Source organism: Colossoma macropomum, unplaced genomic scaffold, assembly GCF_904425465.1.
Source record: "Colossoma macropomum unplaced genomic scaffold, Colossoma_macropomum, whole genome shotgun sequence".
NCBI lineage: Eukaryota > Metazoa > Chordata > Actinopteri > Characiformes > Serrasalmidae > Colossoma > Colossoma macropomum.
Window position 1 is genome coordinate 24,318,627 of NW_023494793.1, and position 72,089 is coordinate 24,390,715.

General features: G+C 37.9%; 1 long non-coding RNA gene across 1 annotated transcript; it reads left to right on the top strand.

Moving 5' to 3' along the window:
* Window positions 1-9,259: 9,259 nt before the first annotated feature.
* LOC118812976 lies at window positions 9,260-11,185 on the top strand. The gene is made up of 3 exons (XR_005007598.1): window positions 9,260-9,333; window positions 10,641-10,794; window positions 11,079-11,185. It is a non-coding gene; the product is annotated as an uncharacterized LOC118812976 (long non-coding RNA).
* Window positions 11,186-72,089: the final 60,904 nt, after the last annotated feature.

Sequence of the window (72,089 nt, forward strand, 5' to 3'; positions counted from 1 at the left end):
ATTTAACCTTTATTCAACCAGGAAAATTATCACTGAGATTAAAAATCTATTTTACAAGAGCATTGTGGCCAAGAAAAGTAGCATGTTAAACACAATGTTCATCTTTTGAACACAGTCGTTCAAAAGATGCTCATCTGCTACTTTAGAACATTAATGCTGGGTTCTGATAAATACTTACAATTCTTGTACAATTCACTCTGTCTGGACTGCTTGCTGTGTTGAGACCCGTTGCTGTCACTAGACAGTTTGCTGTGTCTATGCTGGTTGATGTGCCTAGACCCATCGCTGTGCTTGGACTATCTGCTATGATCGGACCTGTTGCTCAGCCTGGACCCTTTGCTGTGCCTGGACCGGTAGCTGTGATGGGATCTGTCGCTGTGCCTGGACTGGCTGCTGTGATGGGACCTGTCGCTGTGCCTGGACTGGCTGCTGTGATGGGACCTGTCGCTGTGCCTGGACTGGCTGCTGTGGTGGGACCTGTCGCTGTGCCTGGAACGGCTTCTGTGATGTGACCTGTCACTGTGCCTGGACCCATTAATGTGACTGGACTGGTCGCTGTTCTGGGAACCGTTACTGGGGTTAGACTGAGGACCAGATTCTGAACCCCCCAGCTGGCTGGTGTTACTTTTGGATGTCCAGAGTCTGAAAACGAACATATTTAATGATTATCACGTTGTAACCAACTTCATGTTATGATTATGCATGAACAAATTATGTACATAAATTATGAGATTTAAGTGATGGATACTTACTAGCAGTAAACTTTTTGTTACATCCAGCAGACCCCATCTGAATGGAATGTCAAGAGCTTGGGAAATGGTTACCTGTCATGGTCTCCTCTTCCTCGTCTGGATAGTCAGATTCTGTAGTTGTACAAATTAACATCTTTTATAACATGCGTTAATGACCCTTTTACCCTTTTAAAAAGCAACCTAAATCATTAAATAGACTTTGATATTCAGGACAGATTCAACAATTCTAGATACATACCATGAATATAGTCATCAAACTTGCATTTGGCCTTTTTCCTCTTTACTACTAGCTCATTTTCTTCTTCTTCTTCCTCAACATGTCTCGTCATGTCATATTCATTGCATTCATCAATGTTAACTGTAAGATTAAAGTCACAGAAAATAACACTACCATTTGCTTTATTTTTCTTTGCCTTACAAATGTTATTTTTTACAACGAGGAATGAACCTTATTAGACCATTGATAAAAAAAAGTTACCGGAGGTCATTTTACGTTTCACCAAAGCGAATGTCATCCAGTCATCCTGAGGGGGGTGTTAATTGTAGAAAGCTGCCTTTTCTCTCGTTTTTGGCCATCTAATAGTTCTGCTGTCGACATCAATCCAGTTGTCTGGGGCAGTCCCCTCCACCTCCTTTCCATGCTCCAACCACACAGCCTGGGCATACATGATCTGCAAAGCAAAAGCACATTCATAAAGAGTTAGCTTGTTTCCACACCAATTCTGTATGAAACTGCTACAAAGAGAAACAACATACCACCGGAAATGAACTGTTTATAATTTATCTGCCATCAAGTCATGGAAGTGGAGTTCATGATTTCAGAAAATCAATAAAAGGACACAATTAAAATACTACTATTACTTTATTATACACTAATCCTCATAATTAATCATGAATAACTTTTTTTGTTATAAATGACTAAGCTTACCGATCTACTTAAGTACTCATTAGTTATGAAGTATTCATATCAGTGGCACTTCTACATGGAAATTAAGATAATAATAGCCAACCTTTAAATCTTGTGTTCTATACCATGGAGAAGCGGTATGAGGACAGATCCACTATTTTCATGAGGAAGGCAGGCCACCTTACGGAACAGATCTGTTTCACGCAGTTGTCGTCTTCTCATCCTACCCTGCCTGTTACTTGTATACACTATATTCAGAAGTTTGGAGCTGCATGGCTTTTCAAACAACGGTGAGGTGTACTGCTGGTGCAGGACATCACATACCACAGTGCCATCTCCTGTTCTTTCCCTGATGAAAGCATATCTTTCATCTCGCAAGAGAAAACAACTGTCTTTTCTTTTGTAGAAACAAACATGTGAGGCCATGTTTCAGGCTGTGTTTTCCTCTTTTTGGCATTTGCATATTCAATCTCTGATAATCGCCTGGTCACCTGTGCTAGTGGATTTTTCCCACTCCGTACATGTTTTTTGATTTGTTGGAGATGGTTTTCAAAAAGAAAACCAGATATATCATTCAATGAGCAATTGAAGTGGCGAACATCCTCATGAAGGTGAATCAGCCCATGAACATTGTACACAGAAAAATACTTTCCATACAGGGCAGGACAGCGCATGACAAAATGTGACATGAGTTTATGGGCATATTGAAGGTATGCATTGCGAGTGCTCTCATCTGACTCCAACATTAATGACATAGCTACCGTCAAGGATAGAAAATGGTAGTATCTTTGGGGAGATAACACATTCTTTAGTACAACTGGTCCTGTATACAACAAAAACTCACGAAACTCTGTGGACCTCCACCTGTCCAGCTCTTCTAGACTCCGTGGCTGCCGAGCAAATTCACTAGGCATCTTTCCTCTCAGGCGGTTCAGCTTTTGTGATATTTTTTCCTTTTGCCTTACAGATAAGCGGCAAAGTTTTGGGCCCCGAGTCAAGAACATTAACATCCGTCAAATTACTCCCAAGTTAACCATATGCATATAGTCTGCAGCAATGAAAGGACTGACACCAGTTTGATGGTTCTTGTATTCTACTGCACTGAAAGCTCTGTTTGCAAGGAACATTCCAGTTCATTTAACACCATTCTTTTTATAATGTAAACACCTTTGCTGATGTACCTCTCGCAACTGTGATAGGCATTATGATTTTTAATGCGCTTAAGATAAGCCCTTGCTGGTGCATCACAGATCACTGCTTCAATATGGACACTGTAGGACTTCTCTTCAAAAATTATCCCATTTTCTGTGAGATGTTTATACTCAGTCAAAAAGTCATCAAAAATATTACTCAAGAGGATATGGTTTCTTGTCCCCACAAAAGAGAGCTACCGCAAATGGCTCAAAATTGTGAAACCTGGCCAGAATTGGCCTTTGTTGCTTTTGAAGAGTGGGACACCATCAATGTTGATGCTGAGGTTTATGGTATCATGATCATTTCTTAAAGCCATTGTCTGACTTAGTGAACAGCAAATCCCCTTCTCTAATCCATAATAAATGTATTGCCCACCGCATTTCTGCTCAGATCCTAGGGCTCGTGGTGTAGCAAGGAGTGTCCTTGTATCTTTTGGTAGAATGTCTCCCTCCTTTCTTAATATTGCCAACAATTCATTTAAGGATATTTGTGTGGTTTTGTTCTTTGTAGCCCATTGTCTTAAGTTTTCTTCTAAACTGGGCAAATCCAATTCAGTTTCATCATTTAGGACTTCTTTTTCTGAATCAGAAGACACGTACTCCACGTCTGTGTCAAAGGCTGATTCGTCTGTTGTCAAACTGTCAGTTGCCGAATTATTTCTTTCAACGCTGATTGCACTGTCAGTCTGGTTGTCATCACTGTTTGATCTATCTGTCACTGATGTCTGACTTTCATGGTCACCCTCAGCACTGTCAGAATGCAGTAGCTGATCCATTTCTGCTTTCCGTTTGCGCCATGCTTTTAAATAAGCCATCTGCAAATCAATGTATTTTGTTAGACCCCGAGTTTGATTCTGAACGGTTTCCTTCAAATAAAATATTTCGGTGTGGTAAAAGCTCTGACTCCATGTATGAAAAGGATGTCATTAAAAGAGTAATGACCTAGTCAAGGATTATGTGATATGTGATATTATGTGTGATATTATGTGTCTAGTTAAGTGATTTACTTTATTGATTTACTCCAACTTGAAACAGAAAAACTATGCTAAAAATGGATTAGTAAGAGGGACCTTCAAAGTAGTTTAGTTTATTTACACAATGCACACAATAATTCTGATGCTTTTTAAAACTTATTAAAGTGAGCAATAGAACTGTAGTTTCAGAACTGCAACATGTAACTACAGGCATTAAAGCAAAGAAAGAAAAAAAAAGAATATATATATATATATATATATATATATATATTAATATATAAATATATATATATATATATATATATATATATATGTATACACACACACACACACACACACACAGCAGATTCTCAAGGACACAACAGTCAACAGTATGAAACAACTAGCCGGTAATAGCTGGCTGTAAATTATGTACAAGATGGTGCCCCCACACTATAGGCTATATATAATTACTGGTATCCAAGTAGATTGTATGCCTATACAAATCAGCTTCCCATCACCTGGTAGTGCGGGTCATAAATCCCACAGACACACCTCCCCCTACCAACTTTTTTTCCTTCGGATCTACACTAATCTCATACAACGTTGATTTTTGTATGCAGCACAGTGGCCTAGGCTTGCTTTTCTGGCGACAGCCCATTTATCTGCTCTTTAGTTTTTGTGTTTAAATAAACTCTTTTGGTTACTTGGATTATCCGCCTCCTGCAGTGGTGAAACCATTAGTTAACATTCCCACCACAAGCCAAAGTTTTATTTTATGCTCCTAATGAGCAACTCACCATGTTGGAGTCTGTCTTTTACCAGCTATATCTGTAGAAAAAAAGAGAAACATTTGGAGATGTCGGAAGGGAGTATATGTAAACACTACCAAGATAAATGTTGCTGCTTAGGGAATAGGGTTGTTGATATGGTACAGGGTGTTCAACTATAGTGGATAGAGCAGCCAACTGGATGAAAATTGTAGCCAACTGATAAGATCAGATACTATTCCATATTAATGATCTACTTTCTAATGATATACATGATGGACAAAAGAAGTTTTATTTCCAGGGGTGGAAAATTACTGTATTCAAGTCCCTAAGGCAGCTTCCTACACTTAAATTGAGGATATTTCAGGAGCACTGGTGCCCCTATGTGATAAATAAGGACACGTTAGATTTATGGCACAATTGTATATAGAAAAAACATTAAAACAACTTTTTTTCCTTTTCTTGCAAAGTTATACTGTGCATACAGAATAAGTAAAGTTGCTGTTAACTTGAGTAATATTACACGATATATTACCCGATGTCGTCTTCTCTGTCTGTGTAGACATGCTGAGCACTGCCCTCAAACACCACAGAGAGCAGAGGAGAGACAGAGACAGACGCTGCTCGCACAATAAACACAAGTATCGATCACATGTTCCTGGTTCTCCCACCACTGACATTCCCAGTCAGTGAAATGGAAAAAAAACAGTTAAAATTAACCAAGGTTAGCTTGATGCTCGCTTAACAGGCCTTCCATTTCAGCAGAAACTAACTTAGTGAAGGAAACATCCAAAAGCGAATTACAGGATTTCTGTATTAAACGCTGCTATCACACTGGGCGGGCACATGGTCATTTTGAGACTCTGTGGTCTTTCAGGGAAAAAATATTAAGACGTCTAACACGATGAGACTTTAGTCGACGTCTTTGCCAGCTTCTTGTTCGAATTTTCCCGCTCCACCTTAAATGGTGCAGTAGTTACTTTCTGCAGCATTTCTCAATCCTGGTACTGGAGGGCACGGTATGGGAGGCAAATCCAGCCAAAAAAGAAATTAAAATTAAAACCATAAAATGAAAATGCTAACCTCTTTTTGCCATTTCTTTTTCCAAACGTCTGCGCAAATATCCTGCCAAAATTGAAAATGAAATGAAATGCCTACATTTGCAATTTCATTTTTCACATGAGCACGAGCCATTTGTGACAAAAATAAAAATAAATGTAAAACACCTATATTTTATTTCATTTTAGTCGTTATTCTGTTTTTTCATGGCCAAATCTAACATGAAAAAGCTAATAGAGAAAAGAAAATCCAAGCTTCACTTTGGCTTTGGCTTTTCTCCATGAAGTGCAGAATACGTGTCAAAACTAAAACCAAAATGCAATGTTTACATTGTTATTTCTTTTTCATAGCAATCGGCTGCATATCTGACAAAATGAAAATGAAAATGCAAAACTGATAAATCAACAGCAAAGTGACGGTTTGTGATTCAGTTTTCGGCGTCGACGCGCTTTAAGTGTCAGAATGAAAAGGCAAATGCAAACGAACATCAGCGCCACCTGCTGGACTTTTACTTTTCATTTTCGACTTTTCGATTTCGATTTAAAACTGACCAACATGCAAATATATGTTAATTAGCACTGGGCGGGGCTACGGGGTACATTTTGGGACATCCTCAGACCTCCGAGTCAGAGCGGCATCATTGCTCAAGCTAAACGACTTCGAGTCTCGAGAAAATCCATCGTGATGACTCAGATCTGGTGAAACTGAACGTCCTGTATAAATAAAAGTCTCTGACATCGATTTGCTGATTTTGTGACCACTCCAGCAAAATTCCTTCAAGGAAAGTTTTGTGTTTTTGCATATATTGCCTGTTTCAAATCCCCAAAAACATTTCAGTGGGATTTAAATCTTGGCTTTTTACTTTGCTAGGCAATTCCCTAATCCTCCATTTCTTCTTTCTGAGCCATTCCTTAGTGGAATTTGTTCCTTTGTTTGTTTGCTGAGGATCATTCATTATCCTGCTGAAAGGTCCACTTCCAATTCAACTTTCAGACAGATGGTCTTCCAAGCACTCCTTGATGCAATGCAGAATTCATAGTTGAATCAGTGACTGCAAGGTGCCTAAGGCAGCAAAGCAACTCCACACCATAACACATCCACCACCATGCTTTACAGTGGGTATGGCCCTGAAAATCTGTCTTTGGTCTGCACTAAACCATATGTTTACTCTCTTTGATTCAACTGTGCACATTAGCATAGAGCACATTATTCTAAAAGGCCTGGTCTTTGCCTGCATGTTCATTGGTAGTTTTGCTCTTTTGTTTTTTGGACAGCAAAGGCTTTTTCCTGACAAGCCTCCAATGCATCTCAAATTTGTGCAGTCCCATTTGTACACATGCACCTTCACACCAAGAGTTGCTGATCCTGTGATGAAGTTTTGGGGTTCCTAGAAACTAGTTTTTGCAACAAATTGGGAGTCATTTGAAATCTATACTACCTGTGGATGACTTTTCCTTACAGTGGGATGATTTCTGATAATTTTGAGATGTTTTTAAATCCCTTGCCAGACTCATAGACATACACAACCTTTGTTCTAAAGGCCTTAGAGCTCTTTGAGCATTTAGATTTTGGTATGACACAACACAATATGGAATAATAATTTTATAGATTTTTTAATTGATTTCTAATTATTTTAACTATGAAAATAGCCACAAAATGTCAACTTTGTCATTGTTTGCAACTGCAAACCGTTGCAACAGAAATAATAACAATAATAAAAAAAAATCTATGATCTGAAGTTTGTAGGGACACTGAAAAATAATGCTGATTTATTTAGCACATAATCTCACACTTGTAATCATTCTACCCACAGTTCTGACAGTTTTTAGAGTTAATTATAAAAATGTCCTCTGGTGATGTCCTCAAGGGGCATCTAAATCCTTGTTTTGACAAGCGGAGTTATGGACATTAAAAAATAACAATAACCCTATGCAATCCCTTTTGCTGCTTTTTCATAGTCATATAATTGAATTGTATTTAACAAAAGGATTCAGTGTAGTATGGATTTTTATTTTAATTGAGTTCTAATTATTTAAACTATGTAAATAGTTACAAAATGTCAACTTTGTCATTGTTTGAGTCACCTTCATTCATTAATTAATCTTCATTAATAGGAACAGTTTCAAACAGTAATGTTTACTTGTCCAAATATGTCAAAATTGTTTACAGTTCCTATGGTATTGTTCACACCACTGCATTTAATTACTAATTTTTTCATAATGTAATTATTTATTTTTTTTTAATGGGTGTTTCCCATGACTATTTGTAAAAAAAAAAGTTGAATTTCACAATTGCAAATGACCCAGATTGGTTCAGTTATCGAAACTGTCTTGCACGTCTGTAGACCTCCAAAAGGGGTCCTGGATGAACATCCAGAAATATGAAACCAGTCTTGCACTTCCACTGACGTCCAAAAGGTCTCCAAGTCAAATGTCCATATATAACCCATTTTGAACATCTACATCCCTGGTCCCTGGTCAGAATGTTAAAATATGAGACCTATTTTGTATGTCCACTGACGTCCAGTAGAGCTCCCAATCAGACAGTCAGATAGTGCACCCGTCCTGCACGTCCTCTGACGTCCAATAGAGGTCCTAGTCAGACGTTCAGATAGTGCACCCGTCTTGCACGTCCACTGACGTCCAGTTGAGGTCCTAGTCAGACGTTCAGATATTGAACCTATTTTGTACGTCCACCAGACGTGCAAAAGTGGGTCTGGACTGACCGACGTGATACAGACAAGATTTGAACGTCTTTCTGACGTCGCATGTTTGCTGGGTAGTGTTCTTCTAATCATGTGGCGGCAACGCTGCCTCCGGTTTTGGGGGGAAAGGAGCTTTAGAGGCGCGTTAGTGCTGCGCTGTGGGTCTCTGTGCTCAGGACTCTGTGTTAAGTTCGCTTCTGTGAGCGTTTTTTCACGATGGTCTGAATCAAACGAGGGAATTCAACATTCTTCTGGGGAGATAACGTGGGCGCTGAACGATTTTCAGGGGGCCTTCAGCACCCTCCAGCACCCCTTGACGCCACGCCTGGTTGTGTTTAGTTAGTTGGGTTAAGTGTCTACCATGAAGCGGAGGGAGCGGAGATGACCTTCATTTCTAAGGGGCTGCCCTGTATGTGCCTTTTCTGCTGGTGTCAATAAAGAGCATTAGCAGAATGACAGTGTCTCCTATGTCTCCTTCACCAAGAGGCTACAATACTGGTCATTATGACTGAAAGACAGAATGTAATCTAGTGTTCATACGCCGTTATGATGCGCGCGCACGCATAGGGGAGTTCGGCAGAATACCGACAGAAAACTTATTGAACTTGAGCGCATCTGCAGCTGATGTGCACTGAAAAAACGAACTTTTTGGTGTTGTAAAATATATTAAATGAACTCTCATAAAGTCTACACTGTAATATTAAAATTAAGTGAGAACAAATTATTTTAAGTAAAAATACACCATTTATTCTTTTAATATATGAACTGTGTTGGTTGAATAAATGTTATTTTAAATATCCTAGTTGTATTTAAATATTTTTTTTTGTCACTGTACATAAACCTAGAAATACTAAGTAAATTTTAACCAAAAGTACATCGCTTTTAAATCCGCGCATGCGCGTTGAAGGCGACATGATAAGCGCCATTTTTGAGCAGAGCTGTTTGGAGGCGCCGCGGAGGTGTAAGCTGCATGACTGGATTCTCACGGGTGTAAGGTAAGCTCACAGTTTGCTCTTTTAGAGATAATAAATGAGTTTGTGTTCATTTCGGTAGTTTGAGTTTTGCTTGTTTGATACAATATATTAGTGATGGCAAACCGAAGCTTTCTGAAGCTGTCCTCCTTACTGTGTCGAAAAATGGTTCATTACTCGAAGCTTCATGACACAGTGCACATTAGTGCCATCTGGTGGCCAAAACCTCAAAGTGCTTCGTGTATCTGGTGAACATTCGTTTTACAGCTTTTAAAACTGTGTTCGAGTGCATTACAACCATAGTATTTGTTGGTTAAATAAAATAAACCAATAAAACTAAATTGTGCGCATCTTCAATATCTCATTGCTGATTTGGGTACACACATTCAGGGTTTGGCAGAAAACTTTGATGGATGAATAAAGTAAATAAATGTATTCCTCTCTCTCCCTCCCTCCCTCCCTCTCTCCCTCCCTCCCCTACTTTACTAGAGTATTTTTATTTTGGGGGACTTTTTACTTTAACTTCACTATATTTCAAAAGCAAATATTACTTTTTCCTCCACTACATTATGTAAAATCTGTCATTACTTTTGTCTTATGCGTAAAAAAAAAAAAAATTACATTTCAAAAGGAAAGGAGCACGTAATCCCACCAATCAGGTTACAGCGCGCACTTTGTTAAAAGTGGGTTGGCCTAGACAGAGCTATCCAGTTCAACGCCAGTGCAGCAGCATCAAGTGCCAGCAGGAGCGCATATGCCAAGACGTCATTTCACAGCAATTCCTTTTCTAGCTAATGGACAAAGTGTGCCTTCAGTGTTTTATGCTTTATGATACTTTTGATAGATATCAGTGTGAGACTAATTAATGACATTGTATTGAAATATTGTTGTACCAAGAATGACTTTGAAGTATTTTTACCTAAAATGAGTCGATTAATCAAGAGTCTTGTTACAAAATTGATAATAGGACATTAGAGCCATAATAAATCGTGATACTTTTACTTTTGACACTTAAGTACATTTGAAAGCAAATACTTTTGTGCTTTTACTCAAGTGAAATTCTAAACGGAGGACTTTTACTGGAGTAATATTTTACCTTGGGTATCTGTACTTTAACTCAACTGCGTGATTTGTGTACTTCGTCTACCACTGGTTTTAGAAAACTGAAGGCATACAAGTGGAAATTAAGCGAAGAGTAGTCAAAACTACTAAAAACTACAAAACAACTAAATTAAGAATGCCCTATATTGAATTTACATTCCTTTCATTTTGCATAACACCATATGGTCCAGTTCGTGATGTACTCTTCAGTCTCTGTCTTGTCATTTCAGATCAAAGAGGAATTCCAGAGAATAACTACGGTTTCGCAAGAGCAGAGCTTCATGTACAAACTTGACCACTACACTCCAAAACTTGTTGCCCTCATGAAGGCCAAGGGAGGTGTTGTAGAGACCAAGCTGAGGCCACACTTAGACAAACTGTCAGGTTTGTTTTTTATTATTTGTGCTTTTTCACTTTTCACAGGGAGACAGACCTGTTGTCTCTCTAATACTTATACACATACATACATACTGCCCCGTGTGTACACATAAAGCACAAATCCTCACACTGTAGCTTCTGTGTCCTTGCATACTCTTTGTGTTGCCCAAATCACTACTCCTTGCAAATGCTCTTGGGTGCTGACTTGACAGTTCATTGTGAATAATATATGGTACGGTGTGAACCATGAATAATGATTCATAATTGACACAGTGTTCATCTGTTTGCAGAAACAAAGCATTGAAATGAGACAAGATGCTGTTATCCGCAGCCTCATACTGTACCTTGGCGAGAAAGAAGAACTACTTTTTGAAGATTGCCTGGTGAATTGTTCCTTTTTTCTTTTCAACAGTACAGGTAAAAATACTTTAATGTGTCTTAATTTAAACTGCAAGTTAACCATAAAATAAGAGAGGAAGACTTTAAGGGATGGGAAGCTTCCACTCTGATAGCCCACTCTGTGATAGACCACACTGAGGGAGAAAAAAACTTATATGATCTGGAAGAACAAATACAATGGATTAAAATAAGTACATTCACAAGAATTAACAGTGTTACCTGGCTCTGTAAGAATGCAGAGACAGAATATGTGGCTGAGATTCATTATTAAAGCAACATTCATTTAGGGCCTTACAATCTGTAGAGTGTAGCCATCCTTTGTCATGTTCCTATAAATGTCACTGTAAAATAGATTTCATACTTTTTTATTTTTAATATAATTTTAACAAGTTGTAATAGTGCTGTGAAAGTTATTTCAAATGATTCAAGCAGTTCTGCTTGTTTCTCAATACATTGTTTCTGTTTTCTTGTAAACTGTGTGCAGGTGGACAACCGCAGTGATGTCACTGAACACATCCTCAAGATCTTGGTCATCCTGATGGAGAGGATCCAGTGGATGTATCCATCCTTCTTGACGGTGCAGAGGTCTTGCCGGGATGCTGCAACACTGCTAAAGCTTGCACGCTGCTCATGGGGCTAATTTATGCTCTCAATCTGGCATACCCTCCAACACTGCGATTACACTTTTGAGGTTCCAGAAGCTTTTCCTGGAATTGGATGTGATTAAACTGTCCCCAAAGGTACAAGCTTTAAAGTTGAAGTTACTATCTTAAATATTTTTGCAGTGCAAGTACTTTACATCTCAGCTGCTGGTACACTCCAGTTCACTTTTCCATCTGCAAATGACTGTTACAATAACTTGTGAAGACTGACAGCTCCACTGGTCCCTCCCCTCAAATACAGCAGTTTGTCTTTACATGGAACTTCCACTGTCCAGACACACACTTGATTATTTATTTTTTTTCCCCCATTTGAAATTTGTGCTTGGCACCAGTGGCATGCACTTGACAGATATTTTTAGGGGTATAAAGATTTCCTGTTTTCACACTTAAGGATAATTACCATGCTTTTGAGTTAAACTTCACCTGACTACTTTGTGAAGCATTACTCGTTTTTTCCCCCTTTTTCACTTTTGCTCAGCAAGTCATGCCTCTCAGCTCTTTCCTATTGGTAAGCCCTCACTCTTGTGTAGTACCCCCTGTATTTCTTTTATTGATATTTATTACTGTTAAAACGGTAAAGTAACCTTTTATTTATCTAGAACTGTTAAAGGGGAATTCCATCGAGGCAATGAAAGTCAGAAATGTTTACAGTGGTGGTGATGGGAACAAGACATCCAGGTCTAAAAGCTCCCTAACAAACTTGGATGTAAGGGTTGTGAAATGCTGCTTGATGTAGGAGGCACTGCTATTATGGTAGGTGTACACGAGTTTCATTCTAAAACGTGATCAATGTTTTTATTCTAGGTGGTGGCATTATATCTAGGGTGTTGACAAAATTATTTTAGATTTTCCACAGTTTTACCATCACTTTACTGAGGCCCATGTAGAGTCACTGGTAGTTTTGGATAGTAAATAAATGGCTGTAGGTATGTGCATGGCAACCCACTTGTAATGAAATATTTAAGTTTCTCTGCTATGAGCCATTGCACATCGAACCACTCACAGACAATTTGATAAATCCGTGAAATTCCTTTTTAAAACCTCTAGATGTTCATAAATGATTTAATTTAGTTTAATCTAGTTCAGAGTGCGAGTTTGTATGTTGCAATTGCAGTGTTTCAGAGGGTTCAGAGTACTGTTTTAATTTAATATTTTAAAAGCACCAAAGCTGTTGAATGTAGTAGATTTAGGCAAGACCAAGATAATATTGACCCAAACACTTTTTTGCAATATTTACTGACAAGGGCATGACTGTTTTAACACAGTCTAAGTTAAATAGTCTACAGTATAATATACTGTATAATCCTTGTATGCAAGAACATTGGGTAGTGTTGGGTGGTGCTGATACAGATTTAAATCATCAGTTAAGTTAATTGTTAATGTTGATGATTCTAAAAGGGCTGCTAGAATTCTCGTCATGTCAATTCTTCCAAGTTCTGTTAGGTTAAAACCTCATCTTCTGTTGGTATAACTTTTAACTTTAACATAAAAGTAACATCCTAATACCTTCCTATACATTCCATAATACATTCTTATTACCTAATATCTTTAGAGATATTAGTTTAGTGGTAGGTACATTTTACTTGATTTTGGCAAGTAAGTTGTACTTGATATTACAGGAGTAAAATTTACTTTAAAAATGCTAGTGCAAATTGTTATGAGGATTTTATCAAGTAAATCTTACAAGTTTGTTTTTTCAGTGTGGGGAGCACGAAGCCCCCGTCAAATGGTGGGAGTTCAGTTTATTCCCTATATCATTTATTTCCCATATAATTTGTGCACGTCAAATATACAAATGCTTATACAAAAAGTAATAAAGCCAGATCCACAGGCCTGATTTCTGAGATTTCTGAGCTTCCATACCTGCGCTTTGCACCTTTATTTCTGCTTATGATGACAAATTCTAAATGTGGATCACTAGAAAACGACCCTTTATTCCGTAGTTGTTTGTTTTTTGATTTTATGATTAGTTTGTGAAACTGTAAAACGAAGCTATTTCTTGATTTTTCCACTGACAATAATAGAACCAGAAATCGACCCATTTTTCGTTCGGTTTTTAAAATGAAAATCAAATGAACAGAAGGTACATGGTCCTACCAATAAGAAAGGTGAGTTTTAAAAATGAAAAACAACGGTCATTGGTTTCAATTCAAATTATAGTTGCATGAAAAATTGAGCGCTGTGATTGACTATCCACATTTGAAGGTAATTAGACATGACTGCGAACATCATACATGTGTTAAACACAGTTCGTGTGTTTGGAATAACACTTACTGTGACAACAGTAACGAGCTGGGACAATACAAAGGAAGTCCCACTTGAGCTTCACCTTAGAGTTACCGCGCACAGATCGCTGAGGTTCGCTGAAGCACTTGGAGGCTTGCAACATGAATCAGGCACCAAATAACATTACAAAAAGTCTGTGAACAAAGCTTAAAACACCAGTATGTTTGTACACTGATAAAAAGACATATCTATAATTAGCCTATTTTTGTGTCTGAACCCATCCACACCCACTTACGCAGAGGAAGTTCAATGTAAACAATTGCTGTAATTTCTACAGCAATTATTTACAATAACATCCTGTATTCTGAAATTACTGCATATTACTGTATTTTGCTGTGATTCATGGGAGCTTCTGTCCAGTCTTAACAGTTTATTGTAGAATTTACAGCAAGTTCATGAACGCGAAAGGACCTCTGGGATGGCTAACGGAGGACTTCTGAAAGTGGAGTTTTGAACTAGGATTGTGGCACCTCACTGGACCTGGTGTTCACTAAAACAAATAAGTATTATTCTTAACGCTACCTATTCTTTATTCTTGTCAAACAAATGAGCTTATATTTCTAAAGTTTGCTTTATCTTGGACCACTGTAGCTAAGAGCTTTTGCTTTCTGTGACTAATACTAATCGTGTCTGGTCCGCAGCACTTAGTGTTAGCTAAGTTCTCTGAACTTGCTAAGCCAGCACAGCAACTTTAATGCCATAGCTAGCTAGCTATCTAAGTTACAACAAGATGTGTGATTAAAGGTGGCTTTGTAAGTTAGATTCCTCAACGCGTTTGTTAGATGTATGATGTGTTCCGTCGCTGAGAGTTAAACTGAAGTTAACGGACGACTTCTGGAAGTGGAGGTTTGAAAAAGGATTGTGGCGCCTCATTGGACCTGGTGTTCACTAAAACGAAGTCTTTAGCTATGTATCGTATATTCTGGTTTTGCTTCACCTCAGACATCACACGCTTTCGGGAACTTGTTCTTTCCATGACCATTTGAATCGCTTTGGTTCTTCTGCGGATTCTCAGATTCTCTGAGCTAGTTAAGTAGCTAAGTAAGCAAGCTAACCTAGCTAGCTTCGGCCGCACCGTGTGAATAGCGCCGTTTTTTGAGTGCCTTTATGTCTTATCGATTCACCCGTTAACGTTGTCACTTTGCATTACAAATGCAATTTAGCGTTTAAATGCGCAAAGGCATGTGTAGCTAGAAAATAAACTATGATAGTCACGCATGCTTGTGTTAATGTGGCTTGCTTTCCTAAGCTACCTTTTGTGGAGGGGCGTTGTGATTCTTTTTTAGGTTTAATGTGGCCAACGTGCATGCACCTTTGCTGTAGTTAGTTGTCCCTTTGTTAGTTCCATTTTTCTTTCCTCTCTCTACAAAATGTTTATTTGCCAGCTCTGTTATCATGAAAGCAGTACAGTCTTACTTTTTGCTCAGCATATGAAATTGCACAGAAATGTTCCTAATCCTGAATTTAGATGTGGCGTGCCTGATTGCCCACGTGTTTTCAAGAAGTTTACTGCATTAAAATCTCACATATACAGAGATTACAGGGTTCATCACAAGTATGCTAGGGATGCCCAAAGTCAGGTTCAGGATACAACATTGAAATGTCAAGTAGACTTCTGTCAATTCAGATGGGGTAATTTAACACAATTTTTGTCCCATTTGAAGAATCATACCCAATCAGGTTTGGAAATCACGTGTCCATTTTTGGCGCATGGTCAGAAATTTAGGGTGAAATCAACATTTGCATCACATGTCTCAAAATCACAAAAACTGTTCTGTCAGCAGTATTACCGATTCTGTTTTGGACAGTGAAGTTTCAGGTTCTGGCCAGCAGGTTTATGTATTGATATCTGAAAATGAAAGATCAGAGGATTTAGGGGAAGCTATTCTTGGTGATGTAGATGAATCTCTGTTTTTGAGGAATTTAACTCTTTTCTGTTTGAAATTACAAGCTAAATTGTTGCTTCCAGAGTCTACTATTCAAAGTATTGTTGAGGAACTCTGTTTGAATATAAGTCAGTGAGGGAACAGTATGAACAAGTGCATTTTCAAACAACAAAACCTGGCCTGTTCCAGGATGTAAAGGATGGCAAGAACTTTTCTGAAAATGTTTTATTTCAGACTGACCCATCAGCTCTGGGCTTAATTATTTATCAGGATTCCTTTGAAGTGGTCAATCCATTGGGTTCAGCAAAGAAAAAACACAAATTGCTCGCAGTGTATCTTAGTTTAGCTGATATTTTGCCTCATAACAGGTCAAATATAGACCACATGCAACTTATTCTTCTGTGTAATGAGCAACATAAGTACTTTGGGCAAGACTGAGTTTTCAGATCACTGATTGAAGACCTCAGAGATCTTGAAGACGATGGCATTGTTCTAAACAATGGCAAAATACCTGCCTTGCTTGCGATTATAGGTGATAACCTGGGATCCCACACTATTGGAGGTTTTGTGGACAGCTTCAGCCGGAGCCTACATTTTTGCAGGTACTGTGATATAGATAGGGGCACATTCCAGTCCACACCTCTAGAGACAGGCATTAAAAGAACTAGAGCATGAACAGTGTTCAGGAACTCACAGATAGTGGCAGTGATGTGTGTGAGATCAAATTTGACTCCCCTATTAATAAGTTGATATACTTCCGTGTACGCCAACCTGGCTTACCTCCCTGCCTTGGCCATGACTTGTTTGAAGGCATTGTAGGATTTGATCTTCAGTTGTACGTTAATTATTTTGTAAAACAAGAGAAATGCTTTACTTTTGTAGAGCTAAACCGCTGTGTCAAACAATTTGCTTACTCGGGAACTGATGCTGCCAATAAACCAGCTGAAATTTACTCTGGGAGTGAGAAACTTAGTGGTCAGGCCATTCAGAACTGGTGTCTCTTAAGACTGCTGCCTGTTATTGTAAGTGACAGGATTAAGAACCCAACAGGAGAAGTATGGCAACTTGTTTTGCTACTCAGACAAGTTCCATTCAAAGGAAAGAAGAAGCTGTTTAAATGGTTTTTGGTGCAGCATCGTGGAAAGGCTTCACCATAACCTGGGAGGAGGAAGCAGATGTGACCACACTAGACACAAAGTCAAGGCTGAAGACTCTTGGGCAGTTTTACTGAACTTAAACGTTCAAAATTTGAAAACAAAATGGCGTAAGGGATCGGTCAAACACGCTCACATGTCCTCTCGTCTTGAGTCTCACACTGAGCCTCTAGGGCTGTGTTCTGAAGCTAAAATTCACAAGTTGAATGGGAACAATTTTTTTTTTTCCTAATGTGACACAGATCTGATTTTTTTCAAATCAGATTGGAGCCACTTTTTTTTCCTCCTTTCACTTTGCATGCACATATTAGTTATAATTCAGGATAACCTGCAGTTTCTGCCAGTAAACGCTACAAAAGCATCTGATCTTTATTCATCATTTCCCCTTAATCACAAACAGCTTAGAGCTATTTAGAGCAATGGATCTTTGCGATTGTTGTTCATGACATTGTTGATTATGGTTTGCATACATGGGTCGTTTCAGGGTTCAGGTTTGTTCACACTAGAGACAGATATGATTCACTTACACAAATGTGAAACATCAAAACAGACAGATCAGGTCAGAGCAAAAAATCAGACTTGAGTAACAAAGCATGTGAACATGGCCTTATACCTAAGCTGAAGAGCTCCCCAGTTAATCAGTCAACATTAGATGGAGCTCATCATCCCTAAACAAAAGACTCTAAAACTAAATTGCATGACTAAATATAGAATGAGAAAAAATACTAAACTGCCACTTTTTCTTTGAACAAACCCACTGTTTTATATTGTATTGTCTGAGATACTGTCAATTGCTTTATTTTACAGAGGAATCGTGGGTATTAACCCAGGAACAGGATCAAATGTTGGTGCTGGAAAGCGGGAAAAGAAACGATCTGGAATGAATCCACATGTCTGCACTCTGCTCAGGAAACTGATGGACTTTGAGTGGCTTTCTCTTTAGGAAAACCTTGTGCTATTTGCCAACAGATCTGGTCAGTACATTTTTTTTTTTGTTGTTTTTTTTTTTTTCATAGAAGTTTAAAGTTCAGACATGTAGCTTAGTGTTGTCTTTGTGTTTTAAACAGTTGCTTCTGTCTGTACTCTGCTCAGGAAAGTGTTTTAAACAGTTGCTTCTGTCTGTACTCTGCTCAGGAAAGTTTTGCTGTTTTTTCAGAATATATAGCAACAAAGTACAGCATTTTTTTCAGCCATTAAATTTAAATATTGTCACTCTAAGGCTTTTCTTTAAAGTTTTCTTGATACTTCAAGACACTGAACAGTTTCAGCACTAGATTTGCAAGTGTTAGAAGTACTTGCTGTTAAACAAGCTGAAAAAAGGCATTATGCTTTTCTTTTAGAAAATTGAATATTTTTGTTTTGCAGTGGGTATCTCTGCCACGCAAATTAATTTTTTTGTACTTGTAAATTTGGCTATGTGTTGTTGTTGTAAAATAAGTAAAATCAAAATTTTGTGTGAAGTAATTGTCATTTATGGGTTAGTAGTAATGTATGACAAGGACATGTATGTCACTGTTAGTGGGATAATAAAGATTAAAAAAAATTATTTAATATTAAGCGGTGTGATTTCATGTGAAGTATGTAGTTAATTCACTTAATAAGTGATGCAGTTTCACACCATCTGCAAGTCACTTGTAACCATTTACTTTAAAAACTGAGCTGACTTTTACAAGAGGTAATCTTGGCTATAGTTTTTCAGACAATACATTTACAATAGTTTTACTGTAGACAGAAAACTATTTTTACTGTCATTTAGCATTAGGAAGATATTGAAGTTATTACTGTAATTTAATATTTACTTTATTCTTTAGCTTTAAAAACATGGTTAATTTTATTGTAGATATACTGGATTATACTTTCTTCTTTGCAGTTGTTACTGGGATTTTGTGATTCTGTAAAATTACAGCAAAATAATTTACAGTACCATGCTGTAAATTTACAATACCTTACTGGCAATTTTAGTTGCCAGTAACTTATTGTAATTTTAGAATGAAATAGTTTTTAGTGCACCGCATATATACAGGATCATACTGTATTTTTTACTTTTATTACAGGGATTTTTAGTTTGGTAAAATTACAGTAAAATAATTTACAGTCCCATACTGTAAATTTACAATACATTACTGGCAACTAAAATTGCCAGTAATTTCCTGTATATTTTACAGTACATTTTTTACAGTGTGTGTGTAAAAAAAACAAAAAAAACAAACAAACTCAAGGGTAAAAGACTGACTCATTTAGCCAGCCAAAATAAAGTGAGATGTATGATATGTGACCAAACACTATCATACTCAAATAACACCTCTTCAGTGCTTCTTGACATCATTATAATTATTTCCATTACCACAAATATTACAATGTGACTCTTCATTACTTGGGACGTTTATAACGTATGCATGATAAGACACCTACGGGCAAATAAAAGTTATTTTTAAGATGACTTTGTTTGTCCATAGTTAATATAAGATGGAACAACCTATGTCAGTGGTATATTTATTTAGTGTTCAAATGATCAAATTAACACATTTGTGTTGTAGTAGGGGTTTATTGGTACAAATAAGCTTAAATAGAGGTATACGACAATCAATAGGAAACAGGCGTTGTAGGAAATTGAACTGGACAGTAGATGGCAGCATGAAGCCAGGTGTCAAATCCTTCAAAACACTGAACCATTTCCGATACAATTGGCTCAACTGTGTTGATGCTTCGAAAAGCTTCGTAACAGCCATCACTAGTCCTAACAAACGAAAAGGTATAAGGGCTAACCCCTTTGCTTACGCAGAATAGAATTTAGCAATGATAAACTAAAGCTAGATCTACAGCAGACCCTGCTGCTCACGTCCATCGGCTCTGAGTTCATACCACAATAAGATTAGGTGGAAAAAAAAAAAAACCCTTACTGGGGGGAAACTCAGCCCCTTTTAAACTCACAGTTTCACACCAAATGTAAATGGAATAAACCATTACAATGTAGCAGTATTGTCCCCACAGCATACACTCTTTACACAATCAGTTACATGCTCTACACTCAAATGCTTTCAACTACATTAAATTTGCCGATACGGCGTCTTAAAAACTTATTTTCTTTCTCTTTCACTATTTTTACAGGTGGTCCCAGAGTGGATGGAAGAACGCCCTCTCCCCTCTGTGTAATACGAGTGGTTTCTTCCTCATTCTCATATAAGGGAGCTCCAGTCATGCTTGGGATTTCTCCCCGCACTGCCGACAGATAAGCACACTTCCTTCTTTTCCCCTCTTTTTTTTTGATGAGTTTTAGACTATCGAAATGTTCTACCTAGAGGTTTTTATTTACGAGCATACCTATAAAAATGTGATACGGTAGAACATTTCGATAAGGTTTGTCAATGACTACTGTATAAAGAAAACTTAATGAACAGAAATACAGAGGCCACACTGCAAGATGCAAATTCTTTTGCTGTGAGCTGTAGAGGCCTTCATGGTTACAAAGCTCTCCAGTTCATTCTTCCTTCTTAATAATGTTCCCAACAGTTGATTTTGGTAAACCTAAAGATTGGATGAAGTCTCTCATTGTTTTATTCAGCCTTATAATGGTTTCCTTGACTTCTTTGGCAAATGATGGCACTATGGTCCTCATTGATAAACAGCAAAAGCAAATTTCACAGGTGACCAAAAGCACCGAATCAAGACTTGATGCTGAGAGCTGTCTTGTACCTGCACTAATGAAGCAATTAAACACAGCTGTGTATTTACAAACACATGTGAAGCCCTATGAAGCCAAAAGGGAGGGATTTCACAGACTTACCATGGGCTAGGAGATTGTAAGATTATGGTATACGCTCCAATTAAAGCCACAAGTCAGTCTGACTTTCTTTTAGAAAAATATTCCCTCATTCCCCATAATGAAATACATTACTCATACGTCCTAAAGCGTGTTCCACCAATCAGAGACATCACTGTTACCATGGATATTTAAGCATTGCTGTTTGGCTTTAGAAAAGCACAAAGCAAAGCGGTGTCTGTCAGCAAGCGGCAGCAGCAGTGCTGTTCCACTGTCAGACATAATGTTTTTACTTAGGGATATAGAGGAGAAGAGAGTTCAAAGGGCCGAAAATCAGAATCCAGCCATGTAGCTGAGCGGAGTTGGTGTGTGTGAGGGGGAGCAGCCGGTTGGTTCTGTCAGAGTTAGTATGAAAGACGATGCGTACAAGGCTGTAAAGGGTTTTACAGACAATATCATTAACATGAACTCCACACAGATCATGTCATAATGTCACGCTGCAAAATATATAAAAAACATGTAGAGACAATAATGCCCTGAGTTGTGTAATATTAAAATTACCAGCTAATGTGAAAGGTATGTTTACTTTCCCAGATTTGTCTATGCTTTGTTTTAAGAATGACAGGAAAACTTTCACAAAGAGGGAAATATTTTGCATCACAATCTAAAAAAGAGAAGTTGGAAAATAAATAGAAAACTTAGAAATAAAATGATAATAAAAAAGAAACTTCGCCCTATCCAATAGTAGTCTCCCATGTTAAAAATAAAAAGAGCTTGAAGTTACATGATAAAAAATCCCTTTTACTTCACATGTTAATGCCGCATCAAACACTCTAGCCTTCGGGTTCCCTTTCAGTAATTATAAAATAAACAAATAAAACTAAAACATATAGAGAAAATACACAGTGGCAAAAGTTGACAGAAAAAGGATAGGAAGTGATTGGTTGACACAGTGTGTAGTTCAGTTCATTGACATCATGCATTAAGTCTTAGTCTTTTTTTTTGTTTTGTTTTTCAAAACTTTTTTGCTCCGATTATCTTTTGTGACGTTACGATTGATCTGGTCGCTGGTTGGTTCAATTGAGTGCTAAGAAGTCTTTATATTGGGTCTTTTTCGAAATGTCTATGAAGAAAGTGAATGGAATTTTTACTTCTGGAACCAGAGCTGCTGAAAAAGTAGGTGGTCAGGGTTCAGCTCTTGGCTTAGTTTCCACATGGTTCATGAAATTACCTTCCGTAATTAGTGATAATTATCATTTTTGTCATTGGGCTTGAGTTAAATTTAAACATGGACCTATTATGCTCATTTTCAATAGTGATAGTTTTATTTTTGGTGTCTGCTAGAAAAGATTTACATGTTTCAGTGTATCAAAAATGCATTTTCCTCATACTGTACCTCTCTATTCACCTTACTTCTGAAATGCTCTGTTACAGCTCCTGTGTCTGTAAGCCCTGCTGTTCTGACTGGTCAACCGCCTGAGTGGTTCGGCCCCAATACAGCCTCCAGTAGTTGCTGTGTGTTGTGTGAGGGTATGCCAAGCTTGCTGGTAGGCGGGCAGAAGGATTGTGTTTTGATGCTCTGTGCCTCACAGAAACGTGGATTAGGCCCGATGAATACTTTAGTCTAAATGAAGCCACCCCCACAGGCTACAGTTATGCGCATAGCCCTCGTTTAAGCGGCCGGGGTGGAGGTATTGCAACCATCCATACTAAAGCTTTAGACGTGAGCCAGAAAGTAGGCTACAAATTATAGCCTTAATATACATGATCAAGGAACAAATAAAAATTCTTTTTCACTAATTACAATTTACAGTTTTTTTACAATATTCTCAGTTTTTACAGGAATTCTCTGAGTTTTTGCTATCAAGTTTAATTATGTTTTCAAATAAAATAATAATTGTTGGAGATTTTAATATGCACCTGGACAATCCTCAGGATGCACTAAGTAAGGCATTTATATCTATCATAGACTCTGTAGGTTTCACCCAAAATATAAAGGGGCCCACACACTACCACAACCACACTTTAGACTTAATACTGACCTTTGGTGTAAACATAGATAGCTTAGCCAGAGCACAGCAGTCTCAGATCATTACTTAATCTCATACGGAATTCACTTTATTGGTAATGTGCGTTCATCACCATGTTATCGTGTTAACCAGACTATAACTTCCTCCACAGCTGGTAGCTTTATCAGATACCTTCCTCAATTATCAGCTTCTGTCAGCTGTCCATCTAACCCTACCGAGTTAGATATTATGACCAAGTTCTTAGAGGATACTTTTCGATCTACTCTAGATAGTGTGGCTCCATTAAAAAGTAAAATAGTAAGGCAGAAAAAACTCGCCCCTTGGTATAATGATCATACTCGAGCTTTAAAACCAGACAACCAGAGCGAAAATGGCGCCTGACTAAACTAGAAGTATTCCAGTCCGCCTGGAAGGAAAGCCTTATAGACTATAGACGAGCACTTGCTACAGCACGCTCAACCTATCTCTCCTCTCTCATAGAAAGCAATAAGAATAATCCTAGATTATTATTTAATACAATTTCTAAAATAACGAAGAACAAAACAGTTACTGAACCCCAGATGCCATTAGCCTATAGCAGCAATGATTTTATGAATTTCTTTAGTGATAAAATTGAAAAAATTAGACAGAAAATTCAGAATACACAATTAAACCTGCTGCCTTATAATGCCAGTCTAAATCTTGAGAATATTATAATTACTGCAGAGAGGCTGGAATCATTTACTTTACTTCAAGAAAATGAACTAGTTAAAATTGTTTCTTCCGCAAAATCTTCTACTTGTATGTTAGATCCGATTCGTACAGGTTTACTCAAGGAAATTTTGCCAGAAATAACCAAGCCTATTCTGTCAATAATAACTCCTCTCTTAGCTTTGGATACATCCCAAAACCTCTTAAACTAGCAGTAATTAGACCGCTGATTAAGAAAGCTAACCTTGATCCCTGTGAACTATCAAATTATAGACCCATCTCGAATCTCCCCTTTATATCTAAGATCTTGGAAAATGTTGTAGCAAAACAATTAAGTTCCTATTTGTATAGGAATCATATATATATATGAAAAATTCCAGTCTGGTTTTAGGCCAGATTATAGTACAGAGACAGCACTAGTAAAAATTGTAAACAATCTTTTATTATTCTCTGACCAAGGAAATGTGTCTTTGCTAGTCCTCCTCGATCTTAGTGTGGCATTTGACACAATAGACCACTCTATCTTACTAGATAGACTAGAAAACCTTGTAGGGGTAACAGGAACAGCTCTTTCCTGGTTCAGGTCCTACAACACTGATCGCTATCAGTTTGTTAATGTAAACAGTGAATCATCTGTCCTCACAAAAGTAAAGTATGGTGTTCCACAAGGCTCTGTTGTAGGACCTATATTTTTCACAATATATATGCTACCACTGGTAAACACAAGTAAACACGGCATAAATGTCCACTGTTATGCTGATGACACTCAGTTATATATATCAAGCGAACCGAATGATAAAATTAAACTTAGCAAGATCGAGGACTGTATAATAGACATAAAAGACTGGATGTTGAGTAACTTTCTTCTACTTAACTCAGATAAAACAGAGGTTCTGCTTCTTGGTCCAAAAGCAGCAAGAAACAAACTGTCTAATCTTACACTTAACCTTAACAATTTCTCAGTTGCATCAAGCTCATCTGTAAAAAAAATCTTGGTGTCATGATAGACCCTGATCTATTCTTCACACATATAACTAATATTACTAGAATGGCCTTCCAGCATCTCCGCAGTATTGCTAACTTAAGAAATGCATTATCTCTACAGGATGCAGAAAAGTTAGTTCATGCATTTATTACTTCAAGGCCAGATTACTGTAATGCCCTGCTGTCTGGATGTCCCAGCAAAAGCCTTAACAAGCTTCAGCTAGTCCAGAACGCTGCAGCCAGAGTCCTTACTAGAACCAGAAAATTTGACCATATCAGCCTAGTTTTATCAACCCTACACTGGTTGCCAGTTAAATTTCGCATTGATGATAAAATTCTCTTACTGACCTATATAGCTCTAAACAGACTCGCCCCTCAGTACCTGAGTGAACTTCTCTCCTTCTGTGAACCATCGCACCTACTTAGATCACAAGGTGCTGGCTTACTACGAGTACCTAGAATTAATAAAGTTACATCGGGGGGAGAGCTTTCTCATTTTTTTTCTTTTTCTTTCAGATTTTTCTTTTTCTGTAATGTTGATTTTTCTGTAAAGCTGCTTTGTGACAACGCCTGTTGTAAAAAGCGCTATATAAATAAACTTTGCTTGCCTCCTTGCTTGCTTGCTTGTTATGAGATTGCGTCACGCTGTATCTGAGAAAAGTGCTGGAATTCCAATGAGGCATTACAGGCAGGTAAGAAAAGTAGTTTCTGTGGGAGAGAGTTTCTCCCTCTGGTGTGCATTTTGGGCTGTGTGGCTTTGCAAATCATTTATGTGCAAAAAAAAGCTACAACACACTAAAGGAAAGTGAGAAAATGGAAGAGCATAATAGGTCACCTTCAAAGTTCTGTACTTTTTTAGAATGACTTGGAATTCAACAACATTGTTACCAATACATTTTGATCTGGTTTAACCCTCCTGATTAAGTATGGGCTTTTTCTTTTCTTACAGTGAAAACACCAGATGATTCCATCCATCGATATAACAGGGTACTGGAGAAAGTACAGCTTGAGCATATCAGCAAAGGTGATGCGTATGCAAAACTTGAAATAGACAGAAACACCATTGTATTTCGAGCCCCAATTGCTAAACTTGCAGTTACAAATCCTGATGTTTTCAAATCCCTGAAGGCAAGTTTTAAAAGAAAGGATAGCCTTAAAAGAAACATGCAGGAGTTTCTGTGAGCAGGAGCCCACTGCTACTGCAGTTCTCAAAAGACAGGTCCTTGCTGAACATTTATAGGACTTTACCTCATTTAGTTGGGTTCATTTTATGTGACCAGTACAGGTAATGTAACTGTTAGATATTAGATATTATAGTTAAATGTATTATAATTAGCCATTTGTTATCAGCCATCAGCAGGCTGTCTCCTGTGAACACATAGAGAAAGTTTAGTTTTAAGAGGTCACTTCCCAATTGTAGGATAAGATAATCCTAGACAAAGGCTTGTGAATAGACAAATACTGAACTTCGACAAAGAAGATTCTGACAAACCCAAACCTTTTTATTTGTACAGTCAGACACACTCACTTTCCATACTCCATAATGCATATGAGCTGGGGGTAGAACCTCTTGTCTTACTTTAGATGACACACAGTTGTCTTCAACTTGGATATACATATTGCTTGCATCTTCCTTAAAGTGGAGTAACACCACGAGCACAGCGCCAAATAAATCTTCACTCGTATTTGCAGAACGGATAAATTCACAAAGTAGCTTTGTTGCACGACCTCCTTTCTGGTTGAAGTACTGCAGAACACATCTGAATTTACTGGTCATGGTTTCTTTAAATTCTCAATCTATTTGGACACCAGTTAGTTGCTTGAAATGGGTTTTCAATCCAGTGGTGCCAAAGAGATAGGACCAGTCTTGTTTCAAGTGTGTCTTTTTCATCAAGAACATGTCTCCTTTGGGAAGCGTGTCCATCAACATCTGTATTTTATTCTTGTTCTTGTTATTTTTCTTAACATTCTCTGTAGTTCTTGTTTCTTCTTTTGTTGTACTTTGAGGTTTATAAGAAGCGTATCAGGTTGGACACATCCATATACAGTCTTGCACTGTCTGGGTTTCTCACCAGAGCTGGTTTGAATCATCATCATTGGCTATGTTCTTCTGTAGTTGTCCACTCTGCACTGCACTTGTTTTGCAAGAACAGCACTTCCTACTACTTGACTTTCAATTACATCATTGAATGATTTAGGGTTAGCCAACACCATATTGCAGGCAATTTCACTCAGTTGTTTCTTCATTGGACTTCTGCACACCACCAAGATTTCTGCAGCCACCAGCCTAATAAACTCTCTTCCATCCCCAGCAGATTAGTGTTCTTGCTTCTTGAGAGTGTCTTTTATGTGTGATTGCATGATATTCCAAGGTTTGCTGAAGTTGAACTGCAAATAATTGTCCAGTACTGATAGTGCCATATCACTTTTACTATTGAAGTAGTCGAGTTATCAACATACAAGTCTGTAATGGACAATATTGTAATCAACATTTGCCTTTTAATTATTGGTCAATCTGCAAATTGACTTTCAGCTGTAAAAGCAGTCCACTGACTAGAGTGGGAGGTAACTCCACTGCTGTGGACACTGTGCAATTACAAATGTAGGTTTTGTAATATTTTCTGCAACTTCAAAGTGCAACATCTGTTTTGGAGGAATCATCTTTGAAGAGAGGATTCTGCCTCCTTAAAGGGGAAAAATGTTGATCTCCTGTAGTTACATTAATCCCAGTAGTAGTGTATTTCGTGTCTGTTGGCTGTGAGGTGCAAATGTATTATGTTTAGACCTCCTCCAAAGATGATGGGAGTTAGGTGCTCGTGATGGTTGTGTACTGTGGGGAGCAAGAGTAGTGATATCACAGCAAGGGAGAGAAATGATGTTAAAATCTCTTCATCAGACACATTCAGGCATGTCTCGCATGAAAGCGTTGGCTAGGTCGTACATGTGGTGGCCTGGAATGGACAAAGACGTAGAAAAGACAGTCCAGTCATGTGACCAGTGCCAGTGTCACCAGGAAGCACCACCAACCGCACCATTGCACCCATGGGAGTGGCCTGAAGCTCCATGATCCATGTAGATTATGCTGGGCCATTCATGGGAAGAATGTTTCTAGTCATCATGGATACTCATTCAAAATGGTTAGACACCTACCCACTGAAATTGTCAACTTCTCAGATTACCATTGAAAAGTTACGCCAGAGTTTTAGTGTGTTTGGTCCACCACAAGTGCTAGTCTCAGACAATGGGACTTGTTTCACAAGTACTGAGTTTGAGAAGTTCATGAAGTAGAATGGTATCAGACATTTGAAGACTGCCCCTTTGCACCCTTCAACTAATGGGTTGGCTGAGAGAGCCGTGCAGACCTTGAAGGAGGGTCTAAAGAAAGCAAAGGGGGGCACCATTGAGGCCAAATTGTTTAGATTTTTTTTCAGCTACCAGCTAACTCCACATGCAACGACAGGGGTGTCACCAGCAGAATTGATGATTTCCCGAAAGTTGAGGTCCACCTTTGATTTGCTTATACCGGACATCCAGGCCAAGGTGAGAGGCAAACAACTGAAACAGAAAGAAGACCAAGATGGACAAAACAAACTGAGACGTTTCACAAGAGGAGAGGAAGTTCTAGCTCGGAATTATGGATATGGTCCAAAGTGGATTCCAGCTGTTGTGGAGGATTGTACAGGTCCGTTGTCTTATTCAGTGGTCCTGGGAAATGGGCATGCCTGGAAAAGACATATTGATCAGCTGAGAGGTCGCAGTTCTGGTGGAGTACGAGAGCTGATGGAAAGTCCTGTGAGGGTACCTGCAGCAGTACAGGAGACTGTGGAATTATCTATGCCAAACTCAACTGAGAACTGTGAGAATTGTACCGAACAACAGGTTGAACCAGAGATTGTTCTTGCAAAGCCCGATCCTCCAAGCACACCTACTGTGAGTATGCGTCGTTCAGAGAGAGAACGGCGTCCCAATAGTCTTAGTTGTGTGGGGTTGTTCTAGTTAGAGTGGAGAGTGAGAGTCAGTACTGCCATGTTGAGCTGCAAGCATCTGTAAGAGAACAGAGAAAGAATTAAAAGGAAATAAACTGGAATCTGGGCTCAAGAGTTTCTGTGTGTCACGATATCACACAAAAAGTGCAACAATTCAAGAACAATGTTTCTCAACACAAAATAGCAAAGAATTTGGGGATTTCATCATCTTTGATATCATTAAAAGAGAATCCAGAGAAATCTCTGTATGCAAGGGACAAGGCAAAAAACCAATATTGACTGGCCCTGACCTTCGGCTCTTTAGGCAGCACTGAATTAAAAACAGACATGATTCTACAGAAAAGAAATCACTACATGAGCTCATAAACACTTAAAAAAAAAACACTGTCTGTGAACATATTTCATCGCTGCATCCTCTAATGCAAATTAAAACTTCTTTGGGTTAAAGACCATCCGACTTGTTATCAGCACACAGTTCAAAAGCCAGCATTCGTGATGGTATGGGTATGCATTAGTGCACATGGCATGGGTGGCTTGCACATCTGTTCTGCTTCTATGATATATACAGGTTTAGGCAACATATGCTGCCATCCAGACGATGTCTTTTTCAGCAAGACAGTGCCAAACCACATACTGGCTCCATGGTAAAAGAGCCCGGGTGCTAAACTGGCTTGCCTGCAGTCCACATCTGTCACCTGTTAATTGCCACTTTACGAAACAAATAATAGGACAAAGGAGACCCTGAACTGTTGAGCAGCAGACATCCTATTTTAAGCAAGAATGGGAAGCCATTTAACTTTCAAAACTACAGTAATTGGTCTCCTCAGTTCCCAAACACTTTTTTTTAAGTGTTGTTAAAAGAAGAGATGATGCAACACAGCGGTAAACGTGCCCCATCCTATCTTTTTGGAACATGTTGCTGGCATAGTACTGCGTCATTCTGTAGTCTTCGTATGCCCGTATTAGGAACTCTGGGTCTAAGCTCCATTTCTCTATGGCCAGAATGAATAGGGTTTTCGAAAAATCATCTCTATCGTACCCTGTGTTAAATAAAAATGTTCAGAACCTGATACGTTTTGTCCTGTGTACATTTTCTCCCGAATACCACTGGATCCTCCGAATTAGGAGGTTGTTATAAGAGCTATAATACTAATTTTGCTATATGCGAGCTAAAGCTATTGCGCATCAAAGCTACATGAAACTAAGGTGGGCTGTGCCAGTGTTGTGCCGAATTTGGCACCCCTACTCAGGAGCGTGCACGCTATGTCATTTGATTTGCACGCGGAGATATTCCGCTGCCTTTGGTTATTTTGAGCAAAAGAACTTGAATATGATGCATTTCAGTCAACAATAAAGGAAGTTCCCTTTTTTTGGATTTCATATGACTGTCTGTGTGTTATTTAAACAATATTGGGTTGTAAATAATTAACTTCATTTTCACCTAGACCAAGAAAATGCTCACACGAACCTTTAATTGTCCTCACCAATATGTAAAGTGCTTTAGACTATGCCATACAGATGAGAAATGTTCAGACTGCGCAGTGAGACAATTCTGTGAAGTAAGATATCCATTTCAAAGGTATGTGATTTGCAGAATTTTGATTTGTTAACATTTTCTGTCTAGAATTTTGAAATTGTTTGTTGATTACTCAGTCAGCAAAAATATGTCAATAAAGTATACAATTTTTATCTCATTTTAAGAAGTAGTCCCAAGTGTACACTGTAAAACAAAGGAAAATAAGTAACATTATGATGCAATGTATGACAGTTGACAACAAATGGAACATGACCTGTTTGGAATCTGTAACACTATGAAAATTAAATAGCTTAAAATATATAAAACAAATATAAAGAATCTATAATTGAAGATGTGTTGAAATGTGTTATGCATACTTTCACCATTGCTTCAGCCTAGAAACAAACAAAAGTCAAAAAGGTTTCATAACTTCATTGTAGAAGTGAGAAGCTGAACAGCTTAAACAAATAAAGACAGTTGAATAGTTTGATGTTATAAATGGAAAAGTGGAAGACGTAATAAATCACTGGATGTGGATGTCTGAAGAGAATGAGGTATGAAAAGAAGAGCCCTCAGGTCATAGAGCAAAAGATGATGTGTATTTACCAAGATAAATGAATATTTTAAATTACAGATATAAGAGGCTATGACAGCCTAAATGAGTAGAAACATGCAATTTTGCATTTGAAAGTGTTACCAAATCCAGTGTTTGTTCGTTCATTTGTTTATTTATTTATTTATGCATTCACTCATTTAAGACGCCTGACATTTTATGCCTGCTTACACATTTTATCCACTAGGGATGCAGTTTCTCACTGGCTATCATGTGTCATAATCTAAAACAATATCCCTTTAAGGACCTAGAGCATCATCGTGTAGTAGGCTACGGTTTTTCTCAAAACTATCTACGACACAACACCATCGTCATCCTCTTGCATGCACAGTATACAGCTCCTTAATTTCAGCGAAGGAAAAGAAAAAGTTTTGTTTTGTGCTTTTAATAAAAACTGGCTACATCTTTGGTAATTGCACGTTGTTTTTTGAGGAGAGGGAGGGCCTTAGGTTGTTTTCGCTAGAGACTTGTTGTGGAACGATCTAATGTTCTTACCATCTTCACATGGATCCTGACCTGTACCAGACTATTGTCAACTATAAAACAAAGGGGGAATATCCTTCTGGTGTGTCAAAATCAGAAAAATGTGAAATTCGCCATAAAGCCTTCAAGTATATTGTAGAAGGTGAGTAAATCGCCCATAGTTGAACTAGTGTTACACAACTCGGAGATTGACATCTCCTCCATGCGCATGTTTACGATGGCCCATCATCCTTAAAATACCTTTTAATTGCATGCAAATGAATACTGATGTAACACCTCCATATAATGATGTGGGTCCTACACAGATGCTCTAATACTCTTTGTTCATAAACTTACCTATATCAGCCTAGGCCTAAGAGAAATGCTAATTTGTGTAGCATGATAGATGAGCACACATAATGATCGAGCTAGGCCTATCCTGGACGGTACCATTAGTATGTAGACAGCTTGTAGACAGTTTGTTTTCAGCATTTAAAAAGCAAACTGTCTACAAACTGATTATCAGTAATATGAAATATATATCTCTATATTCCCTTTTTTTGATATCTCACAGTAACCAGTGAATGCATTAAAGTTTTGTAACGTCTATTTTCATATACCTACTAGCTCAGTCACCTGTGAGCTGTTTTTAAATCTAACTTATTTGATCATTTGTTCCAGGAGGAGTTCTGTATTTTATGAAGGGACCATCCAGGTCTATTAAAGTAAACGTTTTATGTGGTTCTGAGGAGGCCAGTGCAGTGTTTGTTGATTTCCATGAAAGCCAAATTGGAGCTCACACTGGCCAGAAAAAAACAAGGGATGCAATCTCGAAAAGGTTTTTCTGGCCTGGAATGTCAGCAGACATCAACAAATGGGTGAGTAAACCTCACAAGAGTCTGTCTCAACCCAGTGTTATTGTTGGGTGGTTCTGCAGATCAGAGACATTTGTTTTTTGATTAATCAGCTTTCATCACGCTTCACTTAAAGTTGTCCAGAAATATAAGTGTATGGATTCTACAACCCCTGTTTCCAAAAAGTTAAGATGCTGTGCAAAATGTAAATAAACTTTTAATGCAATGATGTGCAAATCATTTAAACCCCATATTTAATTGAAAATAGTAAAAAGACAACATATCCTACAGAGCCCCGGAGGGGACGGAGGTAAAAAAAAAATGTATTCGAGTGAACGTTTTGCAATTCGTATGCACGTTTTCTCTTATTCGTGGTCACGATTTCTTAAATCGTTCCCTCGTTTTCTTTTAATCGTGCGCACACTTTCCTTAATTCGTGGGTACATTTTCTTTTATTTGTGGCCACATTTTCTTAATTCGTGCTCTCATTTTCTTTTGTGCAGAAATAAAATTAATGTGGTAGAGACAGGCTGTTTTATTTGTCCTGCGCACAAGTAGGCCAACAGTTACCTGAAACTGCCTGACAGGTTTTGATACGCTGAGATTTATACTATAATGAACAGAGTTACACTTATTAGGTTTTATTTTGATTTGGGTATGTCTTATGAGGACATTGTAGCATCCCTTGCACAGCGCGGCATTACAATCAGTAAACGGCAGCTGAAGAGGATTCTTAGGGTCAATAATCTCTATCGACGACGATATGCTAACATCGAAGAAGTGATTGACTTTATTATTGAACAGTTGCAAGGTCCTGGAAGACTTCATGGCTACCGGTGGATGTACACTAAATGTATGGAAAGAGGCATGCGGGTCAGGAAAGATGATGTGCGGATTATTCTTGCTCTTCTTGACCCCACAAACTCTCAAGATCGCCAAAGACGTCGTCTCAGTCGAAGACTGTATTTCTCAGAGGGCCCTAACTTTATATGGCATGTATGACAAACGTCATACGTATGACATTCGTATGACAAACTCAAACCATATGGTATATGCATTAATGGATGTATTGATGGATTCTCCCACAGGATTATTTGGTTAAAGGCATCCTATACTAACAACGACCCCAAGGTTATTGGAGGCTTTTTTGTGGTGGCAATAGAGCGTGTTGGCGGTTGTCCGCGCCTCGTACGTACTGATATGGGCACAGAGAACGTGACAATAAGGGACATCCAGACGTTTCTGCGGCGAAACGACGACGATAGTAGAGCTGGCGAGGCAAGCTACATCACAGGAACAAGCACAGCAAATCAACGACTTGAGAGCTGGTGGGGGCAGATGCAAAAAGCGGGCATGGAGCACTGGATCCAGCTATTTGGAGAACTTAAAGGCGAAGGACTGTTCAGAGGCGACTTCTTGGACAAAGCTCTAGTGCAGTTTTGCTTTATGGCAATCATTCAGGTAAGATGTTTTATGAACCACTTTCCTTGTAAAGTTTATTTAAGATTAGTATAATTTGCTGTGATATAAATGGGATTATGATTACCTCTATTCTGCGCTGTAGACAGAAGTAAATTGCACCTATTACTCAGCTCTTCCAGCTTGTTGTTTTTGAAACCTCCGCAGAAAATACTCAAAATTCTTATTTTGACTAACTGACTATATGGAACTCCTATTGTAAAAGGTTTCTCAAGAAAATAGTTTATAACAGATTATTGCTTGTTATTAGACAGGTAGGCAATAAACCTGGACCAAGCTATTAAGTTCAATTCAGTTTGTAACAAAGGCAGAGGTTTAACGTGTAAAACTCTTCACCACCATCTCCACTTTCTGCACTGTCTTTGCAGGAAGAGCTCAATGAGATTTGTGATGTTTGGAATGCCCACCACATCCGGCCTTCGACAAACACAAACATACCAAGTGGAATACCTAACATCATGTACCTTGCACCACATCTGTGGGATGCTGAAGATATTCTTATTCCAGTCTGTGAAGATGAACTTGTCACCTGCAAAGAGTGCTGTGAGTTTTTGACCTCAGTTCCGTGCGATGAAGATGTATTTGACCCGTGTTCCATATTTTTGGAAGAATCAAGCTTAGCATTCCCAGCCACTGAATCACAGGCACTTGAACTGTACTTTTCTTTGCTGCAGGATTGGGTCCGTGCCCAATTACAGGATCACTAAACTTTTGATGAAGGTACAATAATATTCCTAGTGTAATGGGAGTTTAAAATCAGAGAGCAGTAATCTGAGCACTAACCAGGCAGATTGACTGATACACTTTCATTTGCCAACAGTTTCTTTGATCTTTGTCATGCTCTTACAGTTAAAAGCAAAATAACAAATTGCCCAATGAGTAAGAAATTACTAAGAAACCAAAAAAGGACAATTAAATGTCAAAAGTTTTTTTTTTTTTTATTAACACCTTTTGTAACACTTCTTACTTGTGAAAAATGTCCTGTGACTGTTAAGAATGAAAAATACAGATGGATGCAATGAACCATGATATATTTGTAACTTTTCACTGAACACATGGGTATTACAATATTAAACTTGGATGAAAAACAAATGCAGTGGGCATCTTTTCATAGACAAAAAAACATGTCTAAATACACTGTATTCCATAAAAGCATTATTCTCAGATTTTATTACTGCATCACATTTTCTCATATGTAATTTTCAATATTAAATGTTATGAACTTCTATTAGAAAACTTTCATATTAAAGACTGAAATTGGTCAAACAGGATAAAGTGAAACAACAGGAACCTCAAAATAACAGGAATACACCTTAGCAATAAAAAAAAAGCTACAGAAAATACATATTTTAAACAGTATTAAAATAAAGATACAAGACATACCACACCTGAGACTAGCCTGGTGTGGTTATACAACACATCCAGGCTTTGCATGAATCTGGACTCAATAGGCACACCAAGGTTACCAACACCCTATATCTTATGAAATTACAATTACAGATTTTGAAACCTGAACATCAAGATGTGAAGTAATGGTGAGGAGACGTGAAAAGCAGGCAATTTCTTGACATGAGACATTCTACAAACTATTTCATTAGAAATACCTACCCTGTACCTATTCTCACTAGCCACTTTATGGTCCACCTACCTTATAGATGTATTTTATAGGTGTACAATTATGTGTAGTATGTGTACAGACCCACCCCCATCCTGTTTATCAATGGACAGATTTTAATCACAGTTCCACTGCTTACTAGACATTATTTTGTTGGTAGAACATGTTCAAACACACTGATATGAATGTAACAGGTACAGATGTGTTGCTGGGATTTTTAGAAACATCAGTGTCACTGGTTCCCAACACATGTTATCCAGCTAATCAGCTCATTATCAAACCCTTCCTGACTTAAAGTGGGTGTGTTATAGCAGGGAAATCACAAAATGTCCAGGCCAGGGAGCACTGCAAGACCAGGGTTGGGAACCTATAGGGTGGAGGATGGCTAAGACAAACTGTTCTAAAAGGTGTATATTTTATGTTTCTAAAGTGATTTAGTGTGTGTGTGTGTGTGTATATATATATATATATATATATATATATATATATATATATATATATATATATATATACACACACATCACTGCATCTGATCTAAATAATGTCCATAACCCACACAGAGCTTGTGAGTATGCTATTGAAATCACTACGGAGGTCAGGATAATTGTGGTATCCCACTGGCAACTTCAGAACACATCCACATGTGTGTGATTGTGGTCTTCTCTGGAAGTCGGATGTTTCGATAAACTCAACAGTGATTGGGCTGTCAATCAAATTTGAACCAGTACAAAAACGGAGGAACAGCTGAAGTGTATGCAAATCAAATTCACCTATGTATCTCTTTAGATACCGAGCTACTAATGTTTGGGGTGGGTTCATTTCTGCTGGGAAGATGAGGAGATCCTTCACGGCCTTTCCAGTTGGAATTTTCTTCTTTAGGATAACATGCAAAGCATGTGGAGGAAGATCATTTGCTATCTCTGTTACAATAGGACGCCAACACTCAATAACATACATTGGTGCCTGTATAAGGGCCTTGTGTCCCATTTGTGATAACAGTGGGACCAAATTTTCTTGTGTAGGAACATGGTGACACTCATGGGTCTCAAGAACATCAAACAACACATCACTTTCAACAGATTCAAAGTCTTGCAAAGCCTTGAGAACAATCTGTCTTTCTTGCTCAGACACGTATTGCAAAAAAGCATCCTTTAAGTTACTTATAGTTGTTCCATACAGAACTTCTTCTAGAAATGGAGCTGCTAGCTGTATTGGGAAGTAGCGTGATTGAAACCATCCTACTACAAATATTCTGCCAATCGCCTGCCACTCATCACACTGATAGTCATGCCAAATAGATCCAACTTTTACATCCATGCCCAAAGTGCATCGCTCATAAAATTCTGTCCAAAATTCTGTTAAACAATCTCTTAAAACACCAATTCCCTCACCCTCTTCAAGTTGTCCATTGGGAAGATGCGTCTTCACACAGATCTTCAAGTGTAGAATGGTTGGATTTTTGAAAGCATGGATCAGGTCGAGAAGGCAATGTCCCTGTCTAATGATTATTGTTGCAACTGCAGGTTCAGGATCAGCAGGTATCTGTTGTGCTGGACCAACAGGAACAGAATCATCTATGAGTAGAGAAAAGACATAACAAATAAACATGTGAATAAACTTTTGGTGATTTAGACATTCCTTAAAAGGCAAAAATGATGAAGTTCTTGGAATACAGGGGATATGCTATATGCCCAATTACATATTTTTCATTAATAAATTAATGTTCATAATTAATATTCATATTCATTAATAAAAAATATGCTAGGGTGGTGGCATCACTGTTGTACATGCTTACCACGTTCCCAAACTGAGAGTAGAAGTTGGTTGATTTTTTGTGAAATGCTGACATATTTACAATTCTACAAAAACAATTCTGGGGTAAGAAAACAAAATTTCATGTCCCAAATTAAGTAAATTAAATAAACTGAGGAGCATTAACTGACATCAAAATTTTGCTTTTTTGTCACACACACTTATCCTACATATTTCAGTAGCTGTCAGAGAGTAGCACACGTTATTTTTATATGGCCCAACTCTAAAACCACTGTAAACTATGTTCGGACACCTTGCTGGTTTAATCATCTCAAGTAAAAACACAAGTAACGTTACATAGTATCATCATGATACAGAACATGTTTCAATAACCAACGTAACTTGCCTTGCCTTAAAGCAGCACTATGTAAGATTTTTTTGGTTAAAATTAATGAAGCAGCATTACTGAGTCAGGAGAAAAAAACACACTAAAATATGGTGAGTATGCACTGCTGCATGGTCACCCTGTAAAGCTGGAAATAATCATTTTAAAGTCAGGGGCATCAGGACAGATTTCATGGATGGTTCACATTATATGTCTTTACATATTAACATCACAAGCACAGCCTCAAAAAGAAGGTCTGGCTTGATGTTTAGGTCTCAAATGTGAAATCAACATTATACTAAAGAGGAGATGATAACAATAGTAGATCATTCACTTACATCCGGCACATCCTTCAACAAGATGTTCTCTTTCAATACTCTCAACGCATTGGCAATCATAAGATTCATGTGCTTGTCAAATACAAAGGTGAAAACACAAAGACAAAAAGGAGAATGCAAAGACAAAAGTCAGGACACAAATACAAAGGAGAAACCACAAACACACGAGAGAATGCAAATACAAACAAGAGAAAGCAAATACAAGAAAGAGAATGCAAATACATACCAGAAATGTAGCACTTAAAAATGCTGCATCTGTAAAAAAAGATTTAAAAAAAACTCACAGCACTGGAACTTTGAGACCAATTTACTGGCAAATGCTTTACTGATGATTTCACAGCTGACTGATCTTTGAATATACACACTCTCAAGAAAACTGTCAACCCCTAGTGGCCAATAGCATTTCCAGTGTGAGCAACGCTCAAATGCAGCATTTTTCAAAATGTTTCTTGTTTCAGGTAATGTTGTTGTGTTTTGGCTTAATGTTTCAGTGCTGTGAGCTGTTTTTTCTTTTTTGCAAATGCAGCGTTTTTTTCATTTCTGGTAATGTATTTGCGTTTTTTTCATTTTCAGGTATTTGCGTTCTTTCTTTTGTACTTGCGTTCCCACTTTTGCATTTGTATTTGCATTCTCTCTAAATGTTGTTGTCTTCTCAGCTTTTGTTTGCTTTGTAAATACTGTGGTCATATGATTCAGCAGGCCACCACACATTTTCCTCTAGGGTGGGCTTCAAATCCCCAAATTTTACATGTTGCTGATTTAAGGCAGGGATGGAAATCTACCACCCTGCTGAGTTTAGCTCTAACCCAAATCTAGCACACCTGATCCAGGTAACGAAGGCATTCAGGGCATCTGAACATTAGAACCAGGTGTGATGGATCTGAACTCTTCAGGGTGGTAAATCTCCAGGACCAGGATTTAGCACCCTTGCCTTAGCGCATGCCAGTAAGTCATAGAGCAGAGTACTGATGCACAGCCATACTCACCTGGCATTTGTGACTGCTGGATCATCGTGACCTCTGGCGTTGCAGGAACATGAACTGGATGCATCACTGTGGTGTTCAAGTGTGACATAACATCATAGAGCAGAGTATTGATGCACAGCCATACTCACCTGGCATTTGTGGCTGCTGGATCGTTGTGACTTCTGCCAGTGCAAGAACATGCACAGGGTCACCTATGACAAAAATATAGTAATACTGTACTTTTGTATGGTCCATGATTTCACTAACACTGAAAATATATTTTTCTGCATGACTGTTTCCTGTATATTATAATTAAATAGAATCTGTATCCTTTCACAAAATGTCAATTGTGATATATTTATTAACCATCTCAATATCATGTGAAAAGAAAATAATACATTTGCTTTTACTAACAAATATTACTGGATGTACTATTGTTAATATGATACAGACTGAAAGATGGCCTACATTTCAGCTTTTAGATGAAATAGTCTGATGAAATGAGTTATGAATATCTGGTCCCCCTACCAAATACCACTCAGAGAAGCTCCGCTGTGAACACTGTTAAATGCCTGGTTATATATAATCAATATTAATATTTACATATCTTTTTTATTTACACTGAAGACTTGTGAAATACCATGCTGAAATCTGCTTCTCTTACCAAATGAAACTCAGATGCTCCATTCTGAAAACCATTTGTGGAGATTAAACCCCTACTGCTAAACAATTATTCTGTGACTAAGCAGGATCTGTGTTCACTACCAAAAACAAGCTTCTGCTAAGTGCCAGAATAATACCTTTTTACATTACTCATGTGGATGAAATGCTTAGTCATACTAAACAATGCTACAGACAGTGTTTAATAAAGGAGAACATTTATAATGAAGAGACCTGTTCCTCTACCCAAATGCAACTTATAGACGCTCTATTAAGTTCTATTATCTATTGCTCTTTTCACGCATCCAAAAGTTTCCCCTAGTGAAACTGTGATTTTCTTAAACAAGAATCCTGGTCTAGCACTGATTAATATAACAAGGTATTTAGTCCACATAAATGGTGTTCACAATGGATAGGGGGAACACCTGAGGACTTGATCTGTGAATTTGCAACACAAGACTGAAAACATGGTATTAATATTTTACTTTTGTTTGTAGTTTGCTTTTGATAATTAACATTACTGTTTTATCACCCAAACCTGAAATGTGGAGACATGCAAATGTGTGTCCATATTTTTCGTTTTTTTTTTTTTGTTTTGTTTTTTTAATAGTTTATGATGTATTCACCTGGCATCTGTGGCAGATTCACTTCAAGTTCTAGTCTAACAGGAACAGGGTCCTCTATAAGAAGAAAGGTAAAACATACTAGCCCCAAAATTTGAAGGTACATGAATGAAGACATTTTAAATTGTTCACGGCTGTATTCACCTGGCATCTGGGGCTGGTTATCCTCGAGTTGTAGTATTACAGGAACAGCATCTTCTATAAGAAGAAGGTTAAAACATACTAGTATGTTTAACTAAAGACCTGCAGATGCATAAACACACTACATAACATAAATAGATATTTTGCATGATTTATAGCTGCACTTACTTGGCATCTGTGACTGGCTCCTCTTGAGTTCTGGGACTACAGAATGGTAAACTGTTGTTCCCCATGGCAAAGTGTCAACTAGTGATACACCATCATTCTCAGCTGCACCAATTATTACTTCCAAATCAAGGTTTTCATCAAAGCTCTGTCCATTTTCATCACTACCTGTAAGGTCAACTATTGACTGCAAATCTTGCAGGTCAGGGTCTTCAGTGGGTGTCCCCTCTCTCCTCATTTTTGTACAGAGATAGAGTCTCAGCATCTTAACTTTACTTTTCTCATATAAGTATCTGAGCTGTTGACCTCAATCTGAGATGACTGGATTTCTGTTGTGTAGGAAGCTAGCTTCTTTTTCCTCTTGGACACACCAAACTCACAGCAAGGTCTCTGATTTCCTCCACAGTTTTTCCTTTTTCTAGCGTGAGCTGTCTTGTCCCACCCCAATTTATTGCTTTAACTTGCTTGTATCTTTGCTCGTTTGTATCAAAATCCATCCATCCAACTTCTATGCATCTTTGTTGTTTTTGTGCACTTTTATTACCAATCCATAAATTCTTCTTTTTCTTAGATGGATAGTCAGTGTCTTCTGTTCGGTTCAGTCTACTTCGCAATCTTGATAAAATAGACTCTTTCTTGAAGTTGGGATCAACTGACCTGTTGGTTTGCTGACAGAATGCAACAACACATACTCGGTCCCCTGCTTTAGGAAAGTATTTAGTGAGGTCTTTGTCAGACATCAAAGGGATTACAGATGTATCAATCTGCAGAAAACATAAAAGCACAAAAGTATACCATTTAGATCTTCGCCACTTTAATCAAATGTACTCAGTGAAACTATTAAAAGAACAACTTATCTATGCATTCAAATACCCTGTAAAAAATGGCTGACCATTCATCCATTCTGTGAGATACAAGTAGTTTATTAATACTCTAATAAAATATACAACATATTAGCAGTTTAAGACATCGTGTGTGCATGTATAGAGTTCCAATGATTTCAGCGAAGGCTAGGGCAGCAGCATTCCTAAAAAGATACCATAGTGTAAATCAGTGTATCTCGATCCTGGTTCTGGAGGCCCACTGTCCTGCACATTTTACTATTTTCCTTGCTTTAACACACCCACTTGTAAGTTGAACTCAGTAAGGGGTTGTTAATGAACAGATTAGTTGGATCAGCTTGGTTGAGATCAGAGAAAACACTAAAAAGTGCAGGGCAGCAGGCCTCCAAGACCAGGGTTGAGAAACTGGTCTAAATGATAGAAATGCAAGTATAGTGTCACAGATACCAGATATAAATATTACCCCTGTTGCTTTGTTCACCTCCACAATGTAGTTAAAGACACTGTATAACGGGGTGGAGGTGGAGGAGATCCCTGCAGTCTTAACCATAATAGTGTAAGGCTACTGGTTGGAAACCACTGTACTACAAAGTTGTGTGTCTTCCTGGTCTAACACACCCAACTGAGCTAATGAATGGCTCTATAATTGCATGATGAGTGCAAGCAGGTGTTACAGCAGGGAAAACATTAAAATGTGCAGTGCATGGCACAATATGGGTATGCTGCAGCCTCACACAAGGCCCACAGCATTCCTAAACCTTCTAGTTTGTACCACGTTTGCTGCGGAGCAACTGGGTTAAAAACGAACAAAAGGTTTATAAACCGAACTCTGCCAGCCATGCATATAATGTTATTGCATTGCCTTGTTAACGCCACTGGTGGTATTGAATAAATCACTGTAAAACTCCAATGAACCACTGTAAAACTTTTAAACACACAAGGGAAAAAACGTAACTAGGACATCTTTCAAACTTGAAATATGGATATATACCAGCACTAGCATGAACAGCCATAAACAGCCCTCTGCCAAGTAACTTAGCAAAAACCTAGCTTAACTTTGCATATTCAACAAACACATTGGCATTTACCTGCCTAGACAGCATGAACATCATATTTTATATTACAGATAATTCAAATACAGTGTAGGGTAACACACGTTCAGCAAACATTTTACGCTAACAACACAGTATTAACGTTATCTTTCTGCTACAGTAGTCAGCTAACCTAGCTAGCTAAGCTAGTGGGTCAGTTCGTGGTTTAACGTTACCTAGCTAGCTTATCAGAACCACAAGCTGACTCTTGGCAGTTGTAAAACACTCAATTCACGGCACACTACATACACATAAAATATGAGCAAGCGTGTTAACTAGCATTTGATAAAATATAACTTTAATAATAATATAACGTTACTTACTTTCAGTACAGTAACGCCTTATTGTGGCAAAGCTGGTAGAGCTCACTGACCGTATACATCCCTCTTCAGCTGCTGCAAGCTGATAACGATGCTTTGCGGTGCAAGGGAAGCTAGCCAGCTACAATGTCCTAAGAGAATGAACTGTTAATCGTGGGATCGAATAAAAAAATGTACCCACGAATTAAAGAAAACGTGCGTATGATTAAACGAAAATGAGGGAACGAATAATTAATCGTGGGAACGAATATACCCCATACCATCACAGATGCTGGCTTTTAAACTGTGTGTGGATAACATACCAGATAGTCTCTCTCCTTGTTAGCCCAGGCGGACGCGGCATCCATGATTCCCATAAAGAATTTCAAATTTTTATTTGTCGGACCACAGCACACTTTTGCACTTCACCATAGTTCATTTTGAATGAGCTTGGGCCCAGAGAAGGCGGCGTGTCTGGGTCCTGTTTGTATACGGTTTTTTCTTTGCATGGTAGAGTTTTAACTTGCATTTGTGGATTCAGTGATGAACTGTGTTCACAGACAGTAGTTTTCAGAAGTGTTCCTGAGCCCATGCAGTGATTTCCACTACAGAATCATGTCTGTTTTTAATGCAGGGCCGTCTGAGGGCCCAAAGTTGTTGGCATCAAATTAAAAAAAAAAATCCAAAAAAACAATAAAATATCTTAGTTTGAATATTTGATATGTTCTCTTTGCAATATTTTCAATTAATGATAGGGTTTAAATGATTTGCACATCATTTCTTTCTGTTTTTATTTACAATTTGTACAGCATCCCAACTTTTTTGGAAACAGGGTTGTATGAATTAAGTAGCATTTCTAATGGGGAAAAAAATTAATACATTCATAAAACTAAATATCTTACTATATTTTCAACATCATCTGTTATTACCTTTAAGGACAACAGAGCTCTTAAAGTGCAATTGGATTTTTTCATATGAATATATTGAATTAAAGGTACATAGTGATTAATTAATTGTCATTCAAATTTATGTATTACTAAACATGATGTGAATATATAGGAAAAAATTAGGCATATTCTGTATTTAAAGCATGCTTTAAACGATTTAAAAGATTTGTTAAATAAGTTTACTGCCTGTTCCTGACATAGAAAACTGAATAACTTTTGCACAGTACTGTATATTGTAATAATGTAAGTGAGTTGTAAAGGGGTGTTACAGCATATTTTTATAAAATGTATACAAATGTGTTATACAGGTGTCAGAGTGCTTGGTGTGCCAGGGCAGCCAGAACATAATAAAACAAGTGGTGGAATATACTTCCATTAAGGTAAATGTGGTTTGTTCAGATCAGGTGCTTTGGGTGCAAGGAACTGTTGAAACTCTGCAAGGCAGGGAATCTGTAGGACTGAAGTTGAGAAGTGCTCCAAACTATGCTCTTTAACCTAGTTGAACTTGAGTTATTGTCAGAATGAGGGGCTAACATGCTAACTGAAAATTAACAGCCACATGTTCACATCATCCATAATTACATTAAAGTTTCTACTGACACCCAGAAGTGATATTCTTCAATCTGTCTTTCAAGGTAGCACAGCCTTTTGAGCTGATTGGTATAGACTTAATTGGTAAACTGGTCTCAACCAAGGGAGGGTATCAGTACATTTGTGTACTGGTTGACTACCTCACTAAATGGCCACAAGCCTATCCATTGACGTCCAAGTGTGCAGATGAGGTGATGGAGTGCATCGTCAAATTCTTCCACCAGTTTGAAGCACCAAAGAGGATCTTCACTGACCAGGGCCGGGAGTTTGTCAATGCAGTAACAAAATAAAATGTTGTATGTCATGTTTAAATAGTCTTATAAAGCAAAAGAATGTTAATTAGACACATATTGCAGTTTATATAAATTGTTTATTTGTTTATATTGTATGCTTTATTATTAAAAGATCAATAAGAGAGTTTGTGAGAAGTTGGGCATAAAAAGAAGTCTGTGCTCTCCATATCATCCTCAAACAAATGGCTTGGTGGAGAGGATGAATGGGACAATTCAGAGGTTAGGACAAAGCAGCTTTTTGTTCCTACATAAGTGTGTTTAGACATAATTCATAGTATTAAAATAATTTTATTTTGATAATGTACTTGTTCAGGAAATGCTAATTACAAGTAAGTAGTTATAAGTACGTTAAGTTGTTTGTTTTCAGCGCCCTGAGCAAACTGGTGGGAAAGAGGCCAGACACTTGGGATAAGTATCTTGATGCAGTGATGTTTGGACTGCGCACCAAAAAGCAAATTACAACAAAATTCTCACTTTACTACCTTATATTTGGAAGGGAGGCTCACTACCCATCAGAAGTCCCCGAGCACTACCAGGTTGCCACCATGGTGGCATGCTTCAGTACACGAAGAACTGGCAGTTTATTAACTATACACCACACCTTAACACACATTTTGGATTCTAACAAGTCACCAGTGTTTCTAGCATGAGCAGTTGTTTTTACAGGAATGTGATGGTAGGTATGCTGATTTTAGCATTTTCCAAGCTGCATTGTTTTTTGTGAATATAAAGTCATTCCAAATTCGATGTCTGCAACGCTACAAAAAAGTTGGGACAGGAGCATGTTTACCACTGTGTTATATCACCTCTCCTTTTATCAACACTTCATAAATGTTTGGGGACTGAAGACACAAATTGATCCAGTTTTGAAAGTGTAATTTTTAGCTATTCTTCTGTTACACAAGTTTTTAGCTGTGCAGCTGTACAGGGTCTTTGTTGCATTTTGAGCTTAAGACACATGTTTTCAGTGGAAGACAGGTCTGGAATGCAGTAAGGACTGAAGGGACGACCTGAATGACCTTTGATGATATTATGCTCGGCAGAGGGTTAAATATGGGAGGCGAATCCGGCCGAAAAAGAAATTAAAATGAAAACAATAAAATGTAAATGCAAACCTCTTTTTGGCATTTCTTTTTCCAAACATCTGCGCAAATATCCTGCCAAAATTGAAAATGAAATGAAATACCTTCATTTGTAATTTAATTTTTCACATGAGCACCATTTGTGACAAAAATAAAAATAAATTTAAAACAGCTACTTGTCATTTCATTTTAGTGCTTATTCTGGTACTTCATGGCCATATCTAAAATGAAAAAGCTAATAGAGAAAAGAAAATCCAAACTTCACTTTGGCTTTGCATTTTCTTCATGAAATGCATAATGTGTCAAAACGAAAATCAAAATGCAATGTTTACATTGTTATTTCTTTTGCTGCATATCTGACAAAATGAAAATGCAAAATAGAAAAATCAACAGCAAAGTGACAGTTTGCGAGTAAGTTTTCAGCATGGGCGCGCTTTAAGTGTTGGAATGAAAAGGCAAATGGAAACGAACACATGCACCACCTGCTGGAGATTTACTTTTCATTTCTCTCTTTGCTTTTTCGTTTTCAAATTGACCAACATGCAAATATATGTTAATTAACACTGGGAGGAGCTAAAACTACGGAACTGCCCGCGAAATCAACATTGTCATCGCTGCAGAACCAAAAGTCCAGGGGGTACGGCTGGATCTGATCCAACTCCTCCTATGTTGTGTTTTAATTAGTCTGAACTAAATCAGACTCCACCCTGCCCCGCTATACTTGCCCGTCAGATTCAAGTAAAACGTAATCAAGTGCAAATGTGAACGTAAGTACATAACACACATTTTCTCTCTCTTATGAAATTCCAGGATTTAGTTGATAAAACACAGTTATGTGGGTTATTTTGACCTGCCATAAGTGCATTCTAGTGTTTAAAAACGTTCAGCGTTTTCAACTGGAACTCGTCTATCATAAGTATGATGTAGGCCTAAAGAACGGACTTTGTACCGGAATGTGAAAAACCTTTTCGAGTTTTGACAAATAAGTGTGAACGTCGTGAAGCATGAGTGATTATAAAGGCTGTGTTGTGGCATTCAGGATGGAGCAACATAGAGAAAACACCAGCAACACCTGCGGGTTTCCCACAGATAAAAATGCGACAGGGTAGACCAATGAAATAAGTCATAGGCGGATCAATACAGACCGTTCAAAGTAGATCGTTGGTTAGCTAGTTAGCTAACCTAGGTTAGTTAACAAGCCACCATAGCTTAAGCACCCACTTCTTGGTGGATAGGGTTTTCAACTTAGCGTAGTAACATTAATGTTGACATGACATTACATAAAATCACACTACACTAAGCGAATGTCATTTGAATTAAACGTTTTTGTAGCACATTTCAGCTATTTTAGCAGTCTAGAAACACAAGTTCACTGTTTTCCACTACTGGTAGCTACATGCCTTTTGTTGACCGGTTTGTATTATACAGTTTTTAGCTTATTTTGCGTGCATGCATGTGTATGTCTGTGTTTGTGTTTGTACTAGCTGAAGTGAGTAGACTGTTTTCTCCATATGCTCGCCGTAATGTCAAACCGGTTGGAAACCTGAGAAGGTGTTTGAATGGACGGTGTAACGACGAAGTACCTAAGCTTAATCACCGAGCTGAACATGAGTAGGCAGGGTTGGGAGAGAGGAAGATTGTTTTCTCTGGTAAGAGTCATTACGAAACTATTAACTTGTATTGCTAACTTAGCTATATTGCTCTCTAATTTCTCTGAGTTTTATAAACTTCATTGGTGATCATCAGATGACTTCATAGCTTATTTGTATTAATTCAAACCTGAGAGGAGGCCTCAGTAATGGAGACTGCCGCTTAGCTAATGGTGGATTTAACTAGTAAAATGTACTTTTTTGTATTTTACACAAGGTCTCTTCTGTATGTGTTTTGGCTTGTCCAGGTAACACTGGAACAGGGAGATATTTTTATATAGTTCACTAGAGAAACAAACTTCGCTATGGCTTCAGAGTTCTCAAGCACACTGATGATAAGTTTTGGATGTAGTTTTTCATAGAAGCCAAGTGGAATGGGTGAGGTATGATAGTTCTGTAGTTACTTGAGAAAAAGCATATGTATTCTTGGTGGAATTGAATATCAAAAGTAAAAGCACATTTGAGATTTTATTTATTTATTTATTTATTTATTTTATTTATTTATAACATTTTATTTTGCACAGTTTTCATTAAGAAGCCCTTTGCAGCTGCAGACAGTACCAAATTATATGCACAGATTCTACCAAAAGTATACCTGTTTTTCCTCAAGTGCAGAAATATAATAATTTATTTGCCCCGGTTCATTTAGACTTCTTTATGGAAAACGTTTGGTCGGCTATCGCTGTATATTGCAGTTATTTCATGACTTTTTAAAACTTTTTGTCATATAACAATGAACATATGATAACACAGCATTGTTTAAAGCAGAACCCTTCGCCTTATAAGTACTTTTTGGTCACCAGATTACCACCACAAGTCTTATTTAACACCAATCCAGCACTGCCCCTCGACTTACGCTGGGGCTGAATCTCCAATGGCTCCCTGCTCCTTATATAGTGCACTAGGAATTTAAATACTGGATTTAAATACTAATCATTAACGGTTCAAAATATAGCTAAGAAACAGTCATTTGGGATTCAGCCACATCCATACTCAATAAATGATTTGGCTGTACAGGCTAACATGAGAGTCAAAGATTATTCTATTAACAGCCCAAGGGCTCTTTCGTAATACACAATTCAGTTGTTGTGAGGCAGTTATAGGTGTGTGTGTATAGTGGATTTTACAGTGACTTCAAATGTGGCTCAGCCAATCAGATTTTAGGGCCGGAACTATCTATTTTCTAAAACGATTTATGCTGGTTCTGGCTCAAAGGAACTAAACTAGCTGTCCTGCAATCCAAGCTGAAATATATTATTTTGCGAGGCAAAATGACATTGTTGCTTTGTAGTTCATGGATACATGTTAATAGGTTGTTTATGGTAATTACTTTTTTTTTTTCTAATTGACCCTAATTTTGTAACAGATAAATATTGTACAGTGGGTGAATTTGGAGCACAACTTCAGAAAAGTTTCCCAAGTTGAAAGATGTAGGAGGATTTCAGTTGCTCACACCCTATGGCTCAACTAGGAGCAAGATTTTGGAGATCATTCCCTGTCTGGCAGAGGGATACACTCCAAAATATCTTGAGGCTTACAGAATTCATGCAGCAACTGTGTATGTTAGACCTCTTCAGCGAGATCTCAGCTTAGATAAGGTGAGTTTGAAATTAATCAGCATTTAAAGACTTTCATAAATGTCAGAAAATGTCTAGTATTCTGAGCTTCAGAAGATGCTGCAAAATAATCAGTGCAGAGGCATTTCAAATCATTTAGGAGAGTAATGTGACTACACTAATAAATCAAATCAAATGCATAATGTTTTAACTTTTTCTTTTGTGTTCAGGTGATGATTTGTTACAGCTATCCATAAAAAAAAAATCATTATAAGTTATTCTGTAATGTGATTTTTAACGTTTTTTTTCCCCCAATGCTGTCTTAGAATATATCTAAAGCAATGCATGAAAATGGGCCAATTATACAGTGCATTTCCCGCAACAAACTATTCTGCCATGCTGAAATACAGGACCATGTGGACCAGTGCAACTTGTAAGAAACTTAGTCATTACATGTACAATATTTGTTGTCCAGGAGCAAGATTCACAAAGGTGTCTTAAGAAAGAAAATCTTCTTAAATGTTTTTTTTTTCTCCTCAACTTCTTAAATTCTTGAGAAAAAAGTTACAAGAAATTGTTATTCTTCATATATCTTTTTTAAGAATTCTTGTTTTCTTTTCTTAACTGTTTTCTTAAGAGTCATTCTATGAACAAGTGGTATTCTAGAAAATATGTTCTTAAATTTCTAAACCTTACAACAGCTTCACACTTGTCTTAGCCTGTAAGAGTTGACAAGGTCAGCGTCTAAATTTATCACAGACGCTGTCTCTACTACTCCTGCCCATCCTCGTCTGTTACCCCACAATTATCAGATTTTCCACTGAGGATTTTTCTGTGTTGGCTGTTTCTTCCACCATTACCTCTAGTTCTAGTTTGCTAAATTTCTATAAACTATTGGTTTGATGTTTTCCTACATTTTGCTTCCCTGAGTGGATTACCAGAATAACAGGTAATACAAATTCAAAATGTATCCTGTGTTGTTTGTTACGTGGTAAAATGCAACGTAGCCCACATAAGAAAACAATAAAGATTTTCTTAAGAAAATATTAAGAAAATAGTTAATAAAAAAGAATACTTGAGATTTTTTTTGACAATTGCATTTAAGAACACTGGGCCTCATTCATCAACTGTTCTTTAGCAGAAATTTCTTCTTCAAATCCACTTATGCTGCTTTGACGAAGATTCTGATATTCATCAATGTTTTCTTTTTTGGGATTTCTTCTCAGGGAAGAACAGAATTGTTACACACTCAAGAGCACAAAGGTGCAAACAATTCTGTGGTTGAAGAACACATCATAAATTTGATGTTGACTTTTACTTAGCATCTTTTTCAAAAACAAATTGAAGAAAAAACATAGGGAGATATTGGGAAATGAGTCCCACTCTTATGAACTTCTTAGTGTTTGTCTTAGGAACCCTCGCAAGTCTTTTCTTAAGAAAACTTTCATGAATCCGGCCCCAGACAGTTTCACAGTAACACACCAAACATTAGTACCTCTGTCTCTCAGAAAACAGGAACCAAATGTCACATAATCAGGGGCCAGATTCACAAAAACTTTCTTAAGAAAAAACTTGCGGAGGTTCGGAGACAAACACTAAGGAGTTCATAAGAATGTTCTTAAATGCAATTCTCAAAAAACTTAAGTTCTCAGATACTTTGTTAAAATAATCTTAATTTTTTTCCTAAGATTTTCTTCAGGAAAATCTTCATTGTTTTCTTATATGGGCTACGTTGCAGTTTACCACGTATCATAAACGTTCCACAAGAGATTTTGAATGTGTATTAACTGTTATTTCTGTTATTTAGTTAATCCACTCAGAGGAGCAAAAGAGAGGAAAAACATCAAACCAAGCATTTAAAAATTTAATAAACAAGAACTAGAGGTGATGGTGGTAGAAATAGCAAACAGGAAAAAATCCTCATTGGAAATGATGATAATTGAGTGGTGACGGATGAGGATGGGCAGGAGGAGCAGAGACGATGTCTGTGATAAATTTAGACTCTGACTTCATCAGTTCTTACAGCCTAAGACAGTATGAGTCTGTTGTAAGGTTGAGAAAACATTTTAGAATATAATCATTTCAAGAATACCACTTGTTCTTAGACTTTCTCTTAAGAAAATGGTTAAGAAAAGAAAATAAGAATTCATATTAGGTTATTTGAAGAATAACAATTTCTTGAGAATGAAGTTCAGAAAAAACACACATTTAAGAAGATTTTTCTTAAGACACTTAAACACCTAGTAGCAGCAGACAGAAAAACTGTAACCAGTAACAGACATTGGAAGTGAGAAACAGATTAGATAGCCAAGGAGTACCCTCAGATGACAGAGGCAGGCACAGTGATGTTCCAGCTTTGGACATCAGTCCAGGAAGACGTGCAGCCTGGGAAGACAGTGGCAGCGACAATTCAGAGAGCCGTGGATCAGTCTTCGAGGCCAGAGGCAGGGGCAGTCTGGAGAGTCATGGTTAGGACTTAGATATTAGAAGTAACCAGAGTTTTGCTGATTGCACATATTTCTTTTCTCACTTCAATTTTGCATTTTCATAGATTGGAAACTTGAACCAGAGTTGAAGCTTGCTGCTTATAAATTTTGGAGAAACCTTCTTCAGGAAGCTGAAGTGCAACCTGAGCTAGTGGCAAGGATTGATCCGCAAGACAGACAAAGAGAAATGCTGACGTTTTACAAAAGGCATATTTGCTGGGCCCGTCCATTTTCAATCATCCTCAGGGGTATGTACAGTCTGTGCTTTGACTCTCTGTTGCCTCTTGAAGAGCATCTGTAGGGTTCACACTAGCAAAAAAATCATGCTTTATGAGGGAGACCCCTGGAGTATAGGTGAATGTATTTGTATTTTCCTTTGCCCCCTTAGGCCCTTGGAGATGGTGTTGCATGTCATTTCCACTCCTTTGTGATGTCCAGAGTTCAATTTGGGTTCGACCTAAATCTTGGTTAGTGTTAAGCAGTATTTGTTTCGATTTGTGTTTATAATTCACATAATGTTCTTTTTTTTTGTTTTTTTAAGTGAATTACTCTTAAAATGTTTTCATCTACATAATCATCTACTATATAAATAGCACCAAATACATCTAGAATGGCAGAAACACTACACTGTAATAGACTAAAAAAAGCAGCACGCACACTACAATGTCAATACCATGTCCGCATCACCGCTGTACTGAGAAAGGTCCACCACCCCAATAATATATATTCAGTGGTGGTACTATGGGGGGTTTGTTTTCAATAATAAATGTGGTAGAAGGGGGCTGATATATCGTGTGGCTGCTGAGCTGAAATCAAAATCCACAGCTGGGCAGTCTCTGGTTTGGCCCACGTTGCATGTGACGTAAACCGAAGTTTTTTTTTTGTTTTGTTTTTTCTCTCGCTAAGAGGAAGAGCTACACAAAGTGCAATGACTACATACAATTATTGGTCTACACACTACAAACTCAAGCATCAAAAGAATCATACTTATCTCTAAATATTTATTGTTCATTTTTTTTTTAATCTTTGCACACAGTTTACATGCAGTTTTCATTTTCAGACAGTTTGTTTAAGTTTAATGCTCAAAATATGTTTGTTTTGGTTAATCAGACTCTACATGGTTAAAAAAATAATGATGTAATAAACTTTACAATCTTTGTTGGAAAACCAAACCCTAGCAGGAACAGATAGCTGTAGATCTATAAAGCATCCCTGTATGGTGGCCTTTGCACTGGTGTACATAACAAACTTGTTTATATAGGCGTTTTTATTTATTTTTTATTTTTTTAAGACAACTGTGGCAGTTTTTATTGGACAAGAAGATCACCTGGTACCATCCACATCAAGGATCCAGTTTGACAGTGGTCTGTTTCGTGTTATTGGCCGCATGATTGGGCACTTTTTCATACATGGAGGACCCTTGCTCACTGGACTAATGTTCAGGCTGATGACTGGAGAGAAGGATGAACCAGTGATTGTGGAATTGTCTATTGTAGGACTGTCCTGATACTGACATCGTGGAAATTGTCTCTCTTGTAAGTGCGACAAAAACATTGATGTTAGAATAGTGATTTTCCACTGTTGGCACTTATGATTTGTACACTCATACTCATACACACATGCTGAGCAACATGGCTGTTACTTTTATGCAGACATTTTTTAAACTGATATAGCGTCAGCGTCCTGGAAAACTGACTGAAACTGAACATAGGCAAGTGCAGGAAGTGGGGATAAGCTGGGATCTGCCTTCGGTCACTGAAGAGAACAGGAAATGGTTGGCACAGTGCATACTACAACATGCTGTAAGACTTTTTTCTTATGACTTCAGTTATCCAGTGTGTGTAACACTAAATTTTGTTTGATGATGAAGTTATTATTTTAGGTTGTTGGTCGGAGAGAAAAGCAGATGCGGCAGATGCGGCAGATCAAGAAGGGTTTGAAAGACACTGGGGTTCTCTCCATGATTAAAGAACGCCCTGCTCTCATGGGACAGCTTTTCCCAATAGCTGCTTCTCAAATAATTGAGCCAGAGGTATGATAGCATTTATAACCCTTTAGCTATGTAGAACAAACATAATTCTACCACATGGTCTGTATATTTTATTTATTTGACAGTCTCTGTATTGCCACTCAATTTGTAGAGCCTACACATGGTGGTCTACCCTCCTGCAGACTTTTGCTTGAATACTAATCTAACAGTTTCTCTCCAGTCGTAGCCCCTGGTCTTGACTGCAGTTTTGCCTTTTCTAATGTGCATCAGTCCCCCGAGTCCAGCAAAAACCCAGTATGCTGTGCAGAAGGGGCTTCAAGACTGAAGTTGGGGAAACGCTAACAACCATCATGTTTTTCATACATCTAAAACCATCTGAGTATTACAGTAAACACTAGTTGAGGGTTGCTGCAGCTAAACCCTGCTGAAAGTAAATCACCAGTAGCGTGGGGCATCCCTGTAAAATTTTACATTTGTTCACACTATGCTGCACAAAATGTTGAGTACAGTCAGTTTAACTGTTAGTTGTGACAATGCACCTGACAGTGATGAGGACATGGACTACCAGCTTGAAGACTCATGCAAAGTGACAGGCTTCTTGCACCAGTACATTGAACATGGTAGGTGTTCTGGGTTCGTTGAAACAATTTTGAAATTAGAATTTTTGAGCTGAAATGTGAACTTGGTTTCTTACTCCACAGTACACTTTCACATATTTTGACAGGTACATCAGAGGAGTTGAAGAAACTGGTCCAGTTTTGGGTGGGCTGGACCTCACTTCTGCAGCATTTGTGTCCCAATGCCAACTGCGTATACATGTAGAGACACCATCAAGCTCCCTGTTCATTACAGTACCTATGAGGACTTCTGTAAGGACTTCCAAGCTGCTGTTTCAACGACTGAATATGGATTTGATTTGATCTGATGTTTTTCACTGCCCTAAAAAGAAAGGTTCACCAGACAAATCAAATTTACACAATTTTCTCCTTAACCCTGATGTAGTTTATTGGCCAAGACATATTTAGTGGCTAACATTTTTGTTTTGCATTGGAGTTTCAATGCACATATGGTACCATGGGTGACTTCCATTACTACATCTGTCTCAAAGCCTGTCATGCATCCCTATGGCTCAGAGGTTTCCTTGGACTCCATCTCCCAGAATCCTCTGGGAGATCACATGACTCCTGACCCTCCACCATGCTCCCATCACAGATCTCTCTCTCCTGAGTACTGATCTGTTACACCTGTTGAGCTCTCATTAGCTTTAGTATAAAGCCCAGGCTTTTAGAACAGTTCAGTGCGAGGTACTGCTTCTTTCTAGAGCTAGTGAGCGGTTATTTCCTGTGTTGTGTTTTCCGGTTTTGACTTATCCTCTGTATTTTGACTCACCTGTTTTTGCCTGACCCCTTTTGGATTGTGTTTGCCTGTTGTTATGTTTGTGTGTCTTTACTTGCTGCCCTTTCTGGATTTGACCTGTGCCTGTTTCTTGACAACGATTTTGATTGATGATTCAAACAGTAAAGCCTTTTTTGTTCTTTTTATCTGCGAGCATCTGAGTGGTTCTGTCACGTTGCAAAGCCAATAAATAAATATTTCATGGGCCTCACCACATGTAGTGGCTGATCAGCTACACTTGGGGTATGTTTGTGTGTGAACATTCCTTTAAGCAACACATGCTTCTGTGCATATGATTTACATTCTCAGATCATTTAACTAATTCTATGTGCAGTTTCAACTTTAACAGTTTAATGCAGTACTTTTTAGAGGTTTAAGGATTTATCAGTTATTCAAGTTTGGCTGTTTTTTAACATTAACTGCTGTTAAAATTGTTAAAGTTTCTCTGTTAAACCCCAGTGGTGGTGATGTTCTCTTCCTCCTACCCCCCACCTCCCCCAAAAAAACTACATTTGTCCAGGAATGTTTTATAAGGACAATTTATTGTTCAATTGCATTCTTTTATTCAGCAATACATTCTGGTTTAACAATAAATACACTATATTAGTGTGTTGTGTTAGGAAAAAAAAAAGAAAAATTACAATTATCATGGACAATGACATTTCCCTGTACTAAGAAAATCACTGAAAACACAACAGTGAATAGGAACATATTTAGGAACAAGTGATAGGCAGTTTTGACTTAGTAGGTTTTATGTTCTTTTCCATGTACAAATACAGCAGAAAACTGTCCGTAGCTGTCCGGTAGCATTGTTTGACAGCTACCTGTAAGATTAAAAAATTTAATATCAGAAATTTAGCTAATTGCAGCACAGTAAACGGTCTCAAAAGTCAGTCAGACCTTATCCTACTAGCTGATTAATTTGGTTAACTCTGTTGCATTATGTGGCTACCACATCTGAAAAGGGAACATGGGGATTTGGCAAAGATTCCACTCCCTCTGCTGTGAGGTTGCATGGTAGCTGGACCTCAGGAACAGCAATTCCCTCTTCACTACATCTTGTTGGACCATCCCAGTCAATTCCATAACTTTCATCTACCTACCATTACACATCCAAAGTCACTTTAAAATACTTTGTATAATGATAAACAAATATGGGTACTATCCAATACTGTTATTTAAGCATGCTCTTATTTAAGGCAGCAGTGGGGAACTCTGGTCCTGGAGAGCTGGATTTATGCAGTTTGGTGATATTCCTGCTCAAGCTTGCCCGAGTCAACTTCTCTGCCAATTAGCAGGTCTGGTTAGTGTGCTAGAGCAGGGAACTCACCAAACTGTGGTGGACTCTGTTCCTCACCCCTGATTTAAAGGGTTCTCTTAGCAACAATTTGAGAATTTACCTGAATGGGATCCTCTCTAATATGTGTTCTGTGTCCCATTCAAAGCTGGATAGGAGACTGGTTGCCTTCTGTTCTGAGCCTGTGGTGGTTCCAAGCCTCTTTGAAAAAGGCTAGGTGCCTTTGCAGGTGAGGAACGAAGATCAAATGGAGGGCAAAAATGTGAGCATCAGAGTCTGGATTGAGTTGTCCCTCTGCCTCTAAATTGTAGAAGATGTCATAGAACATGTCCAGGACATGTTCATATACATTTCTCCAGAACCTTTCGATTCTGAAACAACAATTAATTATGTAATGTCTCAAAAATAATCAGCTGTCAATTGGACAAGAGTTTAGGTACATTCCCATTGGACAATCCTCAACATTGAGTTTAATACCCCTCAGGGACATAATGCTTAGCACTTACAATATTTATTTGATGTTTCATAAGGAATGTATCAATTAGTTAAGGGGTTTGATCAAGTATGCTAGATAAAAGAAACAAAAAAAATTACTATGCTTAGACTTGGGGTACTTACACTGATCAGGCATAAAATTATGACCACTTCCTTGTTTCAACGCTCAGTGTCCATTTTATCAGCTCTACTTACTATATAGGTGCACTTTGTAGTTCTACAACTACAGACTGTAGTCCATCTGTTTCTCTGCATACTTTGTTAGCCCCCTTTTACCCTGTTCTTCAGTGATCAGGACCCCCATGGACCCTCACAGAGCAGGTACTATTTAGGTGGTGGATCATCCTCAGCACTGCAGTAACACTGACGTAGGTCGTGTGTTAGTGTGTGTTGTATTGGTACAAGTAGATCTGACACAGCAGTGCTGCTGGAGTTTTTAAACACTGTGTCAACTCACTGTCCACTCTATTAGACACTCCTGAACTGTCAGTCCACCTTGTAGATGTAAAGTCAGAGACGACAGCTCATCTGCTGCTGCACAGTTTGTGTTGGCCATCCTCTTGTCCTTCATCAGTGATCACAAAACACTGTTGGCTGGGTATTTTTGGTTGGTGGACTGTTCTCAGTCCAGCAGTGACACTGAGGTGTTTAAAAACTCCAGCAGCACTGATGTGTCTGATTCTGTACCAGCGCAACACACACTAACACACCACCACCACATCAGTGTTACTGCAGTGCTGAGAATGATCCACCACCCAAATAGTACCTGCTCTGTGAGGGTCAATATCACTGAAGAACAGGGCAAAAGGGGGCTAACAAAGTATGCAGTGAAACAGATGGACTACAGTCTGTAGTTGTAGAACTACAAAGTGCACCTATTATAGTAAGTGGAGCTGATAAAATGGACAATGAGCATTGAAACAAGGAGGTGGTCATAATGTTATGCCTGATCAGTGTATGTATACACAGTGATGTATAAGATGTAAACATACCTCTGATTGTCTATACTTCTTCCTGTAATGTGGGAATTTCTGCCCTCTCCTCTGTTTGCCACCATGAACACCAATGTTCTCTCCTCCTTTGTCTGAGCGCAAACGAGATGGTAAGCCATATTCATTCACAGCAGAAATCAAGTAGTTGAGCACAGTGCTTGCCTGGTTGTTGGTTGAAGCTGAAAGATAAACTATCAGCCGGCTAAAACCATCAATGCCACCATGAATTACTATCCTCCATCTGAATGAAAATATATGTACACAAATAACCAAATTAGTTTATAAAGAATTGGTAAATTAAATTTTCTTGAATAAATCCTCTGTATATTTGAGAACCTGATGAGTTTATGATTTCCATCAATATGCCACATGGCATTGGGGAACGGCATGGAGTGCTGCCAACGCCTCACCACAGGTGCTGAAAGGGCTCTTATTCGTGACCCCTCAGGATCCACTCATCGAAGAGAGCATCGTACTCTTGAGGCTGAAACACAACAATATAAGAATAGTTGGTGCACATGCTCTTAATTAGTTGGGTTAGTTTGTAACGAGCATTATAACAAATTATTCAAAAGTCATGATGTACTACTATGTAGGTTTAATGTACACAATACGCATCTTATATCACATCTGTTTTATATTACAAATGCAATGTATGTGCAATAAACTATGAGCACATTTTTTACATTTTGGCAGTTTTTTTATACTTACTTTGGACTCGAAGCCCTCTTGACTGAAGATGGCCATGAATTATTCTGTATCCAGAGTTAGGATACAGCCTCTGGATTTCTTCCACAGTGCGGTCAAGGTCTGCACCAGTGATTTCTGAGTACAAGTCAGACACTCTAAAGATATAATCAGATGTGGAAACACCATTGGAACCATCTTTTATGCTGAAAGCAGCTAATATATCAAGAAGATAACTCACAAACATTTAATGTAATTGCTCGATTCTCAGAAGATGGACTAACTGCATTGCTGCTAGCTATGTAACTACGGTGACTAGCAATTTAGCGTGCAACTGCAAATATGACTGTGTGGGTGTGTGTAGTTTTATTGGTTTTAGGTTAAGTTAGTAGTATATTAACCAAAGTGTACTCTTCCTTACCTTTGTCCAAACTCTTCCATTCTTTGCCTTAGCATCCTCTCGGAAACTCTGAGGAGCTCCGCAATTTTCTGGGCCGTCATTCCGTAGAGCAGATACGTCTTCATTGCGTCTACTGCAACGTCCAACCTAGGTCGACCTCGCGTAGGGCGGTTCGCCATGGTCCCTGACCCCGAGCTTAAGCGTTCTACCACTTCACATAAATTCTGGCATACAACTCTATCCACCTCCGTGTTGGTGAAAGCTTCAATATCACCTTCAATATCATCTTCTGTCTAATATAGCTTCACATCTGAGTAATATATAATCTTCGTCCTGACAATTTGCCAACCTCGTTTACCGTTTAACTTGTGTACTGTTCTTATTAAGGTGTTAGAACCAGAACTAAACAGCAGCCAAACTCTATCCACAAAAGGCTAGAAGAGTCAGGATGTAGCTTCTTGCTCCGACTTTATTTGCCTTGAATACATGAATTTAGAGTGAAACTGAAAAGACGTGAATTACAAAAGGTCACTAATGTAGTTTCCATATAAAAGGTAAATTATAAGTCTGTAACATACACAAATGAAACAGCATATGACACCAGGACAAAGATACAGGGTAGCACCAAGCTAGGAGCATGCTAGCAACTACAAATGATGTAATTAATCTCAAAATAAACTCAAACAGGACTCAATTCACAAAAATATGCTCATATAAACAGTCAATCAACTAAAATGTTTACTCACAGACATTGCTTCAAAGAGACTGAAAAGGGATGACAACGGATTAAGCTGAGCATGCATTCATTTCTGGCTGTGCTCTTCCAACACTTCCTGGGTCTCTACTTCCTCTCTCTTTTTTAAAGGAACATATTCAGTATATCCACTAGGAGGCGCTCTTTTCTTGCCTAAATAAACATTTCACCCTTTGCTTTGCCTGGAAGGCAGACCAACTCGTTTACCGTTTCAAACAATATGTCCGCCATGTTGCTGTGAGCTGCCTTCGCTGGATTTCGTGGGCAGTTCCGTAGTTTAAGCTCCGCCCAGTGTTAATTAACATATATTTGCATGTTGGTCAGTTTGAAAACGGAAAAGCAAAGAGAGAAATGAAAAGTAAATCTCCAGCAGGTGGCGCATGTGTTCGTTTCCATTTGCCTTTTCATTCTGACACTTAAAGCACGCCCACGCCGAAAACTGAATCGCAAACTGTCACTTTGCTGTTGATTTTTCCATTTTGCATTTTCATTTCTATTTTGTCAGATATGCAGCCTTTTGCTATGAAAAAGAAATAACATTGTAAACATTGCATTTTGATTTTAGTTTTGACACGTATTATGCATTTCATGAAGAAAATGCAAAGCCAAAGTGAAGTTTGGATTTTCTTTTCTCTATTAGCTTTTTCATTTTAGATATGGCCATGAAGTACCAGAATAAGAACTAAAATAAAATGACAAATAGCTGTTTTAAATTTAGTTTTATTTTTGTCACAAATGGCTTGTGCTCATGTGAAAAATTAAATTGCAAATGAAGGTATTTCATTTCATTTTCAATTTTGGCAGGATATTTGTGCAGATGTTTGGAAAAAGAAATGCCAAAAAGAGGTTTGCATTTACATTTTATTGTTTTCATTTTAATTTCTTTTTTGGCTGGATTTGCCTTCCATAGCCAGAAACAACTTGCTGCTGCTGTGATTTAAAGTAAGTAATGTTTAATCACTACAAAAGGAATCAAGTCAACTTGTCATGATTGAACATACGTTCTGGGAGTGAAGGCTGTTAATGAAGACTGTTCTGTCAGTCTTTTGTTTCTACCCACAGAAAATCTGTGTTGGTCACTGAAACAGGCTTTCTATCTCAGCAACTAGTTTACAGAATAGTGATGTTCCAAATCATTCTGTCTTCACATGAATACAGTAAACTAACTTTAGATATTTAAGCAATTTAGTCCCATTTTCAGCATGACTAGCCTAGTTAGCCCTAGAGGACACTGCTAGGCTAGTTAGCACTAGCAGCTTTCAACTCAAAAGGTGGTGCAGCTTCATTCATTCATAATCAACTAAGTTTGTTTTCCAATAGCCATTAAGTTATATCATTTTACCCAGGTTGACACAGAACCCACAAGCTTGACTAACATTTATAGTTTAAAAGGAATATGATAAACATTGCTCATAAAGACAGATATGCTATGCTTACAGCAGCATCCAGTACAGCAAGTTCTGCCATGCTGGAGACTGTTCATCCATATATATATATATATATATGTATATATATATATATATATATATATATATATATATATAAACGTATACACGTCACACACACACACACACACACACACACACACATATATGTGTGTGTGTGTGTGTGTGTGTGGGTATATATATGTATATATATATATATATATACGTATACATATACACACACATGTATATATATTTATGCACACACATATATGTATGTGTGTGTATATGTGTATATATACACCAATCAGACCACCTCCTTGTTTCTACACTCATTGTCCATTGTATCAGCTCCACTTACTATATAGGTGTTCTTCAGTGGTTAGGACCCCCCATGGACCCTCACGGAGCAGGTACTATTTAGGTGGTGGATCATTCTCAGCACTCTTACACACTGTGTCCACTCACTGTCCACTCTATTAGACACTCCTACCTTGTCAGTCCACTATGTAGATGTAGAGACGATAGCTCATCTGCTGATGCACAGTTTGTGTTGGTCACCCTCCTATTTTTAGTTGGTGGACTATTTTCAGTCCAGCATTATATATATAGTGTGTGTGTGTGTGTGTGTGTGTGTGTGTGTGTGTGTGTGCGTGTGTGTGTATATATATATATATTAGGGGTGGGAATCTCTAGGCACCTCATGATTCGATTACAATTCAGAGGGCTGCGATACGATTATAAAACGATTATCGATGCATCTCGATGCATCTTTTTTTTCTATACAGCATTTATATTTTCTCACTGTGTGAGCTCAAGTTTCGAGTTCAAGTTTCAAGTTTATTTGTCATTTGCACAACATGTCAGGACATTTATGCATTGAAATGCTTGTAGTGAGGCTCAGCTAATCACTCTACAGAAAGTAAATAAGTGAAAATAAAACGACTCAGTGTTATTGTTATTTAAAGTGACCTGGTACTTTTAAAGCAAAGTATTTGTAATGATCCATAATGAATTTACTTCCATTATCTTTTATTAATAAAACAAATGGAAGTGATGTGGCAAGTGAACTAGAAGGCTCTCATTCAGTGCTCTTGTTTGGAGCATGAGAAGCTGCTGCTACTCATCTGTGATAAAATGCACAGTTACGGTGAAATAAGATCCAGTGGTGATGGACGTCCGCGCAGCACATGTTACAGCTAACATGTGCTGCGCGGGGGTGGGGGGGTGGTCAGTAAAGTATCCCTGAGACGGGACGTGTGCAACCTTGCGCGAAAGCCCTGTTTCGCAACAACTGGGAACCGGCGTACAGACTGCAGGTCACATAGCAGCAAGAGCAGAACAAGCAGCACAGTTGGTTTCCTGGCAAGTTAAATCTGCAATGAGAAACTGCCACACACTAAAAAGTGTCGAAGCTTAAGTCAGCTTCTCTTTCGAATTCTCCCGTTCCACCTTAAATGGTGCTGCATTTACATTCGGCGCCTCAGTTAGAATTTAAGGTGGAATGGGTAAATTAGAACAAAAAGCTGGAGAATAAGAAGTGACTTCAGCCTCATAAAACAGTCATTGAGAGACATTTTACAAGAAACTGATCTACTTTTGAGGAAAAGTTTTCTGGCGGAGATGGCAGGAAAGCGGCTATAGCTGAGCTAAAGCTTAAAGCACAGCGAAGTAAATCTGCGTTTTCATTTATATTGTTTAGCCTATACTAGGACATCAGCACATACTGAGACATACTGGTCATTAAATGTTACGGCTCCCAAGGTGGTTTGATTTTTGTTGAAAGGACAAAATGTTAACATTTGGGTTGTGACTCCTGACCTAACCTGACTTTAATGCAGAGGGAGCCGGTCGGATTTCTCGCTCTTCCACTTGTGTTTTTGTTATGTGCCGCCACAGACTGTCCGGGCACTGCACTTCCGCACTTCCAAGTTCCGCCTTTTGCGTTCCGTCAACATTACGTTATAAATTAAATATTTAGAAAATCGATTTGACATTTGTGAATCAATTCAGAATCGTTCACGTCCGCATCGAATCGAGTTTTTCCCGCACCCCTAATGTATATGTATGTCAATATATGTGTGTATGTGTATGACAGAGAGGGGGTACACAGCAGGAAGTTTAATTTCTGAATGGGTATATCAGTATAAAAAGTTTGGGAACCACTGGTCTAACCAGAAGACAAAGCGAAAGAGAAGCCTTTCAAAAAGCTCAAACTGCCGGCCCTGTGGTGTCTTTTACAAGGCAAACAGGAGGCAATACCAGACTCCAAATTTTTTTTTTTTAAATACAAGTCACACGGGTCATTAAAAAATACATTATGGAACATCAATTTTTTTAACACTGTTTGGTATACAAATCTGTCAGACAGCTATACTCCTGTACTCAGCAGTTGAATTTAGAAAAGAATGGGCATTATTGAGCTTGTTCTCCCTGCTGGCTAACAAACAGAGCCCTTCTTTACAACATAAACTGCTTGCAACATTCCCAGAGGGCCCAGAATCTGCACACACATGCTAACCACCACCACAGCTCTTCTCGCTTGTCTTTGTGTTTTGTTTTCCACATTTAAATGAGACTGCACAAAGATAATGCTGTCTCATTAGTTCCCTTCTCTATGGCATGTTGTTGAATTCCTGGCACCATGTGCGATCTTCAGCAGGCTTAAGCAGTGTACCATGGTGTAACGTAATGATCTATAATATTGTCCTTGATGAGCACTAGTTACCTTACGTATCCATGCGGCCCGTACATTATTACTAAAGTATAGCCCAGGCTAGGGAAGACCTCTCTGCAGCACACGATCTGTAAAAGAGAACAACAGTTCTGTTATCTAAAGCTGTTTATTAGCGAACAAAGTTCATGTTACTTACCTCGACCGGTGTCCTCCTGCATAAGAAGAACCATCTTACACATGGCACAACCCCCACAGAGCTTCAAATTAAACAGTGTTCCTCTAACAGGAAATTTATTAACAAATGCAAATTTTTATTGTAAACAGACTGGACATGGCCAGACACTTCTCTTTTATTGTTTTTAATTTAATTTATTGTTAATTTTACCCTACTTTGCTTGCTTGTACCAATAATGGAAACGGTGTCAGAACTAATTTTCCTTATGGAAAATTAATGACAAACTGACTACATATATATGTGTTCATCAACTTGCAAAGATTTTTTATTGGAGAGGCTACATTCTAATGTTTGGTTTAGCAAGAATTTAATGTACAGCGCTTATAAGCTACTATTTGTCTTAGTCACAGTTCTAAAATCCCAGATTGATTATGCAAAAATCCACAAAGAACAATTAAGCCAGAAGTTTATTTTTAATTACTTTTTAACTAACAAAGTAATATGTATTAATTCTGTTACGCTTTTTGCAATATTTGTGAGTGATTTCATGTACTTACTGAACATAAGTGCACGTGTCAATAACAGCAACTCACTTTTTAACTGTTAATTAAATAAACATATGCATTGTCTGGATTAGCAAGGCAAATTACAACTAAGCCTTGCCCCGTAGTGCTGTTGCCTTTAGTCTCCTTTATCTTTCCATCTCTATTGTTTTCTAGGAGAAATGATATTAACAGTGTTGCAATACAGAGATGCAAAGTAATGTGTTATAGTAACATGATGACTTTAACTATATTAATTGTGTGTAATGGTTTTAAAAAATAAATTTCCCTTATATTTATTGGAGATGCACAAATAACACTTTTTCCCATCCAAGACCAGTACTTGATCCATAAAAGGAAACTCCACAGATTTTTTACACTTCTCTTAAATCATGATTATACACCACAGTCAATATACACTATGTGGCCAAAGGTTTTTGGACACTGCTCAACAGGCTTGCAACACCTTTGCAACAACCTGGAATACAATACCAACAGCCTAGCAACACCTTAGCAACCACCTGAGGTACCATAGTAACCACTTATCAACACCTTAGCAACCACCCCATTTATCTATCTATGTATCTGTCTGCCTATTGCTCTGCAACTCCCTCTCTCTATCAATATTAAATATCTTTATAATTTTAAGCTTTTCTTTTGCTGTTTCACATTTATTTTATTTTTTGTTTTGCAAGCACTGGTATTTCCTTTAGGAAATGCATGTCTAGATTGTAAATGCTGTGTTTTATAAAATCAGTCTTATGTAAATTCTGAGAAATTCAAGAACATATTTACAATTCAATTTTGGTGTGTTTCTAAATGAGGTTCCAGGAGAAACAATAGATTCTTACTACCATGTCGTCCAGTTGATATTTCAAATATTAGTGTCCTAATTCTGCCTCCCTGGCTTGTGAGAGCAGTGCTGTCTCATCTCCCACATTAGAATGACCTTTTCCTCTTCAAGCCTCATTTTTGACATGTAGGCATTAAAACTCTTCTTTTTTGGAAAGGATGCTTGTGGTTTCTGAAGTCAAGTAATTTAAAAAACTCACTGACAGTCACTCAACACAAGCTTGAACTTTATTTTAAATGTATAATAAATGATATTTATGGTTATCTTAATAAAATGCATTACATTGCATCACAAAATGTTTTATGAGCAGTTTGAGGATACTGCCAGTACTTGAACATTGACTAACAATGTAACTGTCACCATTAGATGATAACTAATCAGGCATGCCTGCATACAAAGACATGCAATCAAATGTCACATAAATTGTTCTGTACCACTGCATAGTTCACACGGCCATATTAAACTGTCTGTTCCGCTGTCTCCGTCCACCACAGAGAGTCTGCTCTCCACATTAATGTGGTCCTCCTCTGGTACCAGCTCAGTGAAGCGCTTGATCGCTTCAAAGAGTTTTACTTTCTTCTCCCTTCATTTCTTTCGCTGCAAGTGGCAAATCTCGTTTCTGTCCAGAGTTAGCAAAACAAGAAAAATAAATTTCTAATAAAAAATTCCAATATCAGAAAACTTCAATATATCAGAAGAATTAGATGAGCAAAGAACATACCAGTGTGATTATAAAGACTTTTTTTTCCAATTAACACCAAAAAACATTTGTTCAAATGAACATGCTGAAGGGCATGCTGGGCATCACAACTGGTAATAATCATTATGCCTGTTAAGCTACATAACATTTGAAACAGGGGTATGCAACCCTGTGCTGCATCCTTTCAAATGCATATTACCATACTAAATAGTATGTCAGAAATAGGACCTTCATTAGACGAGCTTTCCTTAGTACAGTATGTCGTTTTAGACACAGTCCTGGTTATCTACCATCCAACGTAGTTAATTATAACCCTAACCTAACACACCTGAGCCAGGCCTTCATGAGCATCTGAATATTAGAGCCAAGCATGTTGAAACTCAGCTCTTCAGCAAAGTAGATCATATTAGGTCCATTATTATTATTATACTATTATTACCATTCCTCAGTTGACCTGATTTAGAAGAGTGTCATGTAATACTGTAGCATCAGTAGCCCACTGTCTGACGTCATGGACCCACTGTTGCACCATGTTCTTGGGACACCCAAGCTCACTACATAGGTCTTGTAGCTTCTGGGATTCTATACAAGCCTTGCAAACAGAAAACATAGCAATATATATTTTTGTTGTGGTCTTAATAAAAAAGGAAAAAAAAACTGTTTTGTGAATGCCTGAGATAAAACTGGAACTCAGATATTTTATGTTAGTATTGTCAATGACCTTGATATATCTGCTGGATAAAGAAAGATGAAAGCTGTTATACTTTTGTCAGTTCCATCCAATGGCACAGACATTCAGCATATAATTGTGAGCTTTTGAAAAACACAAATGAAGTTCAAAACAAATATTATTAGACTATGTTTAGTACATGAACACAGACTCACTTGAGTTCAGCAACTAAAGTAATAAAACATTGGTCTTATGTATTTCCATACACAGGAGAAGACTACGGCAACCTAAACATGTGATAGAACAACAAATAATAAATTACAAGTAACTGGCTGACTAAAGAAAGCACACACTCCACATTTCATCATGTACGTTGTACTGAAGTAGCTTTTCACCATTTCTACCTCCTCACTACCAGATTCCTGCCGCTCCAGACAATCTAACACATCATGATTAAGCAATTATTTTACTTAAAAATATAAAAATGTTAAATGCATAACAGAGAAACTGTACCTCACACTTTGTTGAATAGGCCTTGGCATGCATCACAGACAGGAAGGGACTCATTTGCTGTAAAGAACCCACTTCTGGCATGGAGACTGCTACCTTCTCATGGTAGAGCCAATACTTGCATGCAATAGAAGTGCATGTTTGTGGCTGCATGAAGCTCTTTTTGCAGGAACAAGGGAGAAGCAAATATCACTCTTGAGTGACTGAATGCTTTTAATTGCTACTGAGAGCTTTGAATAGCATTCAAAGTCAGCAGACAGCCTCCTCAAGGCACTCTTCAGCAAGTTTGTGTCTCATGTGTCTCATGGAAGCTTAATTGAAAGTTCTGCTAGTAAGACTCTAATGCTGCGTCATTCATTCTTTACTTCTGACCAATCGCCTACACTTGTCTTTAAAACGGCTCGACCTACGTACCTATTCTGCTTTCATCGGTTGCCTATGTTTCGACGTTCCGCCACACCAGCTTGTGCCCTCTGCTCCCCTTCAACTCCGGTGGCTCTGGCTGCTGTGCTCCCTTCTGCCTCCACCGTTTCTGCCCTGCCTGCCGTCAGTCTCCCTGCATCTCCTTCTGCTCGGGTTTGTCTCATTTGTCTGCATCAATGCGGCTGCATCTTCGGTTTCCCTTGTTTCTTTATTTATGCTGGTTTTGGGGGGAGGTTCTGAGGGCAATGTTTGCTGGTTGTCCTGGTTGACTTTGCCCTCAGATGTGCTTCGTCAGCCCTTTATGAAATTCATCCCATTGTTGTTGCTAGTCTTCTGTGAGGTGAAGCTTGGTCGCATAAACGCATTAGCATATTTTGAGACAATGAAGCTGCGGTTGCCAGGGGACATTCTTGCGTTTTTGCATATGTCATTAAATTAATCTTCAGCATGATCCTCATATGTTTCATATTGTATCTGTATCGCAACCTCTCTCCATTGGCTCATAACTATGGAGTTAATTTTGTGCCAAAATATTTGAGAGGATATTATGATGTTTGATAAAGAAATATTACAGTTTGAAAGGACAACTGTGCTCTGGGCGTGCAGCTAATTAACTTGAATGTACTTGTCAGTTTGCTCAACAAAACACTCTGGTTTCATTCAGAACTTGAAAACCTGCACAACAGTGTCCTTCCCATTAGGAACTCCAAAAACACTTTTTTCACTTAAAACTTGATAACTTGCTCAGCGGTACTCATCATATTCAAAACTCTCTCAAGTTTTACATCTGCTAAATGTTAAACTTTTAAACATTTGTGTCAAAACTCCAGGCAATCAGAGATTTTGAGGGGCCGTTCCTGTCATTGCACCCATCATGACACAGTTTCTTAAGCAGCTTTATGCCAATTGGTCAAGGTACATTGAGTCTAGTTACAGAAGTAAAAAGTCCTATTCATAATCGCCCTAGGAAATTTGATTTTTACCCATAATATTTTATCCAGCCAACGTAGACTCGCTATGGGCTACAGGACTATGAGATGATGATATATGTTCCAGTTAGAATCATGAATCAGTCTGTTTACAAAGAAATCCTGTTTTATGCCCTCCCAGCAGCTAGTCAGTTCTGACAGAGTTAGTATTAAAAACAGGATGTACAGGGCTCTGGAGAGTTTTAAAGATACTATAATACTATTAATGTGAGCTCAATATGGATCATGCCATAATGTCACACCACTAATTACATACAACCACGTAGAGACAAGAATGCCCAGAATTTTATAATATTAAAATTACCAGCTAATGTGAAAGGTAATTACAGGAAAGGTTCCACAAAGAGGGAAATATGTTACGAGTGCATAATACTGACACTTATAAAGAGAAGTTATAGTAGAAATGTTGGGAATAAAATAACAATACAAACCATGTCAAAAAATGTCTCCTCCACCCTGATCCAACAGGAGGGTCCCACAAGTCTAAACACATATAGCAAGTGTAATGTTACCAGGGGTGTAAAGAGTACTGAAAATCCCTACTCAAGTACATGTACTGTTACTGTAGTGATAATTTACTCAAGTACAAGTAAAAGTATTAGTAAATAAAATTACTAATACTTAGTAAAATTACTAATCAAGTAAGAGTAAATGAGTAGTTAATTGAAAAACTACTGAGTTACTTAGTTACTTTTTCGTATTTCCGCTGTCACAACTTGAACATATTTTTGAGCTGACTCGGCTACATCATTGGAAATAATCTGTACAGAAAAACACTACGGCAAAACATGATATTATGTGGGAAAAATTCTGAGAGCTGAGACTGATCACAGTTCGCTCTGCTAGAGCACATTTACACACCTTCTTGTGAACTGTGTAAGGAACAAGGTTTACATTACACTGCATGCATTTCATGATTAGATGATTATATAAGATGTCCTAGTTTACCTGTTTCCAATAAAGTATTTCAGAATCCCTGAAAGACTGCAGAGGATGTTACTGTTTAATTAAATTCATTTAAGAGAAAAAACTGAGTCAAAATTATGAGTAAATTGCTTAATTAATAATGTAATTTTAGTGAGAGTCCTGCTGCCCATCAGCTCCCTGGACTCTAGCTTACATTAATAGGTGTGAACCTCTACAGACAGTAAACACATTCACAGCCTTCACACTGTATATTTTCAGTGATATCTGTTCAGAATATTTACACCATTAAACTCAGCAGCCACATTAGCAACTTACCCAGCTTTGATTATTTACTGTAATATATTTCACCAGTAATCATGCTGATCACTTCATACAGAATCAGACATTATTACTGCATTAGACAGTTACACAGCTGCACAGCCTCTTACAGTTAAAGACGAACACCAAGGCAGAGAGAGAGAGAGACAGAGGAAGAGAGAGAGACAGGGAGAGGGCGGAGAGGTGGGAAAGGATCAGATCAGGCCAGTCAGCTTAAAGAACGACAGCGCGACAGAATCACTGCTCAAAGTTGATGAAGATCTTGTATTACACTAGATTTCTATTTCAGCCGTTCACGACCGTTCATCTGCAAAACAGCAGCTAAACTAGGTTGTATAAACGGTAAACTGTAGGCTGTGGGCGACCCCACTGACAGCAGCTGACAGGCACTGTAATCAAATATACGCGACAGATTTAAAGTTTAATGAAGTGAAGCATTATGAGGAAAGAAACCCGTAAACACGGTACCTGTTTAGCTCAGATCAGCTAGCTCGGCTAACGCTTCCTCAGGCTGGAGTGGAGTTGTGAAAGCGGATCTCAGCAGGTTTCGTGTTTGGCCGCTGATAATAACGCCGTTTTCTTTAGATCATGTGAAAATGAACTCCTCTGTCCTCCACTAAACTGGACATCTCTGTAGTGTTTTTCCTGCCGAAGCTGCTGTTTTTTGATTGGTCAATCTTTTTAATTTAACTGCACTTTTTCTTGATTGATTTCTACGGAGATAAGCTCACAATTTGTTTTAACGCTGTAAGATTATGAAAATTAAAGTAACGAAGTAAAAGTATTTCACTAACAATTAACTCAAGTAAAAGTAAAAGTACTATAATTTAATTCTACTCAAAAAAGTACCGTTACAGGGAAAACTGTACTCAATTACAGTAACGAGAGTAAATGTAATTCGTTACTTACACCTCTGAATGTTACATTCTAAAGAATGGCAAAAATCCCCTTTACTTCATACATCAAACTTTCTCCAACCTTAAGGTTTCCTTTCAGAAATAGAAATGATAGAAAATGATGAATAGATGATGAATAGATATGATAGAAAATATATATCATAGAAAAAACAGTAATATCTACAAAAACACTATTGCAAAAAATACATGATTGCAAAAGTTGGATGAAAAAGGAGTGAAAATCACTGGATGAAACCATTTGCAGTACTTTGTGGGATATGTAGTTCATTCCAACATTAAACATGTAAACACACACATACAAACAGTCTATGTTAAGTACACAGTCCTGTACCTTTGTTTTTTGTTCATTTTTCCAAACTTTTTCGTTTTTCGATTTCATTTGCATAATGTCATGATTTGTCTCATAGCTGGTTGGTTTGGTTAAGTGCTTAAAATAAGGAGATAAGGTAAGATAAGATAATCCTTTAAGATAAGATAAGATAAGATAAGATAAGATAAGATAAGATAATCCTTTATTAGTCCCACAACGGGGAAATTCTCAGTGTTACAGCAGCAAAGGGGTAGCAAGGCACTCAAGAAAAGAAAAGAAGCAAAAAGAAGAGAATTAACAAGCACGTAATTAACCTTGTTAATTACTTAACAAGGTTTTTACAGTTTGTTACTTGTTACTTTATAGACAATATATATAATACTAAAAGTAAAAAAAGATAAATATAAACTCTATCCTTCACAGAAATTAACAATATAAAGAATTATAAATAGATAACAGAAAAGAAATAAATAAAATGTCTGTGGAATAAATGAATGGGATTTATACTTCCTGTACCAGAGCTGCTGAGAAAGTGGGTGGTCACTGTTCAGCTCTTCATAGCTGACTTAAATAATCATCACTCACTTTTTCAGTAAACCATATCACAATTGGTTGGAACAACAGGATTGCCTGGTTGGCAAGAGTTTTAACAGAAACATTCAAATGTTTTATGCCAACATAAATGTGAAACCTGGAAGAGGTTTGTGGAGTTGGAGGCAAAAATAATTTGGTGTGCACATAAGAATTTTGAGTGTGAAGAGCATCACTAAACTAGATAAGTTTTGAGAGAAACTAGAATGGTTTGCACATATGAGTTGTGAATGGTAAAAACATTGTGGTGCAGGTCTACAAGTTTTGAGTGAAACCAAAATGTTTTGTACATTCAGGATAATTAGCTACGCACTCAGAGCACAGGTATCCACTCAAAGTGTAATATATCTTTTTCAAACATCAAAATATCCTCTCAAACATTTTGACACAAAATGAACTCCATATTTCTTAGCTTGGTCATATTGCAAAGATGAAGATAAGCTATTCTAGTTAAAATGCTTATGTGTGCATTGAAGGACAAATTGGGATTGATCGTAATGCCAAGGTTTTTTTTTTTTTTACAGATGTACCTGATGCAACTGAGAAGCTATTAAGATTTAGTGTTAATGTAGTAATGTTTTTTAGCAGCTTTTGGACTAAGAAGAAGAATCTCTGTTTTGTCCAAGTTCAGTAGGAGAAACTTGACATCCAGTCAGTCTCGATCTTATTAAGTTGAAATTTATCATCTGGTTTGCCCTCACATCAACACAGTATTAGATACTCAAGATATACAGATTATCATACAAATTGTAGTGTTCTCACAAAATAATATACAGTGCAGACAACCCTGAGTAGACACTGTATGATACCTAATACAGAGACAAGTGGGGTGCCAGTAGGTAGTGTGCAGTACACAGTGAACTGTTACATGTTACTGTACATACATGGCTGCCAGAATCACTGGGGTGAGTAAGCATTTGATCCACCACTTCTCAGAGTACATTGATTTTTGTAAAATAGGCTGTAGAGAGACCGTATTGTTCTACTTTGTACAATGCCTGGTTTTAGTATAGCAGCACTGCTG